Source organism: Macaca mulatta, chromosome 16, assembly GCF_049350105.2.
Source record: "Macaca mulatta isolate MMU2019108-1 chromosome 16, T2T-MMU8v2.0, whole genome shotgun sequence".
Taxonomy (NCBI): Eukaryota; Metazoa; Chordata; class Mammalia; order Primates; family Cercopithecidae; genus Macaca; species Macaca mulatta.
Window position 1 is genome coordinate 20,076,075 of NC_133421.1, and position 60,948 is coordinate 20,137,022.

The following is a 60,948-nucleotide window of genomic DNA, read 5'->3' on the forward strand; positions in this document are numbered from 1 at the left end:
TTGTTCGGCTGCACTGTCTGGAGCTGAGGGTCCTTTCTTCCTGGCATTGGGCAAGCGCACAGCCATCGCCTCACCTCAGTCATGACTTCCCTACCTGGGGTCCTGTTCCCCCAGAGTTTGGCTCTCCTGCCCCTGACACCAGTGTGTCTTTGTGGCAGATGGCTTGGGCCTCCCTGCACATTCATAAAGACAAATGCTAAACACAATAACTTTATAGTAACTAGATAATATTTATCAATATAAATATATAAATTAACATGGGTAATAAAATCGTAATCAATACTGTTAAGTAGTGTTTCCTGAGTGCCTTCGATGTTCTGAACACTGTGCTGAAGAAGCACTTTCCACGGGTCTTCCCACTTCCTCCGCACTCCACCTGTGCGCGAGGTGGGTACATCACGATCCCACCTTCCAGACGAGGAAACTGAGGCCCAGGGAGGCCGCGCCAGCTCTCTGGCTGCAGAGTGGTCTCTGGTGTAGGCCAGGCGCTCTCACCAAGACGCCTGCACTCTTTGCTGCCTTTCCCAGGGATCAGGGCCACACAGCCAAGGGTCCCCTCCAAGGTAGCATCTTGGGCCTGGTGTCTGGCCCTCTCAGGGCCTGGAAATCGTGTTGCCCCCCAGCCCAGTGGCCCTGGGGACTTGTGGAGTCCTCTGTGCCATGCTGCAGGTGAGTGGGGCACTGGCAAGGCAGAGTGAGGGCTTCGGTGTGACTTTGGAGCACTTCTGTCATTTTTCCCCCCAAATGAGACAGGATCTTGCTCTGTTGCCCAGGCTGGAATGAAGTGGTGCAATTATAACTCACTGTGGCCTGGACCTTCTGGGTTCAAGCGATCCCCCCCCAAACGTCTGGGTAGCTGGGACCACAGGCCCATACCACCTTGCCTGGCTAATGATTTAATTTTTGGTAGAGATGGGGTCTCCTCATGTTGCCCAGGCTTCATGTCATTTTCTGAACCTGTTTCCCTCCCACCTTAAAAATGGAGCAAACAACCCCTCATGGGAACCAGTGTCCTCTACTCCTGGGCTTTCTGGGGCGTCTTGCCCAAGCTCCCTGGGAGCTTGACCCTCAGAACCCAGGTTTGCTGCAGGGCCTATACCCAGCTCCAAGCCCTCAGTGGCTGAGGAACGATGGTCGAACAGGCAAGCAATGGACGCACGAGCGCCAGTGAATGCTCTGTTCCACAGGAGGCCACGGCCGCCTTGGTGCCAAGGGACAAGCTGTTCCCTGGAGTTTACTTCCCAGTGTTCTGGGAAGCGTCCAGCTGCAGACAGCAGCCTGGGGGAAGTGTGTCTTGGCTGCCCCCACCCCTGGTCTCACGCTGGCACAGCGGGACCAGGGGCACAGGGTGGGGAGATGGGGGTGGGGTGTCTGTGGCCAGGCCTCCCAGGTTGGCTGGAGGTGCTCATCAGGCTCCCAGTGGGTACTCCCAGTAGGTCTCTTTGTCCTCTGGTCACTTCCTGCCTGCGGGAGGCCGCTGGGCCTGGACCAGCGTTGCCCACAGCCAGCAGGGCCCTGGTCCACCCCCATGGGCCTTGAGCTGCTGAGCACTGATGCCACAGGGTGGTGCCAAGATACTTTCTGGAGAGGACCTGGAAGGCCTGGCCAAGGGTGGGTGCCGTGGTGCTGTGGTCCCTGCCCAGGGGATGCCTGGCTGGTGCAGGAAAGAGGAAGGTGGTCCTGGAGGCAGCACTGCCTTGATCTACCCACAGGAGCGCACTGGACAGGGATCCTGTGAGTGTGGGATCGGGGTCCTCCAGGCCCCATCTGCCCCCTCGTGCCCTGTGGCATCGAGCAGGTGTCTTAGTCACTCTGATGTCTGCATCCTCCTCTGTGAAACGGGGTGTGACGGGACTCCCTCTAGGGCTCCTGAGATCCTGGCATGTGTAGCTCTGTGTCAGGCACAGTTCTAGGCCCTCTGCCTTCACTGGGCCTAGGTAGCCTCCTACCAAAGGAGGATGAGAAGACACAGAGAGGCCAAGCAATTGCCTGAGGTCACACACCTGCCCAGTGGATTGGAGCTGATGATGAGACAAAATTTTTGGGAGGGAGTAAATGTATTTTGCCTTTAGGGATAATATGAACATTTGAAATTTAGAGGGAACTGTATGATATGAAGATTTCTTCTAAGATTTTCTTCCATGGTAAACAATTACCATGCTGTAGGGAAGGCTCCATGCCATAGAATGGTGGGCCACCTCTAGGAGCTGAGAACAAATCTCCACTGACAGGCAAAAAGAAACCAGAATCTTCAGTCCTGTAACTACAGGAACTGAATTCTGACAAAAACCACTGAGCTTGGAAAATGGCCTGAAATAACAGCTCTGCATCCAACTTGGAAAGGAAAACCTCAAATTCTCTTTGTCTGCAGATGATACAATCTTCTATTTGGAGAAACCTAAAGACTCTACCAGAAAACTAATAGAATAGTTAAACAAATTGAGTTAAGTTACAGGATACAAAATTAACGTACGAAAATCAGTAGTATTTCTCTATATTATACTACAGAACTATAGTAATCAAAACAGCAATGGACTAGCATAAAAACAGACACATAGACCAATGGGAAAGAATAGAGAACCCAGAAATAAATCCCCACGCTCCCGGGCCCTTTCCTGTCTCCCCTTGTGTTCAGGGGTGGCTGTTGCTCTGAGAACATTAGAACTGGGAAGAGAGATGGAGCCATGTGCATTCTTGGTGGGCATTACTCTAAACTTTTGTATCCAAGTTAATCCCCCTTATTCACTGTGGCATTGCCTGTCTAAGCATTGCCCTGTGACTGCTGTTAAAGAACTTCTTACCTGAAGCAGGCAGTGGCCATGGGCACTGCCCCTTGCATTAGGTCTTGTGTTTGATTGCTCTTGTGAATTTACTTTGTTAGAACAAAATATTTCCATGATGGGCTTGGGAATCTCTTCCTTTAGCTCCCAATCTGCTATGAAATTCAGGAAAACATTTTTCCTTTTTCCTAGTACACTCCTATGTAGGTGTTGATTGTTTCAAAGTGTGTCTGAGCACTGAGGTGACCACCCCCTGGGTGACCCCAGACTCATTCACACCAGTGTATGAAAAATCGCCTGCGTTTCTGAGATGCTGGCTGCCCGTTCAGTGCTTCACAGGAAGACACATGGGCTTTCCCTCAGCTTTGAGCTGAGTGGTACATGACCTCCCTCCAGCCCCGGGGCCCTCCGTGGACCTGGGCTCCCTGGCAGGCACTGGAACCTCCCTGGATGTTCCCTCTTGCACCAGCACCACTGCAACATATAGACCCAAGTGTGATTTACTTTGGCTTGATGTGTATGCTTTTCATTGTGTGAAACCACCGTTCTTTTGACAATTCAAGAGACTGTTTTTTTACTATAACTTTGAAAACAAAAATTGTAACAAAAACATTCCCATGACTGTGCTGTGATTGGAGACTTTATTACCAACATATTTACACCTTCCTTTTCTCTCAATTTCAGGAGCTGTTTCAGGACTCCTCCTCCTCCCCTAATAACTTGAGTCTTTCCTATGTCATAATAAAGCTACATGTTCTTCTGAAAACTGGCAGGTTGTCCCTTCCTAACACAGACAGCCCAGGAGAGGGTGGCAGGAGGGAGAAGAGCAGCCAGGGCACACCAGCCTGCATGGGGGCATCCCTGGTTGGAGTCAGTGGCCAGAGCTGCAGCCTGGCTTTGTGCCTAAAGTCTTGTCTGGGTGTCAGGAAGGCCACGCACTCACATTTCATCCCTTTTTGTGACTGGTCTGCTGCTGGTTGACCCTCGTTCCTTTTTTGGGCAAGAAGGTGACATTCAGGATTCAGGACAGCCTTCTGACTTGGGTGTGCATGAAAGTCACTTGAGGTGGCCGGGCACGGTGGCTCACCCCTGTAATCCCAGCACTTTGGGAGGCCAAGGCGGGTGGATCACAAGGTCAGGAGATTGAGACCATCCTGGATAACATGGTGAAACCTCGTTTCTACCAAAAATCAAAAAAAAAAAAAAATTAGCCAGGCATGGTGGCGGGTGCCTGCAGTTCCAGTTGCTGGGGAGGCTAAGGCAGGAGAATGGCATGAACCTGGGAGGTGGAGCTGGCAGTGAGCCAAGATCGTGTCACTGCACTCTAGCCTGGATGACAGAGAGAGACTCCGGCTCAAAAAAAAAAAAAAAAAAAAAAAAAAGAAAGTAACCTGGGGCCCTTGATGTGCAGGAATCCTTGCCAGCCTTGGATTGCAAGCCCCAGGCTATAGTATAGCAATGTGCATTTTGTAGCAAGCTCCCTGCGTGATTGGAGAATCACAAATGGAAAGAAATACTATAATCAGTGGAGAGAAGATGTGCACAGTTATTCAAGTGCATGGTTCTGTGACATACCACAAGGTGGGGGTGGACCTCTATGACGTCTTCTCCTAGCAGCCCCCACATACTTCCCCTGCCCTCAGTGGGCCAGGAGTCTCCTGCTTGGCTTCATCTTTGATTTTGAAGCCTCTAAGTTCTGAAGTTCTGCCCCCTCCTTTTTCAGATGCCTCTGTGGCAAACCTTTGTTATTTGACTTTACTTTTATTTGACAGAGCTCCCTCTGACACCCAGACTGGAGTGCAGTGGTGTGATCTCGGCTCACTGCAAGCCCCGCCTCCTGGGTTCACACCATTCTCCTGCCTCAGCCTCCCGAGTAACTGGGACTACAGGTGCCTGCCACCACGCCTGGCCAGTTTTTTGTATTTTTAGTTAAGACGGGATTTCACTGTGTTAGCCTGGATTGTCTGGATCTCCTGACCAGATCCTTGATCCTCCTGCCTCAGCCTCCCAAAGTGCTGAGATTACAGGCATGAGCTACCAAGCCCAGCCTATTTGACTTTCTTTACACGGAAACACCAAGAACACCAGAGAGTGCTCCAGGGTTTCAGACTTAGTTCTGTCTCTTCATATTAAATAGAACCAATGTTGTCTTCCCCTGGGGGAAGCTTCACTCTGCCTGGGTCCTCAGACCTTCCAACCAGCAAAGCTCCATTTCTCCAGGACAGGCATAGGAAAACTGTGACTAAGACATTTGGTGCAATACTGAACATCGTCCACTTTCACACTTTCACTTTCAGAACTACACCTTCTGGCTGTCAGGGAGTCAGCACTGTACACTGGTTTCCAGTAGAAAGCATAACATTTATCTTGTAAAACAAACTATCACTTCAGCAACTCCAGTTACGATCGCAACTAAGTGATCCTAAGCCAAACCCAGTTGCTTCCAGGTGGTGGCTGACGTAGTGAGAACAGTTAGTTCCCTGGTCAGGGGCCACTGCTGCATGTCCCTCGCTGTGAATGAAATGACCTGGTCAAAAGCAATGCCATGTGGGCTGCCATGATGGTGACAGGAAGGATGAGCAAGTCTATATCCAGGTAGGGGCTCCCTGCAGTGAAGGCCAATCTCAGCTCCCTCCACAGTGTGGGCAGTGCGCCCACAGGTGGTCAACCGGTCCTCCTGGGAAACAGGGTCAGCCCAGGGATTGACACCAAGTCTCTCATCAGCAGATGGGATGCTCGGCAGTGGTGTCGGCCTGGTCAGCCTTGGTCAGGGCACATGCAGCATGCTGAGCCTCTTGTGTCCCATGCCTGTCTGATGGTCACTTTGTCCCCAACCTAATGTGGTGGCCAGAAAAGAAGCTGACTGCATCTACCTGGTGTGCCATTTTGCCCACCTTTTATCAAGAGCATCCTCTGCAGGGATTCTCTTTGGTGGAACAATGGAAATGTGGATGAAACCACCTTCACAGTCTGAGCTGCTGAGGCTCCTCCGCCTTCTGGGAAGCCCGTCTGGAAGGTGCTTGGCAGTGATAGCTGCTATGGCTGCAGCAGCGGCTAGGCTGCAGGACGAGGCTTCCAGGAGGAGGGTGGTGTGGTAGGCAGGGCCTCAAAGCCTCCAGGTGGCATGTTGGGGCGTTGTTGGGCCAGGCTTTGGGGTGCAGACTGCCTGCAGTGCAGTGATGGAGTTGGGAAGAGGCGTCAGTGTTCACAGCTGTTAACCCCTTGTGCCAGCCGCCCATATCATCACTGTACGGGCTCAGCATCTCTGGCCCTGCTTGTCCAGGTTGTCTGATGTGAATTCTCGCAGCACCCAACGCTCGCTGTGCCCTGGTCCCCTGTGTGGTCACCTGGGGGCCTATGGTGCCCCTCTCCTCCTAGTACTCAGGATGAAGCCAGGTCCCTCTGGGCCGGGGACTTGGGCCCTGGAGGAGGGGCTGTGACCCACAGATGGGGTCAGGAGCCCCAGGGCACGCTGCTGGCTGGCTGGGGCTGCAGGAACCCCATGCTCAGCTCCCTCCAGAGGCCTTGATGGGACCAAGTTCACCATTGAGTATTTCCCAAGGCCCAGAAGCCAAAAATATAAAATAAAAATAAAACATCAGTAAAAAACAGCCAGCAGCCATCTGGGGCTGCAAGGCAGCTAGGCGGGTGCCACCTGGGCTCCTTCCATGCCATGTTGTTCTTCTACTGAGGGGAGTTGCAGACAGGGGACACCTTGTTGCTTGGTGTCTTTCAAAGTGCCTCCTCTCTGTCATAAACCCCGGCAGGGCCTGGTGTCGGGGTCCCAGTGGGCTCGCTGGGCGGGGTGCGTCTTTTTGTTCCAGGGCTGCTGTCCACAGAAGATGGAGAAGTGACAGAGTCCCAGGAGCCGTGTTCAAAATGGCAGCGCAGGAAACATGGACCCCCGACATGTGGGTCTGTGTGGAGCTGTGGCCTAGTGTTCCTGGACAAGTGTTTCCATGTAATAGAAAGCCTGACCTCACCAAGGGACAGGCTGCCCTCATCTCGAGCCTCTGGCCTCCCAGAGAGCAGTCTTCTGTTCTGGGCTCTGGGGAAGCCCCTTCGTGCTGATGGGCCTGGGCCTGGGCCTTGGGGACAGCCCCATGGGGCCAGGCTGGGAGAGGACAAGGCTTTTGTCCCAGGGGGACTGATGGCATGAGCTCCGGGAGCTGAGCTGGTGGAGTGGGGACGGCCAGTCAGTCTCCTTCACAGAGGGTCTCAATGCCAGGGAACACCCTCGAGGACACCTGCTCCGCTGAAAAAAAGCAGCAGACATGGTCAGCATCTTCTCCAAGCCCATCTGGTCTCTTGAGGGCTACGCCCCACAGGCCTGGGTCTCTGGGTCTCTGGAGTCCTCTGGGTCCCTGTGCGGCCCCCTGGCCTGACACTGAGGACGCCCCTGCAGGCTGCTGATCCCAGGGCGCGGTCCGTGTGCAGTCTGGGGTGGGGGAGCTTTTGGGGAACCTGAGGTTGCTCCTGAAATGCCCCCAGGGTTCAGGGTGGCTCAGGGCTTCCTGCTTCACACCCTCACCTCAGGGCAGTTTGGCAGCCCCGATTCAGGACTCAGGTGGGAGGGATCTGCACTGTCACCCAGCCCCCTTGTCACCTCACATGGGGGCCTGTCTCCACAGCGGGTGAGAAGTGAATGGGCACATGTTCTCCTCTGCCCTCCAGGCCACCCACCCCATGCCAGGGCTGCAGCTATCCCACACCCGGCTGAACTCTTGGTTCTGGCTCTCGGTCAGGGATTCTCCCAATGCCCTCTGCCCGAATCCTCTCTGGGTCAGGGACACTGATTCTCTTGTCCCCCTGGCTTGTTGTTTTGACACTAGAGAATGAGGGGTCCCTGCTGCTTGGAGGTGGGGGTGGGGGTGGGGGCTTCTACAGTGGGGTCTGACTGCCCCAGTGTCCCTCAGGGCCCTTCAAGGAGGAGAGGACAATGTGGAAAGTGGGGAAGGGGTGTTGGGGGGTCCTGCCCATGGCCCCTGCTTGTCCATGCAGCATGTCCAGCACATGCATGCACTCAGTGCCTGCCCTGAGGACTGGCAGACCCTTTTGACTTTCTTAGAGTAGAGGAGGAAGAGGAGGAAGAAGAGGTGCAGGAGGAAGGCCAGGTAGGAGGGCTGATGGGGCCAGGGCACTCCCCACCACTGACTGCCCCAGAGGGTGACTCGGGAGGGGACCTGGTGCTGGGGCTCACCTGAGGGTGGCAGGTCCCAGTGTTTCCTTGTGAGTTCCTTCATGGAGGTTTGAAGGTTCCTGAGGACCTCGTTGTCCTCCAGGGCCCAGCTCTGAGAGAGTCGCTCCTGAAACTCCCAGACGGTGCTCCAGGAAAGCTTCATGAGGCGCTCTAGGGACAGGGTGGGCATTAGGCCAGGAGGGTTCCCTGGGAGAGGTCGTGCCTGCACCCCATTTGCACCAGGCCCACCTCCCACTGGGTGGTGCCTGCTTCTTTGCTTCTTTTTGGCCACCCCGGGGTCCAGCTGTGAACAGGAGGCTACAGTTGGGGAAGGCCGGGCAAGGAAGTGCTCACCACACTCCTGACTTTCATCTGGGTCATGTGGGGGGTGGACTTAGTGTCATCATGCCTTGCCCAACCCACCAGGCCAGACCCCCCATCCGGATGGAGCAGGCAGTGTAAGCACACTTCCCTCAGGCCAGCTAGGGTCTGTCCCACGTGTTCCCCCGGGCACCCTCAGGCACACGGGACTTACTCCTGTGTATTTTGAATGATGTATGCACCATGGCCGTCAGTACCCACTCACCCTCCAAGATAAACACATCCCACAGTCTCAGGGTGAGCCCGAAGGACTTCTGTGGGGACAGCAGGTGTGGGAGGACCTGGCTTTTCCAAGTTGGGGCCGGTGGCCTGAGCAGGGCCCACTGGGGTTTCAGTCCCCTGGAGTGCTGGGGACCCCCTCTCCATGGGATGAGACCCCCCCATAACACTGAGTCAGACAAGGTCTTGTAGCTCCTTATGGCGTGTTCATCTCAGCAGCGCTGTGGCTTCTGGAAAGAGGGGCTTCCTGAGGACTTCGGGCTTCCCTGGGCCCTCCCAAGTCCTGCCCCAATCTGCCCACGAGGCTGGGCCTGAGCCCTGGACTCTGCCATGGGATGCCCCCATCTTGGGCAGGGCCTGGCTTGTGAGCCCTGCAGGGACCTGCCTGTGCCTCCTGTGGGCTGGGGGTGAGACAGGTCCTCCTGGGGGAGCTGGACCCCTGAGCTGAGGGAGTTGGGCACTGTGGGGCAGGAGAGTCCCTGGGCTGGGGTCTCCCTGTGCCTCTTTACCCCATCAAGGAAACACCGGAGGAGACTTGTCAGCATGGAACCCTCAATGCACAGCCCTTCCTTGCCTTGAAAGGAGGAGCAGAGGTGCTCAGGGCCCCCTGGGCTGCCCTGAAATCCTCCCACTTCCAGGTCCCTCTGCAGACCCTTCCTCAAGGAGCAGAACCCAAGGCAGTGGCCAGGGGTCCGACACCTGCCCCATGCATGGATGCCCAGGGGACACACATCCTTTAGCCTTGCTCAGCTGCAGCTCAGCATTGGTACCAGTGCCTCTGCCTCTGCCAGGGCAGGAAAAGGAAACCCAATGCTGAACCCATGGGGAATCCCCATCCCAGGTCAGGCCGTGGCTGGGACTCAGCCTCTTGCCAGCACCATGAGGGACTCGAGCCTCCCCTGGCCTATGGGACCCAGAGCCTCTGGGGAGGAGTGGAGGGTGTCACCCACTCACCAGGTATCTCATGATCTTCAGGAAGGACTTGTGCAACACCTGCTCCTGGTGCGATAGGAGCCTCCCAAGCTGTGCAGTATTTGGGCTGTAGAATACTGAGAAGCCCCTGACCCAACACCCCATCAGACCCCACTCCCAAGATATGGAGGCATCAGCTGGAAGAGCTGGGCAGGGTGGGGAACCCTGGACCCCGAGGCCTCCCTCCCTCCCATCTGGTGACCCCAGCATGCAGCCTTAGCCCTGGGGAGGAAGGCCCTGGCTGGAGGCACTGCCCAGTGGCATCCTGGGTCCAGGTGCCAGGAGGGCAGCCTGCCTTTGACACCATGAGGCAGGTGCCAGCGGGGAGAACAGGGTGGGAGCTGGGGGCTGTGTGACTGTCTCTTGGATGTGGGGTCAGCCTGGGGGACATGGGATGGGCAGACACTGCCATCTTGGCTTTGTTGGCCCATCTGTAGGGAGGGAAAGTGGCTGGGAGCACAGCCAGCTGGGAGGCAGGAGGACACTCAGGGAAGTGAGTGGCACCTGCACAAAGTCGGGGCTGCCTTCGTGCAACAGAGGGCAGCCAGAGGGAGGTATCCATGTCCTCTGATGTTAGGGATGAAAGGTATCTGGCTTGAGGTGTGGAGGTCCCTGTCCAGACCCACGCTGCTGTGGGACCTCAGCAGGGACATCCTGGAGGCTCCAAACAAGCTGGGATACAAGGAAGACACCTTGCCTGGAAGTTGGGGTCACTGACCAGGGTGGCTGTCCCCTGGCATGGCTGTGTAAGGCCTCGGGGGCAGCTGTCCACCTACCCTGCAGGGAGTGCCTCTCACCGGCCAGCAACTGGGTCAGTGCCCAGAAAGCGTCTTCCTCTGGCAGATACAGGAGGAGGATGGCAGTGATGAGGCTCAGGTCCCTGTGGTAGCCCACCTCCTGTGAGAGCCAGAGTCACTGTGGAACGATGTCACCTGGGAGGACTGAGGCCACCTGGGAGGACTTATGTCACCAGAGATGGCAGAGGTCCTTGGGGACACCTGCCTCAGGCCCCAGGGGATTTGAGGTGCAGCCTCCACACCCCTCCCCTGGCACTGGGCATGAGGACTGAGCAGGTCACGCACAACTCAGTTGACGAGGAGCCTGGGGGCACTCCTGCAGCAAGCGTCCAAGCTCACATGGCCTGAAAGGGCACAGTCAGGGATTGTTCATGCTCCCTACCCTGGGCCAGGCTGGGGAGCCCACTATGCCAGACCTGGGGCAGTACCTCTGAACTGCACCTGCCACGAGGGCAGGCAGCGGGGCACTGACCACCACACAAAGGGTCCTGCAACCCCCCAAGGGCTGCCTGCCAGACACAGGGGGCGGCTGGGTCCTCCATGTGGACAGCTCATGCGGTCGGCTCAGCGGCTGTCCCTGCCTGGAATGGTCTGAAAAGTGGGTGCCACGCAGGAGCAGCCACCTGGGTGACCCCCTCCCTATCTGCTATGCTCCTATGGGGTCTGGGCAAAGGGGAAATTGGATCATTGCCAAGTTTCCAGTAAGAAGAGGCTCCCGGCCGGGCGCGGTGGCTCACGCCTGTAATCCTAGCACTTTGGGAGGCCGAGGCGGGCGGATCACAAGGTCAGGAGATCAAGACCACGGTGAAACCCCGTCTCTACTAAAAATACAAAAAATTAGCCGGGTGCGGTTGTGGGCGCCTGTAGTCCCAGCTACTCGGGAGGCTGAGGCAGGAGAATGGCCTGAACCCGGGAGGCGGAGCTTGCAGTGAGCCGAGATCGCGCCACTGCACTCCAGCCTGGGCGACAGAGCGAGACTCCGTCTCAAAAAAAAAAAAAAAAAAAAAGAAGAGGCTCCCCCAGGATGCAAACTCATTTCATGACAAGAGCCTGGTCCATCAGGCACCTCAGCAACTTCTCAACCCTGTCTCCTATTGGAGGAGGACCATCCTGCAAGGTCCTGAGGACCATCCTATGAGGCCCCTGACAAGCTCCTAGGCTTTGGGGCAACATCTTGAGAGGAAGGTAATTTCTTCATCTGAGACGTGGTGTTTGGGTCCAGGTGACAGCAGGAGTCTGGGCCTCAACCCTTTTCTGCCAGCAGTGAGCTTGAGTCCTCCCTACTACGTGCTGGTGGGTCACGAACACTGAATTTTCAAGAAGTGCTGACACCCCTGAGAGACACCCATGCCTGTGAATATGGGCACGTGGCCCAGGAATATCGCTGCCCGGGAATACTCGCAGGGTTATATGCAGAATAGGCCACGACGATGTCACATAATTCCTGCTGACTAGAAAAGAGGGAAAAGAGGGTTTTGTTTGTTTTGTGCAGATGCTGTCAGTTTCATTTTGTCTACAGACCTGGACAACAAACACAATTCTGGATCCAGATGATCCCCCAAATAAGCAGGGGGCTGTTCAGGACACTTGAGTTTTTAGGTGTTTTCTCAGTAAAATCCACATTCTTTGCAATGCAAATATCACAGATGTAAAGTTGGATCAGTGATCATTTTCACTCTGGTTGATTTTTTCTTGCCTTTTTTCTTGGTTTGGACACACGGAAGTCCAGTTTTTGGGATGTGCAGTTCCACGGTTCTGAACCAATGTGCAGAGCCTCCCGTCCACCACTGCAGCCCCTCCCAGAGAAGCTCCTTCATCCTCCAAGTCCCCAGCATGTCCCCTTTGCAGTCAACATCTCCCAGCTCCGTCAGCGCCTGGCCATCCTGACCTGTTCTCTGTCTCTATGGTTGCCCTCATCCAAAATGGCCGATGAATTGGAACCCCATGGTGGTAGTCTGATGGGTCTGGCTTCATTCCCTCAGCAACACACATCTGAGATCCACCCATGTTCCTGCGGGCACTAGGGGCTCATTCCTTTTCCTCACCGAGTCATCTCTATCTGAAGAGTGGAACCCCCTTCCTCCCCAGTTCCTGTGTAGAAGATCATCTCAGTAGCCTCCAGGTGTGAGTGACAGTCAACCAAGCAGTGAACGTGGCGTGCAGGTTTTACTTGGACGTCGGTTTTCAAATCAGTGTGGTCAATATCTGTGACACTTTGGGGACGTGTGGTACGAGGCCACCGAGCTTTGTGAGCCACAGCCCATCTGACTTACAAAGTGGTTGTGCCCTGTTGCGTGCCCACCAGCCATGGATGAGAGTTTCCGGGGTCCCGCATCCCGGTATTTTGGGCTGTCAGTGTTGCCCAGGAAGGCTCCTGAGCCCCACCATCCTGCCACCTTCCCATGGGTCCCTACCCTGGGTAGTTGTGGGTCATGGAAAGCACTTTTCATCGTCTGCATTATTATTATTATTTTTTCCTGCCTTCCATCTCCTTGGGAGTCACCTGGGTTCTGGCCCTACACGTCTCAGCCCAACTCAGGGCTTAGAGCCAGGGAGGTGCGCAGTCCATGGTGCTGGCTGCTCCCTGGGCCAGGAGAGCCCTTGGTGGCTCTGTCACCCCTCCTGGGTGACCCTGGCCTCTGCCCTGGGGACACCCTCATTCCTCTGGATTGCCCCCATCTTCCCTGTGACCCCTGCAACCCTCATAGGCCTTACTTGACTCCAGATCTTTGTATGAACGTCATATGGTTCTGTAGGGTGCTGCTGACATCTAGCTCGATGCGGTGGGTGATCCTGGAGGACCTCTTGCCCTTCTCCTTCATGACCTGTAGGGCAGGGCCAAGAGGAGGAAGCAGCCTCAGAATGACAAAAAGACTCCTTGCCCCAAACAGCAGTTATCTGTCAGCACTTCTGGAAGGAAGGGAGGAAGGTTTCCTTCTGCAGAAAGCTCCTTTTTGCCTTGTTTCTGATGCCAGGGAGGTTCAGCAGAGCCCAGCGCACCTGAGGTGCCTGAGTCACCATCTGTGCCCAGGATGCGTGTCTGACCACAGCCTCCACCCCCAACCCAGGCTTGACGTTCCCTCTAGCTGGAGTACTGGGCTCCTGGTACAGCCTGGCTTGTTTGTCCTGCCCTGGCTGAGTGTGGGAGGGCCTTACCTTATAGTTCCCTGGGTTCTGGGACTTGACTTTGTCAGTATCTAGCAGGAGTGACCATGCCCGGCCCTGCACAGCCAGAGGAATGCCTTCGTTCACTCTTTGAAAAAGCTACAGACAGAAGAACACTCCAGTGAGACAGGACGCAGGGCGCTCCGGGGAGGAAAGCTGGCGAACAGGCCTGCTGTCGTATGGTAAGAACAGGGTGCCATCCACCCACTGAGAGGCAGACCGTGCCAGGTCACAGCCGTGGGTGCCTGTCTCCTGGCTATGCAGAGAGCAGTCACGGGGGCCACTCCCTCCCCATGTTACCTTCTTGCTGCTCCTATATTTTGTTCAGTCTGCAAGCATCTTTCGCCACTTGTTGGTACATTTACTTTCCTTACATCTTTGCTGTCAAATGAGCCATGATGGGGTTAGCGGAGCTGCCAGGCCTCTGACAGTGGCCCGTGGATGCTGGGTCCTGGGCTTTGGGGCCCTGAAGGGACCCAACCTGAAGGAGCCAGGAAAGGGCAGACCCCGGGGGCTGAGACCCTCTGAAGGAACTGGAGCTGGTGGTCTGGACTGGTGATGCCAGGACACGCCATCCTCAGGGCACAGATGCTCCCAGTTTTGGTCAGGTCCCAGCCTTCAGCTGGGGACTTGGTGCAATCAGGCGGTGGACTCTGAGCGAAAACTGCAATTCTTGGTTTGGGTTTTGGTCAAGCCCGCATGGGAACAGAGTCCAGCAGGAAAGGCCGCCCCTCCCAGTGACAGTCGTGGCCAACTCACCACTGCCCGGGCCCATGGGCCACCCCCTCTGCCTCACCAACCACCCCTGATTCCTGGTCCCTGGACTGGCCTCCCACGCAGTAGGCACAGGCTCTTACCTTCACCTCCAGGGCACTGACAGGGGGCAGTTCCGTCTCAATGAGAGGCAACCCAGACAGAGCTGAGGACTTGCCCGGGCCAGGAGCCAACCCCTCCCTGAGAGGGCCCCAGGGAAGGACCAGCTTATCCCCATCCACCCTAAGTCTCAGCCTGGGAGAAGACACAGAGAAGGATGGCAAGGGCCTTCCTGCAGATCTGACACCTGCGAGGCACTGGGACCCTGGAGAGGAGGGAGTTCGAGGCTGGCCTGGCAGCGGCCACTCGGGGCCCGTGGGGCACCTCGGGCTGCACAATGGGGCTGCTCCTCCAGGGCTGGAGGCAACACCCTCTGTAGATGCTGAGAAATTCCAGTTCTGAGACGAGATGGGTGCCGCCCCGGGTGGGTGGCCAAGCCCTGACTTACAGCAGTGCTTTCAGAGTGACCACATCACCCACCAGAGACCAAGGAGCCTGGCGTGAGTGTTGCCCGGTGCCCTGAGGATGCACCTGGAGCCTGTGCCATCCGACACTCCCCATAGGCCTTGCCGGGTCTGACCTCCCAGCGTGCACCTGCCTTTCCCTGCATCCTGGCCACTGACCCTGCCTGCTCCCCATCTTCCCCCACCTTCCCGGCCCAGAGACTGTGACCCTCTTTCCGGCCACCCTGGCCCTTCTGTGACCCTTGTCCTGTCAGAACCTCTGAGTGAGACCTCCCAGATCCATCCACACCCATGCCTTGGTCACTCTCTCACTGGGCTGCTCAGCGCTGCTGGGGACACATCCAGGGCAACAGGGGTGACCAAGGGCCCTGCAGGCAGTGGGGCTGGCCCCACCACTACCGCTCCAGCCTCAGCTGGCTCTCAGGGTCATTGGCCTTCAGCCCTCAGCCTCCTCCCAGCCACTGCAAAAACCAGGACATGCGATGCCTGGCTGTCCTCCCCCTACTGTCCTGCCTGCCCTGACTAGTCTACCCTGCGAGGTGCTGACTTAGCTAGTGGGAAGCAGAGTCTCTGGAGGGCCACGCAGAGCCTTGGGGACTGACCGAGTCCCCCCACTGAGGGGTCCCAGGTGAGCCACCGTTCCCTGCCCCACCCCGTGTGTTGTCCTCTTCAGGCTGTCAGCTTCTCCCTGGGCTGGCTTGGTTCAGGTGCGTTCCAGAAGTGGCAGGTCTCACAGGCTCACCCTGCCCCCCTCCCCCAGGCTCCTCCCTCTCTCCATCTTATGTGTCCTGAGAGGCTGGCTCCAAGCTGGGCTCCCCTTACCAGGCCCAGGTCCCTTCCCTGCACCACTCCCAGGGCCTTCAGCTACACGCTCTGTTGTCTCCCTGGCCTCAGTGAGAAGCCCAGGCCAGGGCCCTGCCCTTCTTCTTCCATAACCTACCAGGGCCAGGGCCAAGGCCTTCACTGTCCCCATGCCCCTTCCTCTTGGCTGAGCCCCCTGAGCCCTCAGAAGTCTGCTATACAGCTGCCCACAGGCCAGGCCAGGTATACCCCTGCCCTGTGGCCACAACCCTCAGATCTCACCAAGGCAGGCCCCAAGGAGACAGGGCCAGACCCTCAGGCTGCCCCCTCTTCTCCTGCTTACTTGGAGACCACAGTGCTGAGAGCCCAAGGGCCTGTCCTAGTCCCCTGTCTGTCCGTACCCACTCTCCCGAGCTCCCTAAACGTGTCACGAGGCTGTGCCCTAACCCTGACCACAGCCTGGACCTGCAGGAGAGCCTGGGAGAAGTTCTGACCCTGGAGAGGGGGTTGGCCCCCCAAGGGAGACATGTCCTGCTTTAGAGAGGCCTTTCTAGAAACAAAACCCATCCCTGAGGTGAGACTGGTGGCTGGGGTCAGGAGGGCAGAGGTCTCACTGCACAATCCCAAGGTGATTGGTGTATTTCCCGATGTCAACCTGCTCATGCCTCATGTCCATTGCTGCCCCAGCTCCGTGTCCCTGAAACTCAGAGAAGGCCAGGATAGGGGGTGGGGGGTGAAAGGTGAGAGGTGTGGGGTCCCAGGGATGTTGGCAGCCCCTCCACGCCCTGTGATCTTACGGAGTCCAGGACCCTCTGACCAGGGCGCAGAGGGAGAGGTGAGGCCCTGCCTTCCTCGAGGGAGTGGCGCGACCTGTACCTGCTTATACTTGGTAATGATGATGTTGCCTTGCTCCTGGGCAGGCAGGGTATCCGGGTCCTCATCCATCTCCATCCTGCAAGACAAAGTCATCCAAAGGCTCTGCTGCCCCTGAGAGCTCCAGAGAACAGCCGAAACACGCTCACTTCATTCCCAGACACACTCCAGTCTGATGAGCCGCATTCCACCACCCCTCCCAGATGACAAGGGGCCAGACTCAGTGACCCCACCCCTGGCTGGATCTCTGGAGTCCTTGCCTCCAACCAGTGGTGGGCTCCTTCCTGAGGACTTGAACACATGGAGACCCATTCGGGGACAGAGAGGCCCATTGTCCCCAAACACCCCAAGGCAGACACACACCTGCCCCGGCAGGACAAACAGTGTCCACTTGCGGAGGGTGAAGGGCCCACGATGGGCAGTTCTGGGCCCCTGGAGGCAGGTGGGGTCAGGGGCCGGACATCTCTCTAGGATCGTTCAGAAACCAGGAAGATACTCAGTTTTCTGTAGGAAGCAAGGCATCTGGTGACTGCTCCGTTCTACCCCAATTCTCACTCACTCTGGCCAGTGAAGCCGTTTTAGGAACAATGCCAGTCAAGGAGTTTGGTTTGGGGAAAAGATGATCTATTGACTCCGGAGCAGCCTCTGTGCTCGTGGAGACCCCGTCTCAGGTGGAGGAATGGCGGACACCACAATTCCCAGCTGTGAGTACAGGAGGGGGCTTTGTTTTCCTGGGTCACCAAGAAAGAACAAGAGAACTGTGGGGCCTTAGTCCTAGAGAACACCCGGGGGGACCATCCCTGCCGGGAATACTTGGGGCAAAGGGAGGGTAAGGCCTCTAGAGGATCAGACAGAGAGAATGGGACGCTGCGGGAGGGTTCCAGCCCTTTGACCAAGAGGGATGATCATCACCCCCCAGGCAGCCCTCCAGGGCTCCTTCATTTTCCACAACTGCCTGAGGGCGGAGGGCTCCCTGCCCCACTCCTAGACGAAGGACCCCGTATGTCCAGTGGGTCCAGCAACCATCAGTGACCGCACCTGAAGTCTGAGTTGGTGAGCCCTCCTCCTGTGGGGACCCAGCTTAGGGCCCAGACTTGGACTGAGAATTGCAACCTCCACCCCACCCACAGGGGCTCTGTCCCAGTGGCTCTTCCAGGACCAGACCCTGCCTCATTGAAGTCCAGAACTCCAGGAAGATTTGGAATCTACAGTAGGGAGGCCACAGAGGTCAGAGCTCAAGTCCAGCATGGCAAAGGGTAGGGCTGAGAGCAGAGACCAGGTCACATCTGGGTCTCTGCGCCAGTCACCGCCTCTCTGAGTCTACACATCTCACCTGTGGAATGGGTACATTTGGGGACACCACCCACCCCCACGGAGTTGCTGTGAGGACAATGGAAAAGATGGCCCACCCAGTCAGTGCAGAACATGCACCCGGTGAGTGCTCAGGGGTGACCCTCCATGGCATCTGCCCAGAGGTCACTCACCTGAGTCTGCTGAGGCAGCTGTGTCTCTCTTAGAAAAGTCGTTTATGCACAGAACCAGACACCTGTGTGTGTCTTGTGTCCAAGTGCCGCACAACACAGAGGTGGGTGGGTTGGTGGGTGGGCGGTCACTCAGCACCAGTGACATTGTGGGGTCATGGCACCTGTCACAATGGACCCATTTCCCAGGTCAAGACAGCCCAGAGTCAGTGTCCTCCAGTCCCCGAGTTGTCAAAATGTGTTTGTGCAGGTGAGCATGCACGTTTATATGGGTGAACATATGTGTGCACAAGTAGCCTCTCTGGCCGGGGCTGGCTGTCCCACTTCCATGTGCACCCAAGTCCTCATCAAGTCCTCAGCAGTGTCTCCTTCCCTTGAGGCCTGTGGCCAGCATCAGAGCATCCATGGGTCCTCCCCAACCTCAGGCCTCCCCACCCGGGGCAGTCCTGAAGATGCAGATGGGGGATAGGGGGTAGAGGGCACGGGACAGGGCCCCTCATTAGGGGGAACTCAGCTAGACTGTAAAATGCTAGGTGTGAGTGGCAGGGTCTGATTCCGCACACCTTCTCACCTCCTCCTCCCAGTAGCCTTCCAGGATGCCATGACTCATTTCTGCTACTGATGGAGGCAAGGAGGCTTTAAGGACAAACCCCGTGCCTGAAGTCACCAAGCAACTATCTGGCCAGGCCCCCACTAACCAGACTTCTGCTGGCCATGCTTTCACTGACCGTTTTCCCAGTGACCAGGCCTTCTGACTAGGTCCTCACTGATCAGGCCCCTGATGACCAGGCTCCAGCTGACCACGTCCCCACTGACCAGGTTTTCGTTGACTAAGCCCCAGTGGTCACACCTCTGCTGACCAGGCCCTTGAAGACCAATTCCTCACTGACCATGTCCTCGCTGACCAGTCCCCCAGCGACTAGGCCTTCCTGACCAGGTCCCCCCTTCCCAGGCCCCAGAACAACAGTGCTCAAGGTCCCCTACCACAACTGCCCATAGGCAGAGGGCTCCCTACTCCCAGACAAGAGACCCCATGTGTCCAGTGGGTCCCACGGAGACCATCAGTGACCGTACATGAAGTCTGAGTTGGTGAGACCTTCTCCTGCGGGAACTCAGCTTAGGGCACAGACTTGGACCAAGCACCACCTCCCTCCACCCCACTCATAGGAGTTCCATCCCAGTGGCTCCTCCACGGCCAGACTCTGCCCCATCAGGAGCTGGAAAACCCCGGGCAGATTTGGAATCTAGGGCAGGGAGGCCACAGAGGTCAGGGCGTGCATAGGGCAGGGCTAAGAGCACAGCCCGGGGTCATGTCTGGGTCCCTTGGCCAGACACCGCCTCTCTGACCCTAGACACCTCACCTGTGGAATGGGTGCACTGGGGGACAGCACCCACCCCACAGAGTCCACCAGGTCAGTGCAGAACAGGCACCCGGTGAGTGCTCAGGGATGACTCTCCTCAGCACCTGCCCAGAGGCCAACATTGCCCACCAGGTACTGACTGTCCCCAGGCCAGCAGGGAGGGAACAGAGCAGGTCACACTCACCTGAGTCAGCTGAGTCAGCCGTGTCTCTCATTTAGCAAAACTTCCTCTTCTCAGGACCAGACACCTCTATGTCTTGTTTCCAAGAGCTCTAGACATAGAGACGGCAGGCGGCCAGGGGGGCGAGTGCTCAGCACCAGCGACACTGTGGGATCATGACACCCATCACAATGGGCCCCTGCCTGGGTCAGCTGGGCCCAGAGTCAGCACCCTCCAAACTCTGAAGTGTCAACATGCGTGTGTGCAGTGTTTGTGCATGTGAGCATGCATGTGTATGTGGGTGAACACATGTACATGTGTGTGTCACTGCTTTGGCTGGGCCCGGCTGCCTTATTCACATGTGCACCCAGGACACTGGGTCACCCTTGTCACTGTCTCCCCCCGCGGGACCCATGGCCATTACTGGAACATCCACGGGTGCTCCCTAACCTCAGACCTCCCCATCCAGGGCAGTCCTGGCATTGCAGATGGAGGATGCGGACAGAGGGTTGAGGGTTGAGAGCAAAGGGCAAAGGGCAGGTCCCCTCCCTAGCAGGGGACTCAGCTAGGCTGTAAAGTGCTAGGTCTGTGCGGCAGGGCTGGATTTCACACACCTGCTCACCTCCTCCTCCCATTAGCCCTCCTGCCATGACTCGTTCCCACTACAGATGCGCATGCGCGCGCGCGCCTACACACACACACACACACACACACACACACACACACACACACACACACATACACACTTGTTGCGGATCTGCTGACTTACCTCATTGGCATGAAACAGGGGCTGAGCCTACAATTGTTCTGCCTTTCCCTGGATTTTTCCTTTAGTTTCTCTGACTGCTGGGTTACTGGCCTGTGTTTAGCTTCATGAACATGGGTTTCACTTTATTTTTATGGGGTTTCAGCTCTTGCTCATGGAATCCCTCCCAGTCTGTTTTGTAATCTTCCCTTTTTTACTGCCTGTGGACTTCAAGTACCAGACACAGAGAAAGCTTTGTAGAGACTGTGTACTCCGCCCCCACAATTTCCATAGCAGGTCCCTTAATTCCCCTCACCTCCAGGGAGGGTCATTGCTGGGATCCTAGGAATCATGTGCCTTTCTCAATGGCCACAGTGGTAACCATAATAGGCAGTTCTTCCCTCTGTGCAATTCTGGAACATAAAAATATTCTCTGGTAACAAGACTACAGGAAGCAATGGAAGCAACACTAAACTGAGAGTTTGCTGGCCTGTGTTTCTAAGAAATTTCATGTTTTTACATAAATAATGAAGAAGAAATGACTTTTCTGAAGTTCCTATCATTTATGCCATGGACTGGACTCTTCCGTGAATGCAGTTTCATTGATGGATGTGGATAATTAGCTTAACTTCAAGTAAAAGATTAGAGAGTCAGCAAATTGTCAACATAACTTCGCTTTTTTACACTCAAATGACATTAATCAGACAGTTGTGGATCTCTAGAAATATGTATTTGCACACATAAGTTCTATATTAAAATACCCAAGTTTGGAATCCTTCGGGTGACTTATTTTTCATCAAGTAGAAATAATATTAAAATTGCAAAAATTTATTATAATTTATATTATTTGTCCTAATGGCAAAAATGAGTTCAAATACATTTATTAAAGTATAATATACACAGGAATCCTATTATTCTACTACTCTGATTTATCACAAAGAGGACACATGCTTGTAGCCACCACACAGTCCAAGAAAATGAAATAAAAATAACAATCTGGAGCCCGGCGCGGTGGCTCAAGCCTGTAATCCCAGCACTTTGGGAGGCCGAGACAGGCGGATCACGAGGTCAGGAGATCGAGACCATCCCTGGCTTACATGGTGAAACCCCGTCTCTACTAAAAAAAAAAATACAAAAAACTAGCCGGGCGTGGTGGCGGGCGCCTGTAGTCCCAGCTACTCGGAGGCTGAGGCAGGAGAATGGCGTGAACCCAGGAGGCGGAGCTTGCAGTGAGCCGAGATCACACCACTGCACCCCAGCCTGGGCGACAGAGCGAGACTCCGTCTCAAAAAAAAAAAAAATCTGGAAATCCCTCTCCTGAAGGTCTGCTCCCTAACCACTGCCCATCTGTCTTGCCAAAGCGAAGAGTTACCTGGTTTTTAGCAGCCCCAGTTAGTGTTGCCTGTTTCATAAATGGATGCATGGAGGGCCATTCGGTAGGAATGGTTTTGTGTGTGGCTTCTTTGGCCCAGCATTACATTTGTGACACTCTTTCAGGTGGTTTCATGAAGCAGTTCATTTCTTTTCCCTGCTCGGTAGTGCTTAGTATGACTACGGCACATCTATCAATTCTACTGTTGATGGACATTGGTTTGTTTCCAGTTTGGGGCTATTAGCAAAAAAGCCACTATGAATATTCTTGCTAATTTCTTTTGGTTCACATGTATATTTTAGTTAAGTGCAGCCCTACAAATACAATAGCTTGGTCATAGTAATGCACATGTTCAAATGCAATGCATTCACTAAAAATTTCAGCTAGGAGGAAAAAGCTCAAGAGGTCTGTTGTACAACATGTTGACTATACTTAATAACAATGTGGTAATATTTGAAATTGCTAAGACAGCAGATTTTAAATGTTCTCACCACACACACACACAAAAAGATAAGTATTGGCCAGGCTCGGTGGCTCACGCCTATAATCCCAGCACTTTGGGAGGGTGAGGTGAGTGGATCACGAGGTCAAGAGTTTGAGACCAGCCTGGCCAAGACGGTGAAACCCCATCTGTACTAAAAATACAAAAATTGCCGGGCATGGAGGCGGGTGCCTGTAATCCCAGCTACTCGGGAGGCTGAGGCAGGAGAATCGCTTGAACCTAGGAGGCGGCAGTTGCAGTGAGCTGAGATCGCACCACTACACTCTAGCCTGGGTGACAGAGGGAGACTCCATCTCAAAAAAATAATAATAATAATAAGATAAGTATCTAAGGTAACTGATATGCTAGGTAGCTTGATTTAGCCATTCTACAATGTATGTCTGGGGCTGTATATAAAGATACACAGATTTAGCTATTCTACAATGTGTGTCTGTGTATGTGTGAATATATATATACAATGTGGTACACCACAAGTTCACACAATTTATCAATTAATTTTTTTAATTTCAAAGATTTTTTTGACTAATATACAACCCAACCACAAGTTTAAGAGTATTCTAATTAGATGTCCTTTGCAACACCTGATTTTGTTAGTCTTTTCTGTATTCTGGTTAGTGGGTAATGTTATTACATTTTTATTTATTTTGGTCTTCTAATTATTAAAAGGCCTGAGACCATTTTCATATATGTTTATTGAAAAAATATATAATCAGGCTGGGCACGGTGGCTCATGCTTTAATCCCAGCACTTTGGGAGGCCAAGCCAGGTGGATCACTTGAGGTCAGGAGTTGGAGACCAGCCTGGCTAACATAATGAAACCCCGTCTCTACTAAAAATACAGAAAAATTAGCCAGGCGTGGTGGCGGGCACCTGTAATCCCAGCTACTCGGGAGGCTGAGGCGGGAGAATTGCTTGAAGCTAGGAGTCGGATGTTGCAGTGAGCCGAGAACGTACCATTGCACTCCACCTGGGTGACAAGAGCGTGTCCGGAGCTGCACGCCCTGGCCATAGCAAATAATAATTAATGATTAAACGCCCGAGCTCTATTCCTTTCCACCTTCTACCTCCTCCCTAGATTTGTTGTTTCTCTTTTGTATCAATACCTCATAATAGATGGCGCTCTTCCTGCTTCTTCTTCACTTGTTTTTCCCCCCCGCGGCCGCGAAAATTGTTACTTTGTAGCACAGGCACCATCCCGTGCCCGGGAAAATTACCAACTGACAGCGCAGGTGCAACATGACGCTCGACCAGAGAAACCAATACCTACTTGGTCACGCCCTCTGCGATGAGATCATCTCCGCCTCTGGCCCAACCCCTTCCCCTCCAAGTGTATATAAGGCACTGCATTACCGCCATTAAACGAGACTTGATCAGAGCACTGTCTTGTCTCCATTTCTGGTGTCTCTTGTTCCCCAAATTCCCACCCCCTCCTCCAGGGCCTGCTCTGACTATCCCGCGGGCCGGGATAAGAGCGAAGCTCCATCTCAAAAAAAAGAGAAGTAGCCGGGCATTGGTGGTGCGAACCTGTAATCCTAGCTACTTGGTTGAAAGGCTGAGGCGGGGGAATCGCTTGAACCCGGGAGGCGGATGTTGCAGGTGAGCCGAGAATGCGCCATTGCTCCTGGCTGGGTGCAAGAGCGAAACTTCGTCTCAAAAAACCAAGCCAAAACAAAAGAAAACAAAAAAGAAAATGTACATAATCATATTTTCAGGGATCTGTGCAATTTTTTTTTTTTTTTTTTTTTTTTTTTTGGAGACGGAGTCTAGTAGCTCTGTTGCCGGACTGGAATGCGGTGGCGCAATCTGGTCTCACTGCAACCTCCGCCTCCCGGGTTCAAGTGATTCTCCTGCTTCAGTCTCCTGAGTAGCTGGGATTACAGGCACGTGCCGCCATGCCCAGCTAATTTTTGTATTTTTTTTGGAGATGGAGTCTCACTCTGCCGCCAGGCTAGAGTGCAGTGGCGCCATCTCGGCTCACTGCAAGCTCCACCTCCCAGGTTCACGCCATTTTTTTGCCTCAGCCTCCCGAGTACCTGGGACTACAGGCGCCCGCCACCATGCCCAGCTAAAGTTTTTGTATTTTTAGTACAGAAGGGATTTCACCATGTCGGCCAGGATGGTCTTGATTTTCTGACCTTATGATCTGCTCACCTGGGCCTCCCAAAGTGCTGGGATTACAGGCATGAGCCACCGCGCCTGGCCAAGACTGCTGTTTAATTCCCAAGGCCGGCCACTGTGGTTTGCGCATGTGCCACAGCCTGTGCTCTGATTGATGCCCCACATTCCTGTGGTTATCCAAAAGAGGCCCTGAGACTCACAGTGGCCATTATTAATACTCTGAGGTTGCAGCAGCAGTGGCAGCTGAAAATCTACAAGCGTCGGAAGAAAGAGGAACCACAACCATCACAAACCTGGAGGGCTTGGTGGACCCCCTGGATCCATTGACTGCCTGTTTCTCACTTTGACTGAGGCCTGCCTCCTGTATGATGATGGCTATTTAATATGAATGAAAGCAGACCCACTGTGTACCAACATGTACCTGTGGCTGTAGGCTCCCCAAACAGCAGTGAGTCCTACTTTTCATTGGCCCTGGAACAGCCTCCATGGGCCTGGGTCAACAGAGGGTAATGCCTGAAGGCTCCTACCCATAGTACAAGGTGTGCGGTAATGAGGAGCAGCTCCTCGGCCAACTCCAAGAGCTGGAACTGGGTGAAGATTTAGTGCAAACTCTCCAAAAATAGAGCATCTTGTTGCTGGAAGGTGGCCCTTTCAGCGATCTGGGAGAAGTCATCCACTGAGAGAGCATTTCCATGCATACTTCTGCCAGTATTTGTTCCCTAGCTCTGCTGTCTCATGATCCAGACCCGGCCTATAAATTAGCCTTACGTATCATAAGGTTACCTGTTTTAGAAAACTCAGGTTGTGCAGGCGAGACATCCCTCCCTCACCATATGGTGTCTCTGGTGCCCAGTCGTTATCCTCCCTGGTTCCTGCTTGGACACTTGGAATCATAGCAGCGGGAACTGGCCTCCACCATGCTGACTGCTGCCAAAGGAGACACTTTGAGGCTCTGAACAATTCCGGAAGCAATGCAGAGGCACATTTGTTCTTCCTCCCTCATGTTCGAACTGGCTGAAAATGCATTCAAGATTGCTACTCCCACTAACAGTAGTACTGACAGCACCCTGCTCAACGTGGCCCTGGAACCTGGGCTACAGGTGATGCGGATGACCTTATCAACCCTTAACTGGAGACCCCGAGAGATAGTACAATGCTTGGTGACCCGTGCTACAGAAGTGGGTATCTCCCACCTCCCTTTACCCCCAGGGGAAAGGAGTTTCTATGCCCTACTCTTGGGACGGGACAACGAATCCATGGAGCTCTCATATTCCTATTCTTGATGGTCTAAGAAAGGAGGGGGCTGCTGGTAGGAGAAGATGGCCTCTGTTCAGCCAGCCCAAGTTCTGTCCTCACTGCTTTAACCAACCATATGCTGACGTCAGCAGCACTTTGACCCTCACATCAGAGACACGTCTAAGAGAATGAATTTTCAGCTGCCAATACTCAAGTGCACCCTTGGGAGGTAGTGGGCCTGGTGGTTTTGTCCCCATCCCTGTCCATGCTTGTGGGAAACCCCAGACACCTTGGAGGATCATGACCCTTTCTAAAGCCCAAAGGCCCAGGACAAGATTCTACCCTGAGAGGCCCCAGTTCAGCTAGAACCCCTGGCAGATCAGCCACTCTGGCCTCGGGGCAAGCAAACCCCAGGCTCTACTGCTCCATCCTTGTGAGGGGCTAAGAGCACCTGCAGAAACCTTCAACCCTCTGGCCTGGGGACGGAAGGGATAGGAAGAGAGCCCAAGCAGGGTCTGGCCATCTGAGATGCTTCTCTTGCCCTGGTTTGCCTCAGATCATCTCAAGGTTGCTGAGGAGGAAGGAGAACTCATCTCTGCTGGCCAAGTTGAAACCCCACACAGTAATCTGAGCAGACATGAATCAGGACCCAGATGGCCGCGGCTGAGTTCAGGCACTGGCCTGACAGGTGTGTGGGCCCCAGTGAGCATCTTGCAGAGCTGGGACACACTCTTCACCCCTACTGAGGCTACTAGTATTGTAGCTGCCACAGCCGTATCCCACACCACTATCCCGCGCCTCAGTCTTGACTATCCACAGCAGGAGGAACTGGCTAGCTGTGCTTGCACACTGGCCTTGCAGTGTGCTATGAAGCATCCACAGAGCTGTGCCCTGTCATCAGCCCTTACACTCTGAGAAAGACCACATTCCCTTTGAGGCCGCCTGCCAGATTGCCACTGCAGCTGCTGCCGGTGGCATGGCCCATTCCCAGCTGTTCCCCATTGCCTGCTACATGCAGCTCTGTGGCTGCAGCCCCACGCCTTCAAGCTGGCCTCATTGGCCATGAGCCATCTTAACCTGGCTCTTAACCGGGATACCCACGCAGCCATCAATGATGTGCTCTGAGTTTGTGCCCTCAGCCACTGTCTGGGCAAGAATGAGCTGGCAGTTCTCATCTCCCTGGTGGTGAAGAGTGTGCACATTGCCATGGTGCTTTCAGACATCCTGTGTGTGAGGTTGCACGGTGACTGCACTTGGCCTGGTCGGCATCCCAGGCCGCCACAGCTCTGGAAATCTCATCTCCACTGACAGCGCTCCATTGAGCCAGTTGCTGATGCCATCATCAATGCTTACATCAACACCCCACACTACACCTAACACACATCAGCCATTGCCGGTATGGACAGTTCATTGGGTTTCTAAGCAAGGCTCAGGAGACTTTCCTGCTGCCCCAGGATGTCTACCTGCAATTTGCCCAGTTCATCGACAATCTCCAACAGATCTACAAAGGTAAGAAAAAGCTGATGCTGCTGCTTCGAGAGCCCTTTGGCTGAGAAAGCAGATAACTCACTGGCCCGGCAGCCTGGGTCCCCAGGAAGTATCAGGTCAGGTCAAAAACACTGAAACATTTGTCCACCCTGACAGGACTCTGAGGCCCTGTGGCTGAGGCCAAAGGACCACAGGGCTAAGGATGGGGAGAGTCCAACTCCAGTCGATACGCGTGTCTTGGCAAGCTTCTCACTACAGCCCACTGTTCATGGAGAAGCTGGGCCCTGCAGATCGACCAGAAACCCCATGATATGTCACCTTCTGTCCCTACGTCCTGCGTGTCCTGGGCATTGGCGCTGTCTCCCTTGGCAAACACAGAACACTGTTCCGTCTCAGAGATTGCTGAACCAGAAAAACAGATGCATTTATGGTACTGTAAATACTATAGTATATGTGTTGCCAACTACTGTAAAGTCATAAATATTTATAATTCTGGTTCTGATTTGATGGGCCCTTGAGGTAGCTGTGGGTGGAGGATATGCTTATTGTCTCAGGAGACTCACAGCCATTTCTCAGGTTTCCCTTGCAGAGTGTATGCCCTTCCCAGTGGGACAGTGGGGATGCCAAGGAGAAAAACGGCCAGTTAGAAAAAATCCCAAGACTAGTTTATGCAGCATCTCTCACCTGCAGACAGGGCATTAATAGCCCAGTGGTGGGTGAGTGGCAGAGGCCAGGACTGGACTTAGACGTTTGCCTCACAAAGCCGTGAGGACTCTGAAGCTCCTGCCCCACCTCACACAGCCTCGCCAGGAGTCTGCTGAGCACCTTTGAAACAAGTGCAGGGAAAAGATGAAGGTCTGGGAAGCCTCTGAGCTCACAATATTCATCTACATTGATCACCTTTGTGCTAGAGAGTGTGTGTATCTGTATGACTGAGTACATGTGTCTATGTGCATAGATATAACTGCGCATGCCTGTCTGTATGTGCACATTACATCTTCATGCTCATCTATGTCTGTTCTATGACTGCGTACCTGTGTGGATATGTGCACACTGAACTGTGGGTCTGTGTGTGAGGATGTAACATTTGCATACATGTGAGGATGCACATCAGTGTGTAAGTGCTCTCATGTTTTGCATGTTTAGTGTGTGTGTATCTGGGCGCACACGAGCGCATGTGTAGAAATATGTGTCTGTGTGTATGCTTGCTCTCCATGCATCTGTATTTTTATATGTGTAACTGAGTGTATTTCTACATGTAGGCATGACTGCGTGTTCATCTTTGAGGATCTGCATGAATGTGTCCTTTTTGCGAGATTTCTCTTGAAGGGGTGGCCTGCCCCTCCACACCTGTGGGTGTTTCTCGTTAGGTGGAACGAGAGACTTGAGAAAAGAAATAAGACACAGAGACAAAGTATAGAGAAAGAAAAGCAGGGGCCCAGGGGACCGGCGCTCAGCTTACAGAGGACCCACGCCGGCACCGGTCTCTGAGTTCCCTTAGTATTTATTGATAACTATCTTTACCGTCTTAAAGATAAGGGAGTGGCAGGACAATAGGATCATTGTAGGGAGGAAATCGGCAGTAAGACATATGAACAAAAACCTCTGTGACATGAATAAGTTTAAAGGAAAATGCTGTCCCTTGAGATGCATATGCAAACATCTCCATAAACCTTTTAGCATTATTTCAGCCTATCACATGAGGAGAAACCTTGGACGATACCTAGCTTTCCTAGGCAGAGGTCCCTGCGACCTTTGGCCGTGTATGTGTCCCTGGGTAGTTGAAATTAAGAGAATGGTGATGACTTTTAACCAGCAAGCTGCCTTCAGGCACTTGTTTAACAAAGACACATCCTGCACAGCCCAAAATCCATTAAACCTTGAGTCACCGCAGCACATGTCTCTTGCAAGGACAAGGTTGGGGTAGGGTCACAGATTAACAGCATCTCAAATACAGGACAAAATGGAGTCTCTTATGTCTATTTCTTTCTATTGTTATGCCCAGACCGTTTATTCCCCGAAGAAGACCACCAGAGTCCAGAGTCAAAGCTAAGCAGCAAGGATCTTTATTACAGGTTCGAACCTGGAACTCTCCCTCGCTCGTGAAACGAGACGGGCAGGAGAGCTCCCCGACTCAGCTCCGAACAATGTTATATAGTCTAAGAAAAGTGGGCATAGAGTTATTATACAAATCAGATATATGATTGGCTAGTGTTTGAACAAGGCGATTTGGCTAACTATCATTGGTTCCTGCCATTTCTGATATTTTGGTTCAACCTTTGAGGCGGGAGAGCAGGTTTATGGCAGCAAGAGTTTATCTTACTTAAACACGTCTTGTGACCTTGCCTCAGAACTTACAAAATCTCTGGTATGTGCAAAACAAAATCTCTGGTACGTGCAGAAAACCAGGTACTCACAGAACTTACGAAATCTCTGGTATGTGCAAAGATTAGAGAGCAGAACAAGGGTGTAGCGGGTGGGGGGCGGGTACACATCTATCTTTGTGTCCTTTCATTTCCCCCTTCTCATAAGTAACTGGATGTCCAATCTTGGATTTCCAGAGTCTTATAATATAGCCTCACTTTCTGGGTGCAGGAGAGGCTGGTGATGGCTACGGAGGACCATTAGTTGGATGGTATCAAACCTTTCTCTGACAAATTGTAAAATTTTATTTACCACACAGGGGCCTATAGTGAATAGAAGCAGTAAAGACATTAGGGGGCCTAAAAGGGGTGCCAGAAGGGAAAACATTGAAGAGCTCCACCAATTGTTAGCGGCTGTAGTGAATTGTTGCTTTTTCATTTCTTTTTTTTTTTTTTTTTTTGAGACGGAGTCTCGCTCTGTTGCCCAGGCTGGAGTGCAGTGGCGCGATCTCGGCTCACTGCAAGCTCCGCCTCCCGGGTTCACGCCATTCTCCTGCCTCAGCCTCCCGAGTAGCTGGGACTACAGGCGCCCACAACCGCGCCCGGCTAATTTTTTTTTGTATTTTTAGTAGAGACGGGGTTTCACCGTGGTCTCGATCTCCTGACCTTGTGATCCGCCCGCCTCGGCCTCCCAAAGTGCTGGGATTACAGGCGTGAGCCACCGCGCCCGGCCGCTTTTTCATTTCTAAGCTTAGTTCGTGTAGGCGTTGGACTCTTTCCTCAACTAACCCTGACTCATTTATATAGAAACAGCATTCTTCTTTGAGGAACATACAGGTACCTCCTTTCTCAGCCATGAGTAAGTCTAAGGCTCTGCGGTTTTGAAGGGTGACCTGTGCTAGGGAGGTGAGCTGCCGCTGAAGGGAGGCTAGGGAATAGGCGGAGTCTTCCATAGCAACAGAGAATTGTTGTAACAGCTTGTCGTTTTCTATCATGGAGTGTTGTAGGGCCCCTCCTGCTAACCCCACTGCGACGACAGAGGTGGTTAAGGATATTCCGGCAATTAGTGGTAGAAAAACTGCTCGTCTATGTCACGCAGTTTTAGTTGGGGCGGTCCCTGCCCAGCCTATGAACTCTGCCGGGGTTAGCAGTGTCAGTCGGGGAACTAGGGTAACAGGGATACACAACTGTCCGTCAGAGATGCTTTTGGACAGAGTTTTTAACAGAGTCATATTACACCAGAAGAACACACCAGGGGGAGCATATATGGGACTATTAGGGTATGTAGCCGATTGGTTACAGAGGCTGTTGCTAAATGCCGAATAACAATAGGGGTATTTCTCTTGGTATGGGTCACGGTACAGGGCCACATCGGGTATCGTGACTATCGATGAGTTAAAACTTGTATAGTTTGTGGGAGGGGAGGATAGAGGAACAGCCGTTAATGGTGGTCTTCCTAGGGTTGCACACATAAAGCAAGAGGACAGGTCGCCTAAACCAGTGAGGTTGGCGAATGCTAGCCCTTCCCGTAATAGAGTTAGCCAGGAGAAGGGCTGCAAGTCTTGTGATAGCTTGGTTTCTTGCCTGTGGATTTGTGTGTGGATTAAGGGTTGAATCTGGACTAGACTTCTCCACAGATATAAATGGCTACTGGGCCAGGTACTAGTTGATGAGTAATATACTCCCCCATGTTGTGGGGTTGTCCACCGAGAGTCCCATGGGTCTCTAATTATCCAAGTGTAAGTGACGGGAGACTCAGTTTTGTAAAAATACCACCCTTGTCGTTCTCTCCAGTATCGGACAGAGTGCGTCTTACAGTAGCTATATGGGCAACCTGCACTCTGGTGCCACCAATAATTTTTACAATTATATTCAGTTTGATCATATTCAAAACAGATCATGGGTATTGCTGGTTGGGCAATCTGGAACCTAGTGAAATTGAGGTAAACTATAGTATTACACCCTGAGGGGAGGCAGTCTGCGCTAGTTAGCAGTTTACCTGCTTGGGGGGTTTCCCCGGGGTGAGTTTTGTTCTCATAGAGCCAGAACCACCAGACATAGGGATTAGACGGCGCAGCAGTGAGGAGAGTCAGATGCATAAGGCATAAAAGCATAGGTAAGCTAGACATGGTTACGGCTATGGGGATGACGGCGCAGGGTTAGCTTTAAGGGATTGTTCTTAGCTTTGTCTATAGTCCATGTAACCGGTGCTCCAGACGGCTCGAGAAGGTCGGATGCTGGGTCCACTGGTTTGACGTGTGTGTAGTGGATCCACGAAGCGATGCCTTCTACTTTGAGAGCGGTGGGAGTAGTCAGGAGTACTTGCAGTGGTCCTTTCCACCTGGGTTGAAGAGTTTCTTGCCGGTGGCGCTTGACTAGGACCCAGTCTCCCGGCTGGAACGGATGAGGCGTCGGCGGAGGTCCTGCCTCGTACAGTTCTCGTAGTCTGGGCCAAATTTCCTGGTGAATTTTCTGTAAGGTTTGTAAGGAGAACAGGAGCTTAGAGACATTTTCAGTTTCAGGTTTGAGTAAGTCGTCTTTTAGACTGGGGACCAGGGGTGGGGGTCTGCCATACATGATCTCATATGGTGTGAGGCCTAGTCTGTAAGGGGTATTTCGGGCCCAGAACAGAGCGTAGGGGAGAAGTACTACCCAATTAGCGCCAGTCTCCATGGTCAATTTAGTTAAGGTCTCCTTCAGAGTCCGATTCATCCTTTCTACCTGTCCTGAGCTTTGGGGCCTATAAGCACAATGTAATTTCCAATTTGCCCCCAGAATGGAAGCCAAATCCTGACTTACCCTAGCAACGAAGGCTGGTCCATTGTCTGACCCTATTTGGACGGGAAAGCCATACCTGGGGAGGATTTCTTCCAAAATTTTCTTTGCTACAACCTGAGCAGTTTCTCTCTTAGTTGGGAACGCTTCTGTCCATCCTGAAAAAGTATCTACAAAGACAAGTAAGTACTGATACCCATATTTTCCAGGCTTTATCTCAGTAAAGTCTATTTCCCAATAGATACCAGGCCTAGTTCCTCTACACCTAATTCCTGCGGTGGTCTGGGTTTGGGGGCAAGCGTTGTTTAGTTGGCAGGCTTTGCAATTTGTTGTGACATCGCTGGCCAGTTCAGCTATGCGCCTGATTCTAAACTTGGCGTGCCTGATTAAGTCCATCATTCGCCGGGCACCCAGGTGGGTTGTCCGGTGGATGTGTTCCAACACCTGCCGTCCTAATTTTTCTGGTAGGATGGTTTGGTCATTTATATCAGTCCACCACCCATTTTTAACCTGTTTTAGGGAAAGCGTGTTCATCCATTCGCGATCCTGTTCGGTATAGTCGGGAAAACATGGCAAATTTCGCGGGCCAGGATCGGGGAGCTGGAGCGCGAGGAGCTGACTGGGAGCTTTTGCTATGCTCCTTGCGGTTTGGTCGGCTAAGAAGTTGCCTCGAGCAATTGGCGTAGTTGGTTTCTGATGCCCAGGGCAATGTACGATAGCCAATTTCTTTGGTTTCCACAAAGCAGTTAATAGAGCTAGGATCTCTTGCTTGTTTTTTATTTCTTTGCCTTCGGCTGTTAATAGTCCCCTTTCTCTGTAGATGGCCCCATGTATGTGCGCAGTAGCGAAAGCATAGCGGCTATCCGTGTATACTGTTAGTTTTTTCTCTGCCCCTAGGGTGAGGGCCTGTGTAAGGGCTATCAGTTCGGCTCTTTGGGCCGATGTCCCTGGAGGCAAGGGTTCCGCCCAGATTACCTCAGTCTCTGACGTTACAGCCGCTCCTGCATACCGCTGGCCTTGGTGGACGTAGCTGCTGCCATCAGTGAACCAGGTGAGTTCTGTGTCGGGGAGCGGACGATCTTGCAGGTCCTCCCGCACCCCATGCACCTGAGCCAGTATCTCAGTGCACTCATGGGACGGGGCGTCCAAGTCTGGATTTGGCAGCAGTGAAGCAGGGTTTAAAGAGGTTGGGGGCAGAAAAGTTATTCTGAGGGGGTTTAACAGCAGTCCTTGATAGTGGGTGAGCCGGGCGTTACTCATCCATCGGTCCGGCGGCTGCCGGAGGACACCTTCAATGGCATGCGGGGTTATAACGCGCAACTCTTGCCCCATGATAAGTTTATCAGCGTCTCGGACCATTAGGGCGGTCGCCGCGATTATCTGGAGGCAGGGTGGCCAGCCAGCAGCCACTCAATCTAATTTTTTTGACAAATAGGCAACTGGCCTCTGCCAGGGGCCTAGGTACTGTGTTAACACGGCTTTTGCAACACCCTTACTTTCATCCACGTATAAGTGGAAGGGCTTGGAGACATCAGGGAGCCTCAGCGCGGGGGCTGATAACAAGGCAGTTTTGATTTGCTGAAAGGCCAGCTCAGCCTCTTCCGTCCAATTGAAGGGCTGCCGTTCCTTTGTTGCCTGGTATAGGGGCTTGGCTAACTCAGCAAATCCGGGTATCCATAACCTACAGAACCCTGCCGACCCCAGGAATTCTCTCACTTGCCGTGTTGACTGGGGTCTAGGGATGTGTAGGACTGTTTCCTTTCGGGCTTTGGTTAGCCAGCGTTGCCCCCCTTTTAATAGGTACCCCAGATAAGTTACCTCCGACTTGCAGATCTGAGCCTTTGTTGCTGAGGCTCGGTAGCCTAGCTCCCCCAGAGTCTTCAGGAGGTCCTCAGTCCCTTGAACACAAGTTTCCGGGGACCTGGCCGCTATTAAGAGATCATCAACATATTGCAAAAGAGTTATTTCAGGGTGTTGCCACCGGTACTCACCCAGATCTTCATGAAGGGCTTCATCGAACAGGGTTGGCGAGTTCTTGAACCCTTGTGGCAGTCTGGTCCATGTTAGCTGACCGTTGATGCCCCTCTCAGGATCCGTCCATTGAAATGCAAAGAGTTCTTGACTTTTGGGAGCCAGAGGAAGGCTGAAGAAAGCGTCTTTTAGATCAAGAACGGTATACCACTGTTTTTTGGGATGTAAGGCACTCAGAAGGGTGTATGGATTGGGCACAGTGGGATGTATGTCCATGACCCTTTTATTAACTTCTCTTAAATCCTGTACTGGCCTGTAGTCCATACTGTTGGGTTTACGAACAGGTAACAGTGGAGTATTCCAGGATGAGTGGCAAGCCTGTAGGACTCCCTGGTCTAGGAGTCGGCGGATATGGGGCGTAATTCCTTCTCTTGCCTCCAGGGGCATAGGATATTGCCGAACCCGAACCGGGTCCGTCCCTGGCTTACCTTCCACAAATATGGCAGGTCGATGTTTAGCTAGCCCCAAGCCCCCAGTTTCTGCCCACGCTTCAGGGAAACGCTGGAGCCAAGAGTCAATTCCCTGATCGGGGGGCTTTTGCTCTTGATGGAGTCGGTACTCATCTTCTAAGGTGACAGTCAGGATAGATATTGGCCTGTTTTGGGAATCAGTTATCTTGGGCCCTTCTGGCTCAAAGTGGATTTGGGCCCCCATCTTTGTCAGCAAGTCCCTCCCTAGTAGAGGGCAGGGGCTCTCTGGGATGACTAGGAAGGAATGGGAGACTTTTCCCGTTCCTAAGTCTACAGTCCTCTGGGTTGTCCAGGGGTATTTTTTGATGCCTGTGGCCCCGTGCACCCAGGATGTTTTCTTAGACATTTTTCCAATTGGTTTGGTTAGGACTGAGCGTTCCGCCCCAGTATCGACCAAGAAGCGAACTGGGGACCCCTCCACTTGCAAAGTTACCCTGGGTTCGGGGAGGGGGTCCGAACCCCGTCCTCCCTAGTCAGAGTCCTGGGTAACGAGTACGGAGGTAGGGTTAGCTGGTCTCCATTTCTTTGGGCAGTCTTTAATCCAGTGGCCACGTTCCTTGGAATAAGCACACTGATCTTTTTCTAATCCTTGCCTAGGGCCTTGCTTTTTCTGCTTTCTGTTTTGGCCATTTCCTGCCTGGGGGAAAGCTGCTACTAAGACTTTGGTCATTTCTTTGGTTGCCTTGAACTGTTTTTCTTCTGGAGTATCCCTATTATTATAAACTCGCTGGGCCATCTGAAGGAGGTCCTGAATCTGCTTTCCCTCTAAACCTTCTAATTTCTGGAGTTTTCTTTTAATATCTGGTGTTGCCTGGTTTACAAAGGACATTACTACCGCTGCCTGATTTTCCGGTGCTTCCAGGTCCATAGGGGTAAACTGTCTGAAGGCTTCCATTAATCTCTCTAAATACACAGCGGGGCTTTCTGTCTTACCTTGTAACACAGAATATACTTTAGCCAAATTGGTGGGCTTGCGAGCTGCAGCCCGGAGACCCGCCATTAGAGTCTGGCGATAAATGAGCAGTCGTCCCCTACCTTCTGCCGTGTTGTAGTCCCATCTGGGCCGGGTCAAAGGGAAAGCCGCATTAATGAGGTCAGGATTTGCAGTTGGCTGGCCGTCATCTCCTGGAACCAGTTTTCTGGCCTCAACTTGGATTCTTTCCCGCTCCTCCGTTGTGAACAGGATTCGGAGGAGCTGCTGACAGTCATCCCAGGTCGGCTGGTGAGTAAACATGACACTGTCTAACAACGAGGTTAGATCTTTGGGATTATCTGAGAACCGAGCATTTTGGGACTTCCAATTGTATAAATCACTGGTGGAAAAAGGCCAATACATGAGACGGGAGAGCCCGGTATCATCGAGCGATCCTATTTCTCTGAGAGGCAGGGCTACAGTGGAGTCAGGGAGTTGGGAAGCTTGGTCCCGCTGTACGCGGCCTCGTGTTCGGCCGGCCAGCCCCCCCAGGTTACTTTCACTCTCGGCTGATTCCGCTTCTCGGTTTCCCTCTACGGAAGCACCACCCTGGGGGACTGGGTCCTGCGGGATAAGGTGCGGATATGGTGGGGGAAATGTGGGTTCTAACATTAGGGGGTCCTGGCTGTCCGGCAGCACAGGGGCCGAGGGAGCAGAGGGAGTCTTTTGTCTTGTAGGTCGCGTTACTAGGACTTTGCAGGGCTCAGGGATGAATGGAGTTATCCAGGGTGGTGGGTTTTCCACAAGATCCTGCCACACTAGAATATAAGGAATTTGATCAGGATGTCCTGACTGCCCTGGCAGGAAAATCTTAGTTTTTACCTTAGTAATAATAGAGAGACAGAAAGTTCCTTCGGAGGGCCACCCTACGCCGAAAGAGGGCCACTCCGAACGGCAGAAAGTAACTAGCTTTCCCTTCTTTAGTTCTACGCTTAAGTTACACCCCCGAGCCTTCACATCCTTAAAATTGGTAACAAGGAGTGAGAGCGGCGTGCTCTGGTTGTTGCCCATCTTTGGACTGCTCCTACAAAGAGAAGGGGGGACGAAAATGAGTGTGAAGCAGAGGGGAGTATCCGACAGGTCCGGTCCTGGAAGGGGAAGAAAAGGTTTTATGTTTCGTTTTGGGCTTACACTTAACACTTAACAATAACGGACAGACAGTAATAACGATGAGCATTCGCGAGCGCGTGTCGGACTTCCGACCTGAGTCAGACGGGGCAACCAAGGTTGGAGGCCCCCAGATGGGCACTGGGGAACGTCTCCCACCAGTCCCGAGTGGCTGTCTTCTAGCGCGTCCGCCAAGACCGTGCCACTTACAGAACAGACCAATACAGATTACAGATTACGGATTTCGCGAAATTTCAGGGAGACAGACAGAGACAAAGACAGAGACAGTGACAAAGCCGGCTTACCTACAGATTAAGATCCGTTGACTTGGGGGTCTGGTGGGCTTGGGGGAAATCCCGGACGAGCCCCCATTTGTTATGCCCAGACCGTTTATTCCCCGAAGAAGACCACCAGAGTCCAGAGTCAAAGCTAAGCAGCAAGGATCTTTATTACAGGTTCGAACCTGGAACTCTCCCTCGCTCGTGAAACGAGACGGGCAGGAGAGCTCCCCGACTCAGCTCCGAACAATGTTATATAGTCTAAGAAAAGTGGGCATAGAGTTATTATACAAATCAGATATATGATTGGCTAGTGTTTGAACAAGGCGATTTGGCTAACTATCATTGGTTCCTGCCATTTCTGATATTTTAGTTCAAACTTTGAGGCGGGAGAGCAGGTTTATGGCAGCAAGAGTTTATCTTACTTAAACACGTCTTGTGACCTTGCCTCAGAACTTACAAAATCTCTGGTATGTGCAAAACAAAATCTCTGGTACGTGCAGAAAACCAGGTACTCACAGAACTTACGAAATCTCTGGTATGTGCAAAGATTAGAGAGCAGAACAAGGGTGTAGCGGGTGGGGGGCGGGTACACATCTATCTTTGTGTCCTTTCACTATATAGACACAGTAACAGGCTGATCTCTCTTTCTTTTCCCCACATTCTCTTCCCATTTGTCTTAAATCTCTCTCACCAGCTAAATGTTTATTCCCCATCTCTGTGCCTCCTGTATTCATTCTCTCTCACCAAACAAGCTTCTAAGGACCAGTCTCCCTCTGCCACCAGATTGGCTGCTTTCACTGCACAGTTCTCTTCTCGCCCCGTACTTGCTTTCTTCCCCTGCCTTTCTTTTCTTTTCTTTTTTTTTCTTTCTTTCTTTTTTTTTTTTTTTTTTTTTGAGATACAGTCTCACTCTGTCACCCAGGCTGGAGTGCAGTGGTGCAATCTCAGCTCACTGCCAGCTCTGCCACCCAGATTTACGCCATTCTCCTGCCTCAGCCTCCAGAGTAGCTGGGACTACAGGTGCCCACCACCATGCCCGGATAATTTTTTGTATTTTTAGTAGAGATGGGGTTTCACCGTGTTAGCCAGGATGGTCTCCATCTCCTGACCTCGTGATCCACCCACCTCAGCCTCCCAAAGTGCTGGGATTACAGGCCTGAGCCACCGCTCCCGTCCCTTCCCCTGCCTTTATACCTCAAATTTCCTCTGCCTGCTTTTGTCACAGTCTCATTGCTTGCTGACTTGGAGGCTAGGGCTGGTCTGCACTGAGCCTCTCCCTTCCTAATTTCTAGCCCTAGTCAGCAGCCCTGTCTTAGCTCTGGCTGACCTCCTCAGGGAATCATCATGTTCCTGCCACCTTCCTGACCCCTCCGCTCGCCCTGGAATTGTTGTAGGAGATAGCAAGGGCATTCAGAAGAGTCAGTTGGTTACCAGTGCCTTGGTGTTTACTCTTTTATGTCCTAGTTCCTGAGCTGGGGGTGGGGTTTGATAGGGAAGGGTTAGTATAGCTAGAATGTGAACTAAGAACTTCTCCATCTGCTTTACTTTTTCTTTGGTTGACAAACTGTCACCCTTTTCTACTGCAAGCTGACCAAGTCGTATTTGCCGTTTGTGACTACTCAAGTCCTACTGCCCAGCCAAGGGCCCTTACAACGTCTCAGCCCAGTGGGCTGGCTAAAAAGAGAGACAGAGAGAGAGAGGGAGGAGTCACTCTCATTTTTGTATCACAATTGCCCTTCTTTTTAGCAAGTGGGTGAACTCACAGTGCTTTTCTATGAATAAACCATGGATCACATGAAAGATCATTTTTCTTAAAGAAAAAAAGATTCCCCAAACCCAGAGGGGACCAGCAAATACTTAATAGAAGATTATAGATTTCCTGTGAGTGCATATGACTCGGGGAGACCTGATTCTGTAAAGCAAATGTTATGGTCCTCCTCCAATTCATGTGCTGAAGTCTAATTCTATGTGATGGAATTTGGAGGTGGGACCTTGGGAGGTGATTAAGTTCATGAAGGCAGGGACCTCATGAATGGAATTGGCGCCCTTATCAAAAGGACTGCAGAGAGCTCCCTCATCCCTTCTGTCATGTAAGGACACTGTAAAAGATGGCTGTCTATGAACCAGGAAGCCAGCCCTCTGCGGACAAGGAATCTGATGACCATTTGACCTTGGATTTTACCATCTCCAGAACTGTGAGAAATCAATTTCCTATGCCACCTAGTCTATGGCATTCTGTTTTGATACCCAGATTAGCTAAAGTACCGTGTCAACTTGCATACATAATTCTTGGAAACTGTGATGTCAAATCCTTCATGGCAAAAGGTGATTGATCTGCCGGAGACATGAGCCTACATCCACCCCTCTTTCCACAAGAAACCAGAGAGTCAAAACAGGCAAGAGTAGGTCAAGGTCTTTTTTTTTTGAGACTGTCTCTTGCTCTGTCGCCCAGGCCGGAGTGCAGTGGCACAATCTCGGCTCACTGCACGCTCTGCCTCCCGGATTCACGCCATTCTCCTGCCTCAGCCTCCTGAGTAGCTGGGACTACAGGTGCCTGCCACCATGCCAGCTAATTTTTTTTTTTTTTGTATTTTTAGTAGAGATGGGGTTTCACAATGTTAGCCAGGATGGTCTCGATCTTGTGACCTTGTGATCCACCCACCTCCGCCTCCCAAAGTGCTGGGATTACAGGCGTGAGCGATTGTGTCCGGCCGGTCAAGGCCTTCTAAAAGCCAGACCTGAAAGGTTTCCAGTAACTGTTGACTCGATGGTAATTCAATCACACGAACAACCACAACAAAAGACACAACTATCAAAGATTTTCAGGATCGCCTCAAAAGCACCATCTAACATGAGGGAGTTCAAAAAGGCACGAAGTTTCATGAATCAAACTTTATTGAAATGTAGTTCCATCAACTTATAATTCTAATAGTATTAATAAATGCTAGGGCAGGTGGTGGCACGGAGATCCTGGGGCACAAAGACAGTCTTTAAAACTTTGCTTGCTCTACCCTTTGGAGCCTCCTGGTCCCCTCACCCCCTGCCGGCCTTTTAAGAGCCCATCCTGGGCAGCACTTCAGGGGCAAACAGCCTGGATGCCCAGTTGCAGGCAGACATCCGTGCCCGGAGGAGGAGGCCGCCTCTGAGTGCAGGAGGAACTGCTGGAATTCTTCCTCCCAGCCTCCTCTTCATGCTCTCCAGCACCTCCTGCACCCAGATAGACCCCACCAGCAGCAGGAGAATAAACAGGCCCTGCAGCAGCAGGACTGCGGCTCTAATGAATGACACAAGCCTCTCTCCAAACCCAGGCTCTCTACCTCCATGGTTGCCACCGTGCCCAGGACTAGGGGCAGCATAGGAGCTGCTGCCTGGGGCCGTGCTGGTCACCCCCTCCCTGCCGCCTCTCTCTCTTGCCACATGTTCAACTTCAGGGCTAAGGTCAGTGACTACAGTAGGTGCCGTGATTTCAGGCAGCTCCTCCTTGGGTTGGTCCTTGGCTGGAGCTCCCTCCACCTCCAGCACTGTCTCTGGAGGGGGCTCTTCCCATGCTGGCTCTGGCTCAACAGCTGGTGCTGGAAATGCTTCTATTTCTGCATATGGAGTAAGAGCTGAAAAAGGAGAAAGGGTCACCAGCGTCAGTCACTTTCCACTGCAATTTCCAAACACAGAAACAACCTCCCTGAATTTAAAGGAGTTCCAGCCCCTAAACACCGACCCCGCAAAATCTTCCAGACTGCAGGCCACCTCACCATGTGCCTCTGCCTCCATGGGCTCCCGAGTCTCCTCCTGGAGGAGGGCAGTGTGCAGATGCAGCCCCGATGGGATCTCTGGTGTGGCTTGGCCCACTAGGGCCTGCCCCGGGCTGCCCTGTGGTACCCGGGTGCGCCTTCTTACAAAGGGCCACAGGCGTCTGGGGTGAGGGATGAGCCTTCTTCGGAATCGTCGGAAAAGGCTCTCACTCCCTCCATTCCTGAAGCAGCAGCCTCTCGAAGTGGGGAAGCAACACGAGAACATCTTGCTCTCTCGAGCGTCTCCCACCAAATGAGCTGGTTACTGGGCTGACTCTAGGATCTGGGCGCCTGGTTGCCAGAGTTCTAAGTTCTGTTCAGGTCTGTCATTAAGGAAGTGAGGTCGCTTCTTTAAGGTTCTGTCCCCTCAGCCCCTTCCTTCCATAAGACCTCCTCAGGACTCCACTGGGCTGCTGACTGCTCACCCTCCCCCCAGGACACCTCCTTACCTAGACACCATTATGTCCATCCAGGGCCTGCTTGGACACCTGTGCCTGATGTTCACCGGGGGCTGGATGTCCTCCTCAGGCCTGATGTCCACCTAGGGCCTGATGTCTGCCTTGGGCCTATGTCCCTCTTGGGGCCTTGTGTTCTCCTGGTGACTGTATCCAGCTGGGGCCTGATGGCCTACTGGGTCTTGTTGTTCACCTAAGGCCTTGTGTCCACCTGGGGTCTGGTGATCACCTGGGGACTGGCCGTGTACCTTGGGTCTAATGCCCACCTGGAGCCTACGTATCTACCTAAGGCGTGGTGTCTGCCCGCGGCCAAATGTCCACAGTGTGGTGTTCAACATGGGCCTGCTGTCCAACTAGGACCTCATTGTTCATCTGGGGCCTGGTTGTCAATGTGGGGCCTGGTGTATACCTTGAGTTCAGGGTCCACCTGGGGCCTGATGTCTGCCTGGAGGACTGACGTCCTCCTGGGTGAGGTGGGAGCGTCTCTGGAGCTCAAGAGGTCAAGGCTACAGTGAGCTGTGATGCGCCACTGCCCTCCAGTCTGGGTGACAGTGAGACCCTGTCTCAAACAAACAAAAAGCCACACAAATTATATAGCTATACAAAAATATTTTCTTTCTTTTATTTTTTTGAGATGGAGTCTCGCTCTGTCCCCCAGGCTGGAGTGCATTGGCGCGATCTCAGCGCACTGCAAGCTCTACCTCCCAGGTTCACGCCATTCTCCTGCTATGCCACAAAGCCTGGCTAATTTTTTTTGTATTTTTAGTAGAGATGGGGGTTTCACCAGGTTAGCCAGGATGGTCTCGATCTCCTGACCTCGTGATCTGCCCACCTTGGACTCCCAAAGTGTTGGGATTGCAGGCGTGAGTCACTGTGCCCGGTCCCAGCTAATTTCTTGTATTTTTAGTACAGATAGGGTTTCACTGTGTTAGCCAGGATGGTCTTGATCTCCTGACCTTGTGATCCATCTGCCTCGGCCTCCCAAAGTGCTGGGATTACAGGTGTGAGCCACCACACCCGACCTAAAAATTAACTGAAGATTTAAATGGAAGACCTCAAAATATAAAAATTCTAGAATAAAACCTAGGAAATACCATTCTTGACGTTGGCCTTGCCAAAGAATTTTTGGCTAAGTCCCCAAAAGCAACTGCAATAAAACCAAAAATTGACAAGGGGGATCTAATTAAACTAAAGAGCTTCTGCACAGCAAAAGAAACTATCAGTGGAGTCAACAGACAACTTTCAGAATGAGAGAAAATATTTGCAAACTGTGTATCTAATATCCAGAATTGATAAAGAAAACTTAAATCAACAAGCAAAAAAAAAAAAAAAAAACCACAAAAAACCCATTAACAAATGAGTAAAGAGCATGAACAGGCACTTCTCAAAAGAGGATATACAAGTGGCCAACAAACACAGAAACAATTCTGATCATCACTAACCACTAGAGAAATGCAAATCTAAACTTCATTGAGATACCATACCATCTCATACCAGTCAGAATGGCTACTATTAAAAAGTCAAAAAATGCCGGGCGCGGTGGCTCACGCCTGTAATCCCAGCACTTTGGGAGGCCGAGGCGGGCGGATCACGAGGTCAGGAGATCGAGATCACGGTGAAACCCCATCTCTACTAAAAATACAAAAAATTAGCCGGGCGTGGTGGCGGCTGCCTGTAGTCCAGTACTCAGGAGCCTGAGGCAGGAGAATGGCGTGAGCCTGAGGCAGGAGAATGGCGTAAACCCGGGAGGCGGAGCTTGCAGTGAGCTGAGATCTGGCCACTGCACTCCAGCCTGGGGGACAGAGCGAGACTCCGTCTCAAAAAAAAAAAAAAAAAAAAAAAAAAAAGGTCAAAAAATAACAGCTGCTGGCGAGGCTGTGGAGCAAAGGGAACACTTATACACTATTGGGAGTGTAAATTAGTTCAGCCACTGTGGGAAGCAGTTTAGAGATTTCTCAAAGAACCTCAAACAGAGTTACCATTCAACCTAGCAATCTTATTACTCGGTACGTACTCAAAGGAAAATTCTACCAAAAAGAGACATGCATTTGTATATTCATCACATTATTCACAATAGCAAAAATATGGAATTAACCTAGAGGCCCATCGATGGTGGAATGGATAAAGAAAATAAGGTAGATACACACTATGGAATACTACACAGCCATAAAAAAGAAGGAAACCATATCCTCTGCAACAGGATGGACACTGCTGGAGGCCATTATTATTGTTTTTTTTTTTTGAGACGGAGTCTTGCTCTGTTGCCCAGGCTGGAGTGCAGTGGCCGGATCTCAGCTCACTTCAAGCTCCGCCTCCCGGGTTTACGCCATTCTCCTGCCTCAGCCTCCCGAGTAGCTGGGACTACAGGCGCCTGCCACCTCGCCCGGCTATTTTTTTTTTTTTTTTAGTGGAGACGGAGTTTTACCGTGTTAGCCAGGATGGTCTCGATCTCCTGACCTCGTGATCCGCCCGTCTCGGCCTCCCAAAGTGCTGGGATTACAGGCTTGAGCCACCGCGCCTGGCCATTTTTGTGTATTTTTAAGTAGAGACGGGGTTTCACCAAGTTAGCCAGGATAGTCTCCATCTCCTGACCTCATGATCTACCCGCCTCGGCCTCCCAAAGTGCTGGGATAAAGATGTGAGCCACCGTGCCTGGTGGAGGACATCATTCTAAATGACCAATGCAGGAACAGAAAACCTTACCATGCTTTCTCATTTATAAATGGGAGCTTAATAGTGAGTACATAGAGACACAAAGATAGGAACAATAAACACCGGGAACTCCAAAAGGGGTGAGGAAGGGCGGGGGGACAGGGCCTGAAAAGCTAACCATTAGGTACTATGCTCACTACCTGGGTGATGGGATCAACTGTACCCCAAACCTCAGCATCACACAATATGCCACTGTAACAAACCTATACGTGTACCCCTCGAATCTAAAAGTTGTGTGTAGGGAGACGGGGGAGGAGAGAGGCAGAGAGAGAGAGGAAAAGACATAACCTACCATGGTGTACTTCGGTGAGGTAAAAGGAAAGTTATTTTAAGTAAAATGCACATGGCTACTGGTTTTTCTTTTTTTTTTTTTTTGAGACGGAGTCTCGCTCTGTCGCCCAGGCTGGAGTGCAGGCCGGATCTCAGCTCACTGCAAGCTCCGCCTCCCGGGTTTACGCCATTCTCCTGCCTCAGCCTCCCGAGTAGTTGGGACTACAGGCGCCCGCCACCGCGCCCGGCTAGTTTTTTGTATTTTTAGTAGAGACGGGGTTTCACCGTGTTAGCCAGGATGGTCTCGATCTCCTGACCTCGTGATCCACCCGCCTCGGCCTCCCAAAGTGCTGGGATTACAGGCTTGAGCCACCGCGCCCGGCCAGGCTACTGGTTTTTCAAAAAGACTATGAACCATCTGACTTTCACCAGTTTTTTTTTTTTTTTTTTTTTCTTATTTTTTTGGCTTCCTAATTCTGAGAGAACAAGCCTACGACAATCAGGTCTAGACACACAATATTTTGTGAAGAGTGTAAAGCAGACACATATTTACATTTGTAATTTTATAGGTGTAATGATGAATGAATATAACTCTTCAGGCAAAATGAGTTTTGGGTTTCCTCAAATGTAAAATGCTTTGCAAACTAATGCAGGATGTTCATAAAAACAAACCAAAAAATCACTCCAACAGGAAATACTATCCTTGTGATCATTACTGGAAACTTCTTGTCTCTTCCCTGCAACCTCATTATGACCAGATTACGTCATAGAAGGCCACTCCTTCTGAAAATGTGAATTGTCTTTTCATATCCACTGTAACAGCTGCCGCGGTTCATTTCTGTCAGGTGGGGGGCAGCGCAGGTGGCATCAGGGGTGTCATTCTTGAATGACGGCTCTTTTTAACTGCTAGCTTCAATTTCCCATTACCATTCCTATCTCCTTTACGCTAAACCTCCTGCAAGCAGCCGCCTCCCTCTGGCTTCTCATTCTTTCCCGTGTCCTCAGCAGCGTGGTTGATGGGGTGGGGGAGGCTGTAACCGAGGTTTTCCTTCATGGCACAGTCCAGTCTCGGAACGGGGTGGGGGCAGAGTGGACAGGGTAGCAGGAAGAACAAACAGGGCTCTCAGGCCAGTTTACGCTTTGGGAGCCTCTATTATTGGTCAGTAGTGTGACAGGTTTTTCTTTAGTTTTTTGGAGACAGGGTCTCCCTCCATCACCCAGACTGGAGTGCAGTGGTGCTATCACGGCTCACTGCAGCCTCAAACTCCTGGGCTCAAGCAATCCTCCCACCTCAGCCTCCCAGAGTGCTGGGATTCTTTTTCTTTTATAGCATAAACTGAAAAGAAGGTTAAGGCAAAGATACAAGATGTATATACTCTGGGTAGATTCTGGTTTTAAGACATCTGACTGCTGATATGACAGAAACTCCCAGCCCTGCTAATTTACTATCTGGGCTAGGTCTTGGCTGAGGCTAGGTTTTTGTTTTATTCTTTTTGTTTGTTTGTTTGTTTTAAGACAGAGTCTCGCGTAGCCGCCCAAGCTGGAGTGCAGAGGTGTGATCTCCGCTCACTGCAACCTTCGCCCCCGGGGTTCAAGCGATTTTCCTGCCTCAGTTTCCCGAGTAGTTGGGATTACAGGCACGCACTACCACGCCCAGCTAATTTTTGTATTTTTAGTAGAGACAGGGGTTTCATCATGTTGGCCAGGATGGTCTCAATCTCTTGACCTCCAAAAGTATAAACTTTGAGAGGCTCTCACAGTTTATACTTTGGGAGGCTCCCTAAGTATAAACTTACCTCAGATCCCTGTTGGCTCCACTTTTTCTTTTCCTCCCTTCCTCTCTTCCTTCCTTCCTTCCTTTTTCCTTCCTCCCCTTCCTTCCTTTTTCCTTCCTTCCTTCCTTTTATTTCCCCACCCATCTCTCTTTCCAATTTTTTTTTTTTTTGAGACAGGGTCTTGCTCTGTCGCCCAGGCTGGAGTGCAGTGACATGATTGCAGCTCACTGTAGCCTCGACCTCCCAGGCTCAGATGATCCTCCCACCTCAGCCTCCAGAGTAGCTAGGGATACAGGTGTGAGCTATTGTGCCCAGCCATTTTCAAGCTTTTCATTAAGGTAACTGACAAAACTGCTTGATTATAAAATTGTGCTTATTATAAAATTTGTGATGCTTTAAGCCACTAAATTTGTAGAAATTTGTTACAACAGCAGTAAGAAACTAACACAATAGACAAAAGGTTTCAATAAACACTTGAGCAAACAAGATGTGCAGGCAGAAAACAGGACATGAAGAGATGCTCAATCTTATTAGTCATTAGGAAAATGCAAATTGAAACCAAAATGAGACACTACGACACTACATTGACTAGAATGAATAAAATTAAAATGACTGATCACACCAACAGTTGGCAAAAATAAGGAGGAATTGGAACTCTCATACAACTGGTGTGAAGGCACATGGTACAATCCCTTTTAAAGATGGTTTGACAGTTCCTTAAAAAGCTACACTGGGAAACCCCGTCTCTACTAAAAATACAAAAAAATAGCTGGGTGTGGTGGCGGGCGTCTGTAATCCTAGTTACTCAGGAGGCTGAGGCAGGAGAATTGCTTGAACCCAGGAGGCAGAGGTTGCAGTGAGCTGAGATCGCACCACTGCACTCTGGCTGGCTGACAGAGCAGAACTCTGTCTCAAAAAACAAAATGAAAAAGCACGCATATGATCCAACCATTCCACTCCTAGTATTTACCCAAGAGTAAAGAAAGTTTATATCCTGCCGGGTGCGGTGGCTCATGCCTGTAATCCCAGTACTTTGGGAGGCCGAGGCAGGCAGATCACGAGGTCAGGAGATCGAGACCATCCTTACTAACACGGTGAAACCTCGTCTCTACTAAAAATACAAAAAAAATTAGCCGGGCACGGTGGCGGGCACCTGTAGTCCCAGCTACTCGGGAGGCTGAGACAGAAGAATGGTGTGAACCCAGGAGGCGGAGCTGGCAGTGAGCCGAGATTGGGCCACTGCAATCCAGCCTGGGTGACAGAGCAAGACTTCATCTCAAAAAAAAAAAAAAAAAAAGTTTATATCCAAAGACATGCATATAAATTTCCATAACAGCTTTATTGGTAATAGCCAAAACCCAGAAACAACATAAATCCAACAGGTAAAGTTGGATAAACAAATTAGGATATAGCCAAAACAATTGAATATAATAATGATTATTACTATAGCTATGTATTTTTATTTCTATACCTTTTGGGGTACAAGTGGTTTTTGGTTACGTGGATGAGTTGAATAGTGGTGGAGTCTGAGATTTTAGTGCAACTGTCACCCAAGGATTGTGCATTGCACCCAATATGTAGTTTTTCATGTTTCACCCTCCTCCCACCCTCCCCCATCTGAGTCTCCAAGGTCCATTATAACACTCTGTATGCCTTTGCACACCCCTAGCCTACCTTCCACTTATAAAGGAGAATATATGATATTTAGTTTTCCACTCCTGAGCTACTTCACTTAGACAATGCCCTCCAGTTCCAGCCAAGTTGCTGCAAAAAAACATTATTTCATCCTGGGCGTGGTGGCTTACACCTGTAATCCCAGCACTTTGGCAGGCTGAGATGGGTGCATCACCTGAGGTCAGGAGTTTGAGACCAGCCTGACCAATACAGTGAAACCCTGTCTCTTCTAAAAATACAAAAATTAGCTGGGTGTGGTGGCGTGCGCCTTAGTCCCAGCTACTCGGGAGGCCGAGATAGAAGAATTGCTTCGGCCGGGCGCAGTGGCTCAAGCCTGTAATCCCAGCACTTTGGGAGGCCGAGACGGGCGGATCACGAGGTCAGGAGATCGAGACCATCCTGGCTAACACGGTGAAACCCCATCTCTACTAAAAAATACAAAAAACTAGCCGGGCGCAGTGGCGGGCGCCTGTAGTCCCAACTACTCGGGAGGCTGAGGCAGGAGAATGGCGTGAACCCGGGAGGCGGAGCTTGCAGTGAGCTGAGATCCGGCCACTGCACTCCAGCCTGGGCGACAGAGCGAGACTCTGTCTCAAAAAAAAAAAAAAAAAAAAAAAAAAGAATTGCTTCAACCCAGGCAGAGGTTGCAGTGACCCGAGATCGCATCCCTGCACTCCAGCCTGGGCTACAGAGCAAAACTCCGTCTCAAAACAAAAACAAACAGAAGACAAAAAAACTCCCTATTATTTCATTCTTTTTAATGGCTGAGTAGTATTCCATGGTGTGTATATACCATGTTTTCTTTATTGAAGATGACGATGAACATTGATTTATTGAAAATCAATTGATGGGCACTTAGATTGGTTCCTTATCTTTGCAATTGTGAATTGTGCTGTGATAAACATATGCATGCAGGGTTCTTTCTGATATAACAACTTACTTTCCATTGGGCAGATAACCAGTAGTGGGACTGCTAGATTGAATGGTAGATCTACCCTTAGTTCTTTGAGAAATCTCCATACTGTTTTCCATAGAGGAATATTATTTAGCAATGAAAGCAATGAACTACTGATACATGCTACAACATAGCTGAATCTCAAAATATGCTGAATGAAAGCAGACAAAAGGGCAGGTGTGGGGGCTTATGCCTATAATCCAGGACTTTAGGAGGCCGAGGCGGACAGATCGCTTGAGGTTAGGAGCTCAAGATCAGCCTGACCAACATGGTGAAACCCCATCTCTACTAAAAATACAAAAAATTAGCCGGGTGTGGTGGTGCACGCCTGTAATCCCAGCTACTCAGGAGACTGAGGCAGGAGAATCGCTTGAATGCAGGAGGCAGAGGTTGTAGTGAGCCAAGATTGCACCACTGCACTCCAGCCTGGGCAACCGAGCAAGACTGAATCTCAAGAAAAAAAAAAAAAAAAAAAAAAAGAAGAGGCCGAGCATGATGCCTTAGGCCTGTAATCCCAGGACTTTGGGAGGCCGAGGTGGGTGGATCACGTGTGATCAGGAGTTCGAGACCAGCCTGGCCAACATGGGGAAACCGAGGTGGGTGGATCACGTGTGATCAGGAGTTCGAGACCAGCCTGGCCAACATGGGGAAACCGTCTTCACTAAACATACAAAAATTAGCTGGGTGTGGTGTGCAGGCCTATAGTCCCAGTTACTTGGGGGGCTGAGGCAGGAGAATCGCTTGAACCCGGGAGGCGGAGGTTGCAGTGGGCTGAGATCATGCCACTATACTCCAGACTGGGTGACAGAGTGAGACTCTGTCTCAGAAAAAGAAAAAAAAAAAACCACAGACAAAAAAGAGGACATACGGTATGATTCCCTTGGTATAAAATTACAGAAAATATAACTAATATACAGTGACAGAGTGCAAATAGTAGTCGCCTGGGAATGGGGTGTAGGGGAAAGAGCAGAGGGAGGAATTACAAAGGAGCATGAGGAAACTTGGGGATGATGTATATGCTCATTATCTTACTGGTGCTGATTGTTTCGTGGGTGATACAAATGTCAGAACTTATCAAACTGTACATTGTAAATATGCAGTTTATTATATATCAACTATACCCCAGTAAAGTTTTTTTTTCTTTTTTTTTTTTTTTGAGGCCGAGTCTCGCTCTGTCACCCAGGCTGGAGTGCAGTGGCCGGATCTCAGCTCACTGCAAGCTCCGCCTCCCGGGTTCCCGCCATTCTCCTGCCTCAGCCTCCCGAGTAGCTGGGACTACAGGTGCCAAGTTTTTTTTAATTTAAAAAATAAGATCGAGACCATCCTGGCTAACACGGTGAAACCCCGTCTCTACTAAAAAATACAAAAAACTAGCCGGGCGAGGTGGCGGGCGCCTGTAGTCCCAGCTACTCCGGAGGCTGAGGCAGGAGAATGGCGTAAACCCGGGAGGCGGAGCTTGCAGTGAGCTGAGATCCGGCCACTGCACTCCAGCCTGGGCGACAGAGCCAGACTCAGTCTCAAAAAAAAAAATAAAAATAAATAAATAAATAAATAAATAAATAAATGGGCAAAAGGTGTGACAGACATTCACCAAAGAAATCCAGATGGCAAGGCCCGGCATGTTGGTTCATGCCTGTAATCCCAGCACTTTGGGAGGCCGAGGCGGGCAGATCACGAGGTCAGGAGTTCAAGACCAGTCTGGCCAACATGGTGAAACCCCTTCTCTATTAAAAATACAAAAATTAGCCAAGTGTGGTGGTGGGCGCCTGTAATCCCAGCTACTCAGGAGGCTGAGGCTCGAGGATTGCTTGAACCTGGGAGGCAGAGGTTACAGAGCTGAGATCATGCCATTGCACTCCAGCCTGGGTGACAGAGGGAGACTCCATCTCAAAGAAAAAAAAAGGTAAGAGTACATTTTATGTCTATTTTATAACTTCCTCCCTAAAAAAATGTTAAGAGAAGATCTCACTCTGTCTCCCAGGCTGGGGTGCAGTGGGGCGATCAAAGCTCACTGGCTCAAGCGATCAGCCTGTTCACCCTGCTGCGTAGCTGGGACTACAGATGGTGCCACCACGCCCCGTTCATTTTTTATTTTTTATTTTTTTCCCCCTTGGTAGAGATGGGATTCTGCTATACTGCCTAGGCTGGTCTCGAACTCACAGAGTGAGACTCCGTTTCAAAAAAAAAAAAGGAAAACGCTAATTTAAGATTTTATTTTACAGCTAGGCGTAGTGGCTCATGCCTGTAATCCCAGCACTTTGGGAGGCCTGGCCAATACCGCGAAACTCTGTCTCTACTAAAAATATAAAAATCAGCCGGGTGTGGTGGCGGGCTCCCCTAATCCCAGCTACTCGGGAGCCTTAAGCAGGAGAATAATTTGAACCCAGGATGGTGGAGGTTGAAGTGAGCCAAGATCGAGCTACTGCACTCCAGCCTGGGAGCAAGACTCCCGTCTCAAAAAAAAAAAAATTGTTTTACTAAAGAAACATAAAAGAAATAAGCATAGCACCCAAGATTAATTAGGAGAATACTAAATTGCTTTCCTTTGTAACAGGCATGTGCGACCACGCCCAGGGAATTTTATATTTTTATTACAGACAGGGTTTTTCCATGTTGGCCAGGCTGTTCTCGAACACCTCGGCCTCCTAAAGTGCTGGGATTACAGGCGTGAGCCACTGCGCCCTGCCGAGAGTCTATTCCAGCTGCTAGAAGGCACCTGAGGCTGGGCGTGGTGGGTCACGCCTGTAATCCTAGCACTTTAGAAGGCCAATCCCTTGAGCTCATGAACTTGAGATCAGCCTGGGAAATATGGGAAGACCCTGTCTCTAAAAAAATAAGACCGGGCACAGCGGTTCACGCCTGCAATCCTAGCACTTTTGGAGGCCGAGGCGGGCGGACCGGACCCCCTGAGGTCAGAAGTTCGAGACCAACCTGGCTAACACGGTGACACCCTGTTTCTACTAAAAAAAAAAAAAAAAAAAAAAAAAAGTCTGGCGTGGCGTGCGCCTTGGGAGGACTTAGGCAGGAGAATCGCTTCAGCCCGGGAGACGGACATTGTTACGTCAGACAGAACAGACCCAGAGACCCCTGGGGGTAGGGTGGCGGGCGTGAAACGACGTTAAAAAAGGCAGCGGGAAAGCGAAAAAAGGCAGACAATAGCACCATAAAATCCTCTCCGCTAAAACTAAAACTGAAAAACCACCCACACCAAACCACGATCTATCGCAGATGATATGGAAAGAAAAACCTTCTCTACGATATCACAAAGAGTTATATAAACACAAACGCCAAATAAACACCACTCGACAGTCTGTCATTACACCACCGAGAAAAAAAAACCACTCAGACCGTGTTCTTTCCCTCTTACTCCCCAAAAATGGAGAGAAGAACGATCATCAATGGCAAATGGCGGTTGCAGTGAAGCAACACCAAATGCCGGCTTCACGCTCAGGAAAGAACACTACGTCTCTTCCTCGTGGTTTTCGGTGCTCTACACATTCAGAGAAACTTCTCTAGTAACAAACTATAGAAATGATCCCTGAAAGTATAGTCTTAGCGTTCAACTTGCAGCCTCTGCTGGGTCTACATCTGCTGTTAACTTTTAACTGATGGCGAGATACTTTCGCTATTCCCGATACCATTAGGAAAAAAATAGAAAAATAATTTGCCAACAACATCTTTTCGAATATTATCACTTAACAAATTTTAACGTTTTAGGCGGAAACGTGATTTTAAAAAATTGTTTTAAGAAGTTTAAAAACAGGCATGCTTAATTAGCATAATACCGAATGACAGCCAATCACAGCCTGAATTTTTAAAGCGGGAAGTGTGTGCTCCTGGTGTGCTGCGGCCGCCTGTAATCCGGTAATCCCAGCGTTTTGAAAACCAACACTGAGGCCCAGTCGGGAAGATCCTTTGTTCTATGAGTTCGAGATCAGCCTAGGCAATCTAGCCTAGGGATCTCGTCTCTACCAAGGGAAAAAAGGAAAAAATAAATAAAAAATGAGCTGAGTGTGGTGGCACCGCCTACAGGCCCAGCTACTCCGGAGGCTGAAGCGAGATGATTGCTTGAGCTAGGGAAGCTGGCTGAGTCCGAAACTGCAGTGCACTTTGACAGACAAGAGTGAGATCTTGACTCTTTTTTTTTTGTTTTTTTTTGTTTTTTTTTTTGAGACAGAGTCTCGCTCTGTTGCCCAGGCTGGAGTGCAGTGGCGCGATCTCGGCTCACTGCAAGCTCCGCCTCCCGAGTTCACGCCATTCTCCTGCCTCAGCCTCCCGAGTAGCTGGGACGACAGGCGCCCACCACTGCGTCCGGCTAATTTTTTGTATTTTTAGTAGAGACAGGTTTTCACAGTGTTAGCCAGGATGGTCTTGATCTCCTGACCTCGTGATCCGCCCGCCTCCGTCTCCCAAAGTGCTGGGATTACAGGCGTGAGCCACCGCGCCCGACGAGATCTTGACTCTTAAAATCATTTTTTAGGGGGGATGGTACAAAAGAGACATAAAATGTACTTTTTTTTTTTTTTTTTGAGATGCAGTCTCGCTCTGTCGCCCAGGCTGCAGTTTGCAGTGGTGCGATCTCGGCTCACTGCAACCTCCAACTCCCAGGTTCAAGCAATTCTCCTGCCTCAGCCTCCCGAGTAGGTGGGACTACAGATGTGCACCGCCACGCCTTGCTAATTTTTGTATTTTTAATAGAGACGGGGCTTCACCATGTTAGCCAGGATGGTCTCTACCTGTTGACCTCGTGATCTGCCCGCCTTGGCCTCCCAAAGTGCTGGGATTACAGGCTTGAGCCACCATGCCCGGCAAAGTGTATCATTTTAACCATTTTTCACATATACAATTCAGTGGCATTAAGTACATTCATGTAACCAATGGCATGTAACCATCACCATTATTTATCTCCAGAACTTTTTCGACATCCCAAACTGAAACGCTACCCATAAAACAAACTTCCCTTTCCTCCCTCTGCCCAGACCCTTTTAAGCACTATTCTACTTTCTGTTTCTATGAATTTGATTCTTGTAGGTATCTCTATAAGTGGAAACATGCAATATTGTCCTTTTGTATCTGGTTTATTTCACTTAGAATTATGTTTTCAGGCCGGGTGCAGTGGCTCAGGCTTATAATCCCAGCACTTTGGGAGGCCGAGGTGGGCAGATCATCTGAGGCTGGCAGTTCGAGACTAGCCTGACCAACATGGAGAAACTTTGTCTCACTAAAAATAAAAAATTAGCCGGGCATGGTGGCGCATGTCTGTAATCGCAGTTACTTGGGAGGCTGAGGCAGGAGAATCGCTTGAACCCGGGAGGCAGAGGTTTGTGGTGAGCCGAGATTGTGCCATTGCACTCCAGCCTGGGCAACAAGAACAAATCTCCATCTCAAAAAAAAAAAAAAAGAGAGAAGAAATTATGTTTTCAAAGTTCATGTTGTAACATGTTGCAGAATTTCACTCCTTTTTCAGGCTGGAGTGCAATGATTCATGACAGCTCACTGCAGCCTTGACCTCCAATGCTCAGGTGATCCTCCCACATCAGCCTCCTGAGTAGCTGGGAGTACAGACACATGCCATCACAACTGGCTAATTTTGTTTTTTTTGGTTTTTCTTTTTTGTTTTGTAGGGAGAGGATTTCACCACATTGCCCAGGCTGATCTTGAACTTCTGGGCTCAAGGGAACCACCCACCTAGGCCTCTCAAAGTGGTGGGACTACAGGCGTGAGCCACCACACTCAGCTGTTTTCTTTTTTTCTTTTTCTTTTTTTTGAGATGGAGTCTCACTCTGTCACCAGGCTGGAGTGCAGTGGCATGATCTTGGCTCACTGCAACCTCCGCCTCCACGGTTCAGGTGATTCTCCTGCCTCAGCCTGCCTGAGCTGGGACTACAGGTGCGTGCCACCATGCCCAGCTAATTTTTGTATTTTTAATAGAGATGGGTTTTCACCATGTTGGCCAGGCTTGTCTTGAACTTCTGACCTCAGGTGATCCGCCCACCTCGGCCTCCCAAAGTGCTGGGATTATAGGCATGAGCCACTGCGCCCGACTCCAGCTGTTTTCTTAATTACATTTTTGAATTGTTCCATAATTGGACCTGGTGCGGTGGCTCAGGTCTATAATCCCAGCACGTTGGGAGGCTGAGGTGGGCGGATCACCTGAGGTCAGGAGTTTGAGACCAGCCTGGTCAATATGATGAAATCCCATCTCTACTAAAAATACAAAATATAAAAATTACCCGTGCTTGGTGGTGGGTGCCTGTAATCCCAGCTACCTGGGAGGCTGAGGCAGGAGAATCTGTACTCCAGCCTGGGCAACAAGAGCAAAACTCTTTAAAAAATAAATAAATAAATAAATAATAAGAAAACCCTCAACTGGTTTTGGTGAGTTGATCTTGTGTTCTGAAACTTTGCTGAATTTGCTTATTAGCTCTAGTAATTTTTGTATGTGTGTTATTTGGGATTTTCTATATTTATAGAGATAGTTTTGTTTCTTCTTTCCCAATTTGGTGCCTCTTATTGCTTTTTCTTACCTAAAGGCTTTGGCTACAACTTCTAGTAAGATGTTGACTAGCAGTGGTAAAAGTGAACCTCTGTGTCTTGTTCCTGATCTTAGGGGGCGTATGATGATAACTATGGGTTTTTCGCAAATGCCTTTTATTTTACTTATTTATTTTTTTCTTTTGAGACGGAGTTTCGCTCCTGTTGCCCAGGCTGGAGTGCAATGGCACCATCTCGGCTCACCGCAACCTCTGCCTCCTGGGTTCAGGCGATTCTCCTACCTCAGCCTCCCAAGTAGCTTGGATTACAGGCATGTGCCACCACACCTGGCTAATTTTGTATTTTTAGTAGATACATGGTTTCTCATGTTGGTCAGGCTGGTCTCAAACTCCCGACCTCAGGTGATCCACCCACTTTGGCCTTCCAAAGTGCTGGGATTATAGGCACAAATCACCACGCCCAGCCTAATTTCTGTTCTTTTTCTTTCTTTCTTTCTTTTTTTGAGATGGAGTTTCACTTTTGTTGCCCAGGCTGGAGTACAATGGCACCATCTCGGCTCACCACAACCTCCGCCTCCTGGGTTCAGGCGATTCTTCTACCTGGGCCTCCCAAGTAGCTTGGATTACAGGCATGTGCCATCGTGTCCAGCTAGTTTTGTATTTTTATTAGAGTCGGTGTTTCTCCATGTTGGTCAGGCTGGTCTCGAACTCCTGACCTCTGGTGATCCACCGGCCTTGGGCTCCCAAAGTATTGGGATTACAGGCGTGAGCCACCGCACCCGGCCTAATTTCTTTTCTTTTAAGCCACCTAGTTTGTGGGACTTTGTTACAGCAGCTCTAGAAAGCTAATGCAAGCACCTCCTATGTGCTAGACACTGCACCAAACACTGGAGACTTTAGTGGTAAAGAAGATGGCTAAGACTCTAGTCCTTAAGAGTGCTCAGGCCGGGCGCAGTGGCTCACACCTGTAATCCCAGCACTCTGGGAGGCTGAGGCGGGTGGATCACGAGGTCAGGAGATTGAGACCATCCTGCCTAACACGGTGAAACCCCGTCTCTACTAAAAAAATAAAAAAAATTAGCCGGGCGTGGTGGCGGACGCCTGTACTTCCAGCTAATGGGGAGGCTGAGGCAGGAGAATGGCATGAACTCGGGAGGCGGAGCTTGCAGTGAGCCGAGATCGCACCACTGCACTCCAGCCTGGGCGACAGAGCAAGACTCCGTCTCAAAAAAAAAAAAAAAAAAAGACAAAGAGTGCTCAGTCCAATGAGAGAGGCAGACTTGTCTTTCGCTGTCTTTGCTATGAAAAGAATTCTGCTTTTCCCGGACGCTGCCTGGACAGATCTTAGCTCGGCATTTAAGGCCCATCCTGACCACCCTTCCAGCCTCTCCACTTTCACATTCCTCTAACCACTGTTTGCAGTTAACGTTTTGGAAACGATGAACTCTTTCTGGTTCACCAAACAGGCAACGTTGTTCTGTGCCTCCTCTGACTCACAATGAGCCAGTCACTTGTCTGTCTCCCCTCTAGATTGCAAGGATAGGTCTTATGGATTTTTATTTTTATTTTTTGAGACGGAATCTTGTTGTCACCCTGGCTGGAGTGCAGTGGTGTGATCTCAGCTCACTGCAACCTCTGCCTTGCAGGCTCAAGTGATTCTTGTGCCCCAGCCTCCTGAGTAGCTGGGATTACAGGCGCACACCACCATGCCCGGCTAATTTTTTGCATTTTTAGTAGAGATGGGGTTTCACCATCTTGGCTAGGCTGGTCTTGAACTCTTGACCTCAAGTGATCTGCCCACCTCAGTCTCCCAAAGTGCTGGGATTACAGACGTCAGCCACCGCGCCCAGCCAGGTCTTATGAATTTTTAAAATCACTCATATTGCTTACCAAACTGCCTGGCACAAAGTGTTCAAAGGCTGTTGAAGAAAATGAGATTAAAACAAATCTAAAATGAGCACAAGAAATCTTTTTGAGGTCACGGTAATGTTCTAAAATTGGATAGTGGTGGTGGTTGCACAACAGTTTAAATTTACTAAACGTTATTGAAGTCTATGTATAAAAAGAGGTGAATTTTATACTATGTAAATCACACCTTAATAAAGCTGTTAAACAAAGTCAAGCCTAGGCCGTGCATGGTGGCTCATGCCTGTAATCTCAGCAGTTTGGGAGGTTGAGGCAGGCGAAACCCCCCTGGGCTTAAACGATCCTCTCACCTCTGCCTCCTGAGTAGCTGGGACCACAGGTAAGTGCCACCACACTTGCCTACTTTTAAAATTTTTTGTAGAGATCCCTCTGTTGCCCAGGCTGGTCTTGAACCCCTTGGCTCAAGTAGTCCTCTAACCTCAGCCTCTCAAAGTGCTGGGATTACGGGCATGAGCCACCACATCTGGCTGTGATACCCATATTTTTACTGTACCCTTTCCATTTTTAGTTATGTTTAGATACACAAATATTTAGCATTACATTACACTTGCCTGCAGTACTCAGGACAGCAACAAGCTGTGCTAGTTTGTAGCCTAGAAGCAATAGGCTATCCAGTACAGCACAGGTCTGCAGTAGGTTACACCATTCAGGTTTGTGATGTTTGCACAATGAAGGAATTGCCTCACAGCACATATCTCAGAACACGACTGTATCTGAGGGTTCCACATCTGTGGATTCAACCAACTGAGGATGGAAAATATTTTGGAGAAAAAAAATAAAAAGAAACAATACAAGGCAGGGCATGGCAGCTCACATCTGTAATTCCAGCACTTTGGGAGACTGAGGCAGGAGGATCACTTGAGCCCAGGAGGTCCAGGCTGCAATGAGCCATAATCACACCACTGCACACTCCAAGCTGGACAACAGAACAAGACCTTGTTTCAAAATAAAAATAAAAAGAAGGAAAAAAAGAAAATTCATAGAATGAACATTTAAATTCGCTTTTCCATATACTGTTTTTAATATACACAAGTTTCCATATACACCAGTTTTTAAAATATACAAAGAATGAAGACGAGTTTCTTGCTTCTCCGGCTCCTCCCCGTGGTCACTCCGTGAACTACAATAGCTACCTAGGGCTGGCTCCAGACACCCGCTGCTAAGCGTGAGGCGAGGGACCCAGGTTAATTAATGCCTTTGGCGAGATAATAAATGCAGCCAACCAGCCTAGCCCTTTCAGTACCTATCACTTTTGGGGACTTCAGAATACAGAATACAAACAGTCCTCAGAATTAAGTTAGACCCGGATGTTCCTCGAAGTGAATTGGGAAGAGGTCACCAACAAAGTCACCTCCCTCTGATTATCATCTCTCACAACCGTCCCAAATCTCATCCTTCAAAGTCCAGCCACACCCAGATCCCTCTACCCATGCTGACGCCACCCCGGATGGGGTATAGAGCCTGTGACTCAGAACAGGCCAATCAGTGCTGACGTTCCCTGGCTAAGTGATTGGTTCAAGGGTGGGCATGTGACTAAACCTGTCCCATCACAGTGAGCCCTGGGATTTTTCCTGAGAATGCTGGGAAAAAGGCTGTCAAATGTCCTGGAAGGAGACAGCTCCAGAAGCTGTCGGCCACCATCTAATGATTTGTCTGTAAATGGACGCAACACGGAGGAAGAATCACCAAGGATGGGGAGATAAAATAGGAGCCTGGGCCGGGCGCGGTGGCTCACGCCTGTAATCCCAGCACTTTGGGAGGCCTGGGCAGGTAGATCACGAGGTCAGGAGTTCAAGACCAGCCTGGCCAACATAGTGAAACCCCATCTCTACTAAAAATACAAAAATTAGCCGGGTATGGTGGTGCACACCTGTAGTCCCAGCTACTTGGGAGGCTGAGGCAGGAGACTCACTTGAACCCGGGAGTCAGAGGTTGTGCTAAGCCGAGATCACACACTGCACTCCAGCCTGGGCAACAAAGCGAGACTCCGTCTCAAAGAAAAAGAAAAAAGAAAAAGAAAAAAAAAAAAAAAAGCCGGGTGCGGTGGCTCACGCCTGTAATCCTAGCACTTTGGGAGGCCAAGGCAGGCGGATCACGAGGTCCGGAGATCCAGACCATCCTGGCTAACACAGCGAAACCCCGTCTCTACTAAAAATACAAAAAATTAGCGGGGCGAGGTGGCGGGCGCCTGTAGTCCCAGCTACTTGGGAGGCTGAGGCGGGAGAATGGCGGGAACCCGGAAGGCGGAGCTTGTAGTGAACGGAGATCGCACCACTACACTCCAACCTGCGAAACAGAAGGAGACTCCGCCTTAAAAAAAAAAAAAAAAAAAAAAAAAAAAAAAAAAGGGAGCCTGGTCTCATTATTTGATCTCTGGATCAATACTTGCCAGAACTGAATCCAGAACTATTTGGTTTTGTGAAAAAAAGTTCCCCTCCTCCTCTCCTCACTCCATCCTTCTTCCTCTCCTTCTTCTCCACTTCTTCCTTCTCCTCCTCCACTGCCTCCTCCTCCTCCTTCTCCTCCTCCTCCTCCTCCTTTCACCTTTCTCCTTTCTCTTTTCCTTTCCCCTTTTTGACTTAAGGCAGTTTGTGTTGATTCTTATTCTTATCCTGCAATTGAAGGAGGCCACCAGAGTGTCAGATGGCATGTGCTTCCAGAAGAACAGGCACTTGATTGGAAGGAGAGATGGATCAAGAAGGCAGGACTGCATGGAACAGTAGGAATTTGTATTTTGATTTGAAGGCAGGTAGATTTTTTTTTCTTAGACAGAATCTCGTTCTGTCACCCAGGCTGGAGTGCACTGGGCCATCTCGGCTCACTGCAATCTCCGCCTCCTGGGTTCAAGCAATTCTGCTGCCTCAGCCTCCCAAATAGCTGGGATTACAGGTGCCCGCCACCACGCCCGGCTCACTTCTGTATTTTTTTTTTTTTTTTCTTTTAGTAGAGACGTGGTTTTGCCATGTTGGCCAGGCTAGTCTGGAACTCCTGACCTCAGGTGATCCGTCCACCTCTGCCTCCCAAAGTGTTGGGATTACAGGCGTGAGCCACCGCACCTGGCCTGAAGACAGGTAGATTTAAACAGGTGGAATGAACTGGCCAGTATATCATATAGGAAATAAAAGCAAAAGATGGATTTCTCCATTTCAGATTTTTTCTTCAATTTCCTATAATGAAAAATTTCAAACACAAAGGTCAGAAGAACAGTTCAATAAACATTCACTTTCCCACCTCCTAGATTAAATGGTCATTAGCATTATTTACTTACCTTTTTGGTGAAACCACTTCAAAATAAGTTGCAGACATCATGACTGGAGGGAAAGCTTTCCCGGCTGGACTCCAAATACCTCCTCCAACCTCAAGATCTGATTTGGACTCTGAATTTAGATGGGACTCCTGCAGGATCTGTGGTGTGGTGTTAAACCAGCCCAAGAATGCCCCTGGGCCTACTGCTCTTGACTTTCAGGGTTAGTGGTGGTATAACTAGTAGCTTATGGAGTGTAGTTCTACTGAAGAATGAGAGCCAGCCACTTACCTTTACAGAGCTGCTTGGCAAGCAGGGGATTTAAGCTGAGTGACCCCAGACACATTGGCTTCCCGTTGCTGATATTACCAACTAGAGTGTGTTCCATAGGCAGTGATTAAGGATGTCTAAAGCTGTGTCTTGAGGGTCCAAGTTTTTTTTTGTTTTTTGTTTTTTGAGACAGGGTCTCCCTCTGTCGCCCAGGCTGGAGAGCAGTGTCGTGATCTCAACTCACTGCAACTTTTGTGTCCTGGGTTCAAGCAATTCTCCTGCCTCAGCCTCCCAAGTAGCTGGGATTACAGGCATACACCACTATGCCCAGCTAAATTTTTGTTTTGTTTTCTTTTTTTTGGGATGGAGTCTCGCTGTGTCGCCCAGGCTGGCATGCAGTGGCATGATCTCAGCTCACTGCAACCTCTGCCTCCCAGGTTCAAGCGATTCTCCTGCCTTGGCCTCCCAAGTAGCTGGG

The 60,948-nt window shown here is 50.9% G+C and overlaps 1 protein-coding gene, 1 non-coding gene and 3 pseudogenes across 2 annotated transcripts; 2 read left to right on the top strand and 3 right to left on the bottom strand.

The window, feature by feature from the left end:
* Positions 1-3,510: 3,510 nt before the first annotated feature.
* On the bottom strand, positions 3,511-16,522 carry LOC100428657 (TBC1 domain family member 3H-like; annotated as a pseudogene).
* A 7,725-nt stretch (positions 16,523-24,247) lies between these two features.
* Positions 24,248-25,466, top strand: LOC100428759 (zinc finger SWIM domain-containing protein 5 pseudogene; annotated as a pseudogene).
* Positions 25,467-25,947: 481 nt separating this feature from the next.
* Positions 25,948-26,972, top strand: LOC144329440 (zinc finger SWIM domain-containing protein 5 pseudogene; annotated as a pseudogene).
* Positions 26,973-39,824: 12,852 nt separating this feature from the next.
* Positions 39,825-42,512, bottom strand: LOC702039 (CMT1A duplicated region transcript 15 protein-like protein). Its single transcript, XM_015118834.3, has 2 exons — positions 40,657-42,512; positions 39,825-40,515 (listed from the first exon to the last, which is right to left on the bottom strand). The coding sequence occupies exons 1-2, from the start codon at positions 40,919-40,921 to the stop codon at positions 39,959-39,961; spliced, it is 822 nt and encodes a 273-aa protein (XP_014974320.2). The 5' UTR covers positions 40,922-42,512; the 3' UTR covers positions 39,825-39,958.
* Positions 42,513-51,873: 9,361 nt separating this feature from the next.
* Positions 51,874-52,090, bottom strand: LOC114673353 (small nucleolar RNA U3). Its single transcript, XR_003724061.2, has one exon. It is a non-coding gene; the product is annotated as a small nucleolar RNA U3 (small nucleolar RNA).
* Between the last annotated feature and the right edge of the window lie 8,858 nt (positions 52,091-60,948).

Bases quoted from the DNA above. Each gene is read 5' to 3' on its own strand.
- LOC702039 (XM_015118834.3), bottom strand. From the start codon at position 40,921: ATGTTCTCGTGTTGCTTCCCCACTTCGAGAGGCTGCTGCTTCAGGAAT. The intron at 40,516-40,656 runs GTGAGGTGGCCT...CTCCTTTTTCAG, and splicing joins CATGGAGGCAGAGGCACATG to CTCTTACTCCATATGCAGAA.